General features: G+C 33.6%; 3 protein-coding genes and 1 long non-coding RNA gene across 10 annotated transcripts; 3 read left to right on the top strand and 1 right to left on the bottom strand.

Annotated features, from left to right (window-relative positions):
- Positions 1-5,109: 5,109 nt before the first annotated feature.
- Positions 5,110-8,492, top strand: LOC143193062 (GILT-like protein 1). The gene is made up of 4 exons (XM_076399014.1): positions 5,110-5,292; positions 7,699-7,863; positions 7,935-8,108; positions 8,187-8,492. Exons 1-4 carry the CDS (start codon positions 5,248-5,250, stop codon positions 8,415-8,417), a joined length of 615 nt encoding a protein of 204 aa, XP_076255129.1. The 5' UTR covers positions 5,110-5,247; the 3' UTR covers positions 8,418-8,492.
- A 10,917-nt stretch (positions 8,493-19,409) lies between these two features.
- LOC143194383 (uncharacterized) lies at positions 19,410-20,199 on the top strand. The gene is made up of 2 exons (XR_013005318.1): positions 19,410-19,727; positions 19,795-20,199. It is a non-coding gene; the product is annotated as an uncharacterized LOC143194383 (long non-coding RNA).
- Positions 20,200-23,522: 3,323 nt separating this feature from the next.
- LOC143201537 (uncharacterized) lies at positions 23,523-24,057 on the bottom strand. Its single transcript, XM_076412664.1, has 2 exons — positions 23,799-24,057; positions 23,523-23,743 (listed from the first exon to the last, which is right to left on the bottom strand). The coding sequence occupies exons 1-2, from the start codon at positions 23,976-23,978 to the stop codon at positions 23,576-23,578; spliced, it is 348 nt and encodes a 115-aa protein (XP_076268779.1). The 5' UTR covers positions 23,979-24,057; the 3' UTR covers positions 23,523-23,575.
- Positions 24,058-30,313: 6,256 nt separating this feature from the next.
- dachs (unconventional myosin-IXb-like dachs) lies at positions 30,314-51,731 on the top strand. Of its 7 annotated transcripts, none has more exons than XM_076412638.1 (16): positions 30,314-30,516; positions 37,958-38,196; positions 38,249-38,404; positions 38,462-38,633; positions 38,688-38,860; positions 39,025-39,275; positions 39,331-39,443; positions 39,502-39,632; positions 39,687-39,854; positions 42,071-42,315; positions 42,372-42,525; positions 44,155-44,650; positions 44,705-44,853; positions 46,452-46,603; positions 46,665-46,933; positions 51,176-51,731. In XM_076412638.1, exons 1-16 carry the CDS (start codon positions 30,426-30,428, stop codon positions 51,370-51,372), a joined length of 3,156 nt encoding a protein of 1,051 aa, XP_076268753.1. In that variant the 5' UTR covers positions 30,314-30,425; the 3' UTR covers positions 51,373-51,731. The 7 variants fall into 7 exon arrangements, with proteins under 7 accessions (XP_076268753.1, XP_076268747.1, XP_076268739.1 ...); XM_076412632.1 differs by having other exon boundaries at positions 46,647-46,933; XM_076412624.1 differs by having other exon boundaries at positions 30,314-30,558.
- The last annotated feature ends 5,361 nt before the right edge of the window (positions 51,732-57,092 follow it).

Here is a 57,092-nt window from a genome sequence, read left to right as displayed (position 1 = left end):
GCGACGTTTTTAATAATCAAGAATTTATTGTTTCTGTACGTTACGTAGGTTACAAATCTATCGAATTATACTTTAGAATTCATTTCACCAGTCTGTAACTCATGGAATGTTTGTTTGTTTTTGGTATCAGTGTGTGTTAAAATTTAGTCTCCTCTATCACAATTTAATCTTTAACATATCCGAGTTGTTTAATCGATGGGAAATATCTTGTTGAGTAACCTATAATGAGTGGGCAAGTTCTTGGAAAGCTTGGCAGCAACATTCACTCAGTAGCTACTCCAATACCGCATTTTCATTGACTTGAACGTGTGAAACTGCGATACTTACCGTAAATTGCATTTGTTGGACTCAAAGTTAGTCATGTTTTCCCACTTAGATGTACATCTAACCCTGTCCAATTGTCAAATATATTGATATAGGGAATTGAGGGCAAATATTTTGCATTAACATTTTGTTTTGCATCTTTGTTTTCTGCTAACACCATCTTTCGCAATACTCTAGGTTTAATTCTACCACCACTAACTATGAAAAATGCGGACTCCGTTAACTTTAGACTGTTTTTTGTATAGTAATAGCTAAAATTGCTTTTAAGTTAAACAATATGTGCAAAATGAAGTGGTACATTTTTCTCATCGAAGGCTACTTGATATAATAACAAAGATTAAGTAGGTTACTACATTACCTTTATGAGTGGTTTTCAATGTTCTAGTTCTATAGAAATATCATTCAAAACCCTGATATATTACATATCTCTTACTATAATCACTTGTCACAGTGTTAGGCATCAGTGACACAAATCAGTCTTAGATCAAGGATGTTTTATTTGAAGTATATGTATCTTAGTAGTAAGGCGAATAAATGTTGCAAAATATCCTGTTTTATCCAGTTACGTGCCTTTATTTATACATTTTGTTTAATAACAAATTTTGCGTGTTTTTATGCAATAGGAAAAGCAGCACAAATGTTTATACTGTTAAATATTTCATATACTTTCGTATCTCTTTTTATATCTTATTTATAGTCATGTTTACGGACGTTCAAAGAACCTTTTCAAACAAAGAAACAACTCGTATTTCAATAATTATGTGATTATGATTATTTTTTGAAAAATTTCCATTCATTTGGTAAAAATATTGTGACAGAAAACTCAGTTTGTTCTTTAAAAACTATTTTGAGATAATTCATGGACGAAGTATTTTTTGCAATTGTATAAATTGATGCTCCATAAACATCCTCCTCAATTACCGTTTAAATGTTTATGAGAAAATGGTTCCAGAAGAAGAAGAACAAGATTAGATATTATTATTATTATTATTTTTACTATTACTAAGATTATTTGGATCAGTATTATCAAATGCGAATATTAAGTATTTAATATATTATTCTTTAATAAATAATTAAGTGCTAAATTTGACGTTTTTCTTTCCTAGATTGTTCTGAGGATGTATTCGTTCGTTCGAAATGTACAAAATGCATGACAATTGGTGAATAGTTAAGGAATAAATTTAGAGACGCGGATTACAACGATTTAGACATGTTTGTCCGATGAAGTTATGTGGTACTAACAGTAGCATTTTGGTTGAGAAGCACGCTCTCCTGGAGCGCCGGCTACGGATTAATGATGATGATGAGTACCATTATAAGTTATGTTACCTAAAACTTTGTGTCAAACTTATCTGTCTCCGCAGTGAAAGTCAAACGAATCAAGCAATTAATAATAATTTATTATGACATATGAATAGAAGAGTATGTGCGCAATTGGCTGACAACTCGCCCTCAAACTTTCTATGAAGAAAGAATATTCAAGCCTCCAAATCGGTGGTAAAAGTGGAGAAGGGATGCCTAAAGATATCGATATTTTTGTAAGCTAATGTTTTTTGTTGTTCCTAAGCATTATAAAAGGGTTTATTGAAAATATAATTATATACTACAAAAAAATACATTTTTTTATCCAATATATCGAAATGTCGATATTTTTCTCGGAGGCTGACTCCCCTAGTGTGGAGCATCGAGATGACTATATTGAAAAATGTTAAATGCTTAGTTTATGTATACCATCACTACATAGTATAAAACAAAGTCGCCTTTTCTCTCCCTATATCCCTATGTGCGCTTAAATCTTTAAAACTACGCAACGGATTTTGATGCGGTTTTTTTCAATAGATAGAGTGATTCAAGAGGAAGGTTTATATGTATAATACATGCATAATATACTAAGGCAACATTGCTAATTTTAGAGGTTTCTAACGTGATGTCGTAAATTAACCTATTTTTTTAGGCTTATTTAGCAATTAGCAAAAACGCTGCCTAACCCTACGAGTTAGATCAAATTAATGTACTACAGTATTGTACACCATAAAAAGGTCTACAAAAAAGTCCGCGATGGTATATGTTTATCTTCTAGGGATAACCCACATTAACCATTTTTATTGTTTACTTTTTACGTGAGAAAATGGCTTATTTACGAAGCTATTTTAAGCAATACGGCATTAATCCTTATCGAATTAAGTACCTAAAATACAGTGTGCAATTAATATAGATCAATATGGTTCCTTACAGCATGTAAATTAAACAAATATTTTCGGAGATATTACAAATTTAAAATTTGCGTTTAAAAATGTGTAATGTAATAAAAATTGTATGAATTTAGATATTCCAAAGATAGCAGGAAATCTTCATAGTAAGTATAGGGGAAGAGGAATTGTTTTACTCCAAATTTAATGCGTGCAGGCCAAGGGCAGTAATGAATGAACCAAAAATACTGGATCGATTTTAATCATGTTTTCATTGAGTGACATAGGCATATATATTTTATGCCCGTGCAAAGTCGGAGCGGGCCGCTATGTTTTTATATACAACGTTCATATTTTTTCTGTAGTGTATTTAATTTAGTATCAGCATTGCACCCGTGCGAAGCCGGGGCGGGTCGCTAGTTAACTAATAAATTTACTTTACAAAATTACCGTTTAAATTTCATTCCCCCTCGTACCTGGGTTGCCTAAACCTGACTATCATACCTTACACACGACGCCTTTTCGCCAGGCCAATCATATCCAGACAATTAAATATTTTCTTCCTTGGAATGGATACAGTTTAAAAAGTGTAAATTAGCACATCCAATAAATGAGCGATACATTTTAATGCTCTTATGCTGCAAGAGTCGAAACAGAACAAGATAACGGCAATGAACTTCATCAAACTAAGGAAACTCCTTAGTAGATTGCGAAACTCATGCGAATCAGCTCGTGTTAATTAATAAGCACGACTCTAATTAGAAAACTAATAGTTCAAAAATGAAGAACCGCGTAAATCTCAAGTCCAAAAATAAAAAGTGAGGTCGGTTCTTCGAATGTCTGGATGACGGACAATACTTATTATTCAAAGTTACAAAAGAAACATTTATTTATACACCCTATTTATATTATTTATAAAATTTTTGATTGGGTTAACAGGTTAATTGAAAGGTCCCCGGCCTACCATAGTAAAACAGATTTTTTTTGGTAAAACTAGTTTTTCTTTTATTGAACATAATTCCCTTCAAGGGCGATACACTAATTATAGCGACACCCCAACTTTTCGATACCATTTTTGTAGTATGATTTGTCCTTTGATTCAAAATGGGCCTCAGTTTCGACGATCACCTCTTCATTCGACGAAAATTTCTTCGCAGTCAATATTCTTTTGAGATCTGAAACAAGAAATAGTTACTGGGGCCAGATCTGGAGAATACGGTGGATGAGGAAGCAATCTGAAGCCCAGTTCATGGATTTTTGCCATCATTTTCACTGACTTCTGACACGGTGCATTGTCTTGGTGAAGCAGCACTTTCTTTTTCTTTTTCCAAATATCCGTTTTTCGACGATTTCGTCCTTCAAATGATCCAATAACGTTATGTAATAGTCGCTGTTGATGGTTTTTCCTTTTTCAAGGTAGTGAGTGAAAATTATTCCATGCGCATCCCAAAATACGTTGCGTTTTTCCGCGCTTTGGAGCGGGTTCATCGTGTGCAGTCCACTCGGATAACTGTCGATTGAACTTCGGTGTGAAATGATGGAGCCATGTTTCATCCATTGTCACATATCGACGCAAAATCTCGGGTTTATTACGGGCGATCTTCTTCAAACACTGCTCCGAATCATCAACTCATTCAAAATCATTTTGTGGAGTTTTTAAATGTTTTCGTCGGTAACAACCTCTTTTGGGCGTCCACTGCGTTCACCGTCCTCGGTGCTCGTTTCACCACGTCTGAACTTAAATTGCTTAAACTGTATTTTTTCCCTTCAAAAAGCAATATTTCACAAACTAAAGATAGATAGAAGATACTACACTCTTTTTAGGGTTAGGGCTAACTATAAAACATATGGATTTGTGGCGACCGCCACGATCCTTTAGGCCACCAGGAATTCACCAACAAATACAAAGGTTGGCAACGCCGGTGGATTGTACCATGCAGTTCCAGGATATAAAAGACCATCACGACGACGTCTCGCTCTCTTTTTTTGTCTCCATCCCCTTGTAATAGTACCACTTCCACAGCGCTACCGTACTTCCTCTACCTAACCTAATATTCTTTCAATTCTCCCGTCGACCACATGTATCATTTAACATTCAAATAAACAGTATTTCTTCAACCAGTGTTTTCAGTTCTCGTGCAAATTCTTTCCAAAAATAGTAGTGAGTGTTCTGACAAATAATCGTAGCAGCGGCCACACATTTCGACCGACCCGACGAACATTCCTACAGATTATATCTAGTAGCGCCATCTATGTGTCAGGTCGGGGACTTTTTACTTGATGTGTTAAAATATTATATAGAAATGTATTAGAAATATTTTATGATGAAAATGATTTAGAGTACTCGTAATTAGGCAACCAGCATTATCTTGTTTTTAAAAACTAATTAAATATTTACTATTTATATTATAGCGTTTTTTAATGTTAATTACCTTTGTTAATATTGTTATATAGTTAATTATTATGCAAACTATTTGCGGGGTAATGGTAGTTAAGACCAAACATCCCTTGACCATTGAACATTGCCTCCATTATCAATTTTAAACAACCTTATCTAACGCGTGATATTAGTAACAAATATTAAATTGTCCGATCATTATCGATTGACGATTAGTACTCGAGACACCATTCATCGATAACAAAGAATTATCTCTCCAGATATAAGACTTGAAATTTGCCGATTCACTTTTGTAGGCATTTCTGGTCGAAGTTCCGTGACTCTTCATCTTTGAATATGTTTAAGTTCATCATTGTAGCCAGCCTTTTGGCTTTTACTAGTGTAAGTTTGATTTTTTATGTTTTAAAAAAGTAATCCATGTTTTCTAAATTGCTACTTGTTAACTTTTTGAAAATGTATTGTTAATGTATATATTATTATTATATATTTTAACATATATTTTAAACATAAATCAACGATATTTGTGCATTTTTGATTGGTTACTTTCTGTAACTTATCTGATAAAATCATAATTCCATCAGAACGTCTCAGATTTCTGAACGATATGCAAAATCAAGTGATTTTTACGAGCCTCTTTGGAAGGCATCTTTAAAATAATTTTTCGGAAACTTTATTTTTATTAGTAATATCTCACACAACATATGCTTAATACAGTCTTAATATACACAATAATTTATTACTACTGTTCTGTTGTATTTGCTCGAATACACAAGCAAGACGAGTACGGGATTAATACATTAGTATGCATTCCCAAATTACTTAACAAAATAATATTATAAAACTACTTAAGCTAACGTTAAGAATATACTTATACACTAAATATTTCGTGTGGTTTGGTTGGCTTCAATCTTATGATTTTTTGCGTGTAGTCCAGTAGATATATTGCTTCCATATTGCTATGATTTAGCAACTTTATTTCCAATTTTTAAAAAGAAATCTTGTATCACATCGTAAATCCATTAAATTTCGAGGTTATCGTGCAGCTCTTCGTTGGTTACATAGCGATAAGCATTGGTAATTAATCGTAGAACTTTGTTTAGGGCGAGTAGGATTACCGTTTGGTTTGATGTCTTTGGTTTGGCACCCCAACTCTTGTGGGTTTGGTTTTATGATTGACCTATAAACCAATCTTTTTGATTTTTGTCAAGTTGAGAGTATCTCCAGTCTAATCAGCACACATTCTTTAATTTGAGTCTAATCTGCTCTGTTTTTTGTCTAAAATAATTTGTTTCCAATTTAACCTACTATCGATATATATTCAGAGGTATTTGGCTGATTCTTCTTGAGGAATCGGGCGTCCGTCAAGTCACTTAATTATTTTTTGTCATTTTGCCTCAACGCAAAATTAATATAGACAGATTTGGAGATGTTAAGCTGTATTTTCTAGTCTCTAGTCCATTTCTACAGCCTTAGACAGAAATACATCTTTTTCCATGATAACTGTGTCGTTGGCAAATGTTCCAAGTATTGTTTCTTTTGTTCTTGGGATATCGCCAGTATAGAGCAAATACCGTACTGGTTCCACGATACTACCCCGTGGAACTCCAGCCGGAATAAGTTTAAGTGTCTCAGAAATTAAAATAAATGGTTATTTGGTGGGGCAAGATATGGGCTATACGGTGGAAGCAACAAAACTTTTCAAATTTTGCCGAGTCACCAAATATATATGTGGTCTAGCGCATATATATCGATTTATCTGTTAACACAAGAGAGTCCGGCTAATAGTTTGACCAAGTTCGAGCAGCACATGATGAACAATTCGTTTCCAATTCCGACAAATACTTAGTATTACTTGATGTCAATGAGGGCTTTGTAACAATTCCTAAAGCTTCAGAAGTATTATTCCACGATTGGTTTTACACCTTATTGTTGTATGTGATCCATTTTTCATTCTATGATATTACACGTTCCAAAAATGACTTGATTTGATTTCTTTTAGCTAAATGAAAACTCGGTTATTTAATTTGTTTACTATTAATTCATGTGGAACTAAAATAGTGATATTCTACTGGTTAATTTAGGTTAAGTAGCTAACAAACTGCAATTATTATATTTGTTTTCAACCATATCAATTAGTTAGTTTTATTATTAGACATTTATTACACCTAGAATGATGTGAGTTCTAACATTTTTGACGCTGAACCAATTTTTCCATGGTTAATGTTCAGTAACTGCCGCAGAAGACTAGATAATAATACTCTAAACTCTTCATTCTCAAAATGTTCATTGTTTTTAACAGACTTGCTCTTTTCATTGCCGGGTCCCTTTCCACTCCCTTTTATTTTATCACACTTTAAAATTTTTCTTAATTTTTCATTCCTTCCTTTCTTTTGTTGCCTTGCTATTTTCCTAGGACTTGTTTGCTTCGAGTGAGTTAAAACTCTTGTGGGTTACACTCCTTAGTAGTACCTTTGGAAAGGGATATATAGCTCTTGGAGAGTTTGTCCTGCACACCAGAAGATGACAATAAATTTCCTTTATTTATTACGCCTCAGAGCTGATGCAGATCTAATAGTTATTTATAAGACGAATTATGAGATATGTTATATGTCGTTTTAGCTGAAAAATTTAGCTCAGTATAACTTACAATAATTGAAAAATAAGACATATATAAAAGATAATTAAGATAAGATAATATAAAAGTATGGCTTCGTTTTCTTCGACATCTGTAATATTTATTTATGAAATTATTTATTAATTTTTGATTATATATGTTATATATCTTAGGCCAAAAGCATCAGGGACCAGGAGCCCGTTCAGGTTCAAGTTTATTATGAGACTCTATGTCCTGACAGTATCGCTTTCATTACCCAGCAACTCTATCCTAATTATCTGATCTTTGGTCCTGACGGGCTCATTGATATCGAGCTGGTACCCTATGGACATGCTTCTGTAAGTTCAATGTCAAATATTTTGTAATATTTCTCTAAACTGGATACTATTATGATGATGGAAATTTGAAGGAAAGTGTCGAGGATGGAATCAGGACCTTTACATGCCAACACGGTCCCAACGAGTGCTATGGCAACAAGGTTCAAGCTTGCGTCATCAACTCCGCCTCCGCCAACCAAACCATCAATTTCGTCTTTTGCGCGGAAAATTCCGGAAGTCCAGCTGATCCGACAGTGTTAGAACAAGTAAGAAATAATTAGTTTTTTCTTTGTTAATGCTCTTTATTTGTACAAACACAAAATATCGGACATATGTATTTTTAGTGTGCTTTGGATAACGGTCTTTCCTGGGCTGATATTCAGCAGTGTCTCGATAGTGATCTCGCTGGGGATCTCCTATCAGCCAATGGAAAGAAAACCGATCTGGTGAAACCGAATTTCATTCCCACCATAACGTTCAATGGAGAATTCACCCAGACGAATCAGGACGCTGCTTTGGTTAATCTCAAAAAGGTTATTTGCAGTTTTATTGGCAATCCTCTGACATACTGCTGATGCTAATAAGCTGTGACAATGTTTATATTATTTTTATTTTGCTTTAATCAATACAATGGTGTATTTTATTATGTAGATATGTTGTTTTATTACGTATGGCAAATTATGTCCATTTTTGAGATGCTTGACATAAGACAGTTGCTTCAGTTTCAGTATACTTTTAGCACTTTTTTAAGGATATATATCACTAGCTGGTGGTATTTTCAGATAGTATATATCTTTTAATTGGCTCTCTAATAAATAAAATAAATAAATCAAATCGAATTTATATGACGTATGCTTTTGAATATACAATCAATTTAATTGAAGTAAAGCCCGAACGAATTTGAATTTCCATCAAATACATATTTTTTCTGAATATCCCTTTTGGTTGTAATATTAATGGTTCATCTAAATTTTTCAATCATTTTCTTCAGCTTGAAGTGTTTTTACCTATGTATTATGGGTTGATATACATTACAGTGTAACTGATCTTTATTTTTAAGTGGCGCGATAATTTAATACTTGATTCAAATTAGTTGTTTATTGTAATACTATCACTTAGGCTAAGAAGGATGAGAGAATGATAAGAATTCATATTCAGGTACATTTCGTGCTATCAAAGAGTCGATTAAATCATATATATTAGTTAGTACGAATATAATAAGTTAGGAATTCTATATATTGTTCCCTAACTTATATAAAAATATATATTGATCATAATCCCCTGAAATGATAACATTATGTGTTATTATTAATGTTGTTTAGAAAAAATGAGAGCAAAACAAATAGTAACGAAACTGTTTAATAAACTGTTAAAAATGTATTACAAACAGTATCACCATTCAGGGAATAGACGAAATAATATGAACACTACGCTATCTACTAAATGTTGTTGCATGTTGTAACACTGCTTAGGTGACAATAATACGACGTGAATATATTGTTCAGCTTACATGCAACGTGTTGTAGGTTATATTTCAGTGTATTATACGCTTACGTGTTCTGATAGGATTACAAGGGATCAGTGAAATGTCCGATCTCCCGGAAACCCTTTATACGGTTTAGGGATTTTATAGGGACATAGATAACGCTGAGTTTCAAAAGACGTATAACGACCATAAAATGTGGACACTTGGTTGGAATAATGTGGAATGGTTGAATCATAGTTTACGTTGTTTCTTATAAACGGCTATGTTTAAGGACAACCACACATACGGAGAATCCCAGAAGACACCTACGATCTAGACTGAGTGCTTGCATCTAAGGGATTGCAATACTGGGGCATTCACTTTGGCAAACTACGTATTTGTATAAGTATTTGTTATGACTAGCATATTGCTACCAAATACTGCCAATATAATAATGTGCTCATACACAACGTCAGAATGTTTCTGTCTTGATTTCTGTAGCATCAGGGTATCTTCTTTGGTAAACATAATCATCAGACATTAACATAGTCGAACCATTATAGGGACCTTTATAGCAGAGAGTGAGAAGTGGATTTTTTTCTCCAACATCATTGAAGCAATTGGTGAATGTTTTCATGTAATAATGGGACAGCATTACAGCTGTTGGTGGCTCTATATCCTATTAGTATTGTGAATTTATCATTTCTTTATATCATTTGGTTTATTCTCTGTATATATTGATCATAATGCTCTGAAATAACAATATTATAGTATTATCAAAACAAACCGTAATGAAATCGTTTACCTAGTAAAACATAATCAAAAATTGTTATCAATTAATTGCAAGCAATATCACCAAATCCGCCGCAATTGTTCGATGGGTATCGGCAAGACATCCATCCTAGACAAACGCCAATTCTCACAATCAACACTAATGTAACAGACAAGAAAAATTCCCCGGTTCAGATATATCCCGCGCGAACTGACAACGTCGCAACACCTGAAGCCCAAGAACAATGTTTTGAGTGTTTTAGATCCACATGTCCGCAAGTTAAGTCTTCTTCTCTCCGGCTCGTCGATTTGAATCTGAGTGCGCGCGCGATGTCCTTAGATAGTATTTTAGTACCCGCGAATACGAGAAAACGGTTTCGGTGAACGGGTAATTGGACCTAGTGATAACAGCATAGTTCGGACAAAGTCAAGGTAAATGGTAATTAGTGCAGAGAGGTTTTCGCGTAAACGAAACGTACGGTGATTTACCTGGAATCCGTAACTATTTATTAAAGTTAAAAAAGCGGCAATAAATCAGGGAAAAAAGACGCGTAAATCACCGTAAGTCTCGCCGCCGTCTTTCGACTAGCTGGTGGTTGGTTTAAATCATCCGATGATTCGTAGAATAACACGGATTCTGTCAGCATCCCATATTTTTAAACATGTAATAATAATTTACGTTTTACACCACGCTTTGTATATAAATATTGGATGGTGCACTCTACAAATAACGGATATAAAGACATAATAATCATGTGACCAATTTTGTGCTCTATTAGAAATAGAAACCAGTTAAGACTTATGCAAAATCTCAATCAAATTTTTATGACATGCATATAGTGAAAATGGGCTTCATCGTTTTTTATTTATTTATAATTTTATTATTTATAATTATTATTTGCTTTAAATAAGTTTTCTCAGCGTTATTTAGTGCTTCATAACTGTGTAATTTGCGCATCACAAAACATTATATATCTAAGATATATATAAAACATAACATAAATTCTTACAACTTCAACAGTCTGCCCATGGGCACTAAGTATTATTATATGATTTCCGTTATACAATATAACAATACTGACATGTAGTATTTCGCTTTAGTAAGTGATCTGCTTATTCAACAAGAGACAACTTATTCTAAAGACTATTCTAACTTATTCTAGATTATTATTAAATCTCATTCTATGTGTCTATTAATCAGTTCGTATGGTAGTTTGCGTTTGAGCATATGCACTTCACTGTCATCGCCACATTTAACTGTTTGGCGAGTGAATTGGGTTGCACAACAGCCTTTCAGAATACTTTGCGCTAACACCTTGAATTACACTCGTTATGGGTTCTAAGGGGATATCGCGCTGAATTAGTTTGTTGGAGATTTGTAGTATGGGGCATCACCGATGACTCGCAACACTTTATTCTGGAACCTCTGGAGGATAGCTAATATATGTTAGATTTGCTTGTACCTCAAAGTTCAATACCATAGATCCAAATGTGCCTAAATATTGACTCATTCAGCAAAACCTTGTTATCTAAAGATAATTTAGATTAACGCCCTATCAGCCAATACATTTGGTTTAGTTTAGGACAAAGCTATTTGCGTTTTGTCACTATATGTTTTTTGTATGTTGTACTTCGATCAAAATGTATTCCCAGATATTTAACGTTGTCTGCTTGCGGAAGTTCAGAATAATTAATTTTCACTGAAGGACAAGTTCTTCTACAAAGGGTGAATGTTACATGGGTAGATTTGATACGCCATGTTTTCAATCACCATTCGACTTTGTTAAGATGAAGTTGGAGGTTTCTTGAGGCTGATATTGGATCATCGTATGTCGTCAACATATGTTGCAACAGTAGTGTTTCTTGTGGTCGGTAAGTCAGCGTATACAATAGATATAACAATGGGCCAAGAACACTGCCCGGCGGAACACCCGAATATATTGGGTGTTTGTCAGTGTATTCGTCACCCTGTTTGACAATAAAATGCCTGTCTGTGAGGTACGATTTCAGCAGTTGAAAGTGTGTATAGAGCAAAAGCTTTTTCAATTTAACATGTAGTTCAGTGTGCCACGAATTGGAACGATCGCTTGACATACATCGAGATATTTTTATGATTTAGATTTTTGTTAATTTGGTTAACTAATCAACGTATTTATTCTGTCGTTCCATATATATTACGGAAGCCCAATTGATGGTTTGGAATAATAGGAGTTTTGTGATTATTTTGAGTCTGTTAATGTAGTTTTTCAAAAATTAAAATAAAATTACTTATGAAATTAAAAATTTTCAAAATATTATATTTCAAAACACCTTTAGGTTATTTAGATGTAATGACTTAAATAATGCAATATCAATTTGCTACCTATAAAGCAAACAAATATGTATATAATATCTATTTTCACTTATTGAAAATGAGCTTCGTCGCTTGTAAATTTGATTAATTTATGTGTAATTTAATTATAACTTTTTATAATCACTACATAGTATAAAACAAAGTCGCCTTTTCTGTCCCTATATCCTTATGTGCGCTTAAATCTTTAAAACTACGCAACTGATTTTGATGCGGTTTTTTTCAATATATAGAGTGATTCAAGAGGAAGGTTTATATATATAATACATGCATAATATACTAAGGTAACATTGCTAATTTTGGAGGTTTCTAACGTGATGTCGTAAATTAACCTATTTTTTTAGGCTTATTTAGCAATTAGCAAAAACGCTGCCTAACCCTACGAGTTAGATCAAATTAATGTACTACAGTATTGTACACCATAAAAAGGTCTACAAAAAAGTCCGCGATGGTATATGTTTATCTTTTAGGGATAACCCACATTAACCATTTTTATTGTTTACTTTTTACGTGAGAAAATGGCTTATTTACGAAGCTATTTTAAGCAATACGGCATTAATCCTTATCGAATTAAGTACCTTAAATACAGTGTGCAATTAATATAGATCAATATGGTTCCTTACAGCATGTAAATTAAACAAATATTTTCGGAGATATTACAAATTTAAAATTTGCGTTTAAAAATGTGTAATGTAATAATAATTGTATGAATTTAGATATTCCAAAGATAGCAGGAAATCTTCATAGTAAGTATAGGGGAAGAGGAATTGTTTTACTCCAAATTTAATGCGTGCAGGCCAAGGGCAGTAATGAATGAACCAAAAATACTGGATCGATTTTAATCATGTTTTCATTGAGTGACATAGGCATATATATTTTATGCCCGTGCAAAATCGGAGCGGGCCGCTATGTTTTTATATACAACGTTCATATTTTTTCTGTAGTGTATTTAATTTAGTATCAGCATTGCACCCGTGCGAAGCCGGGGCGGGTCGCTAGTTATTTATAAATCTAACAAGTAATTCGTTTAAAAATCAGATGGAGCTAAGTCTAGTTAATATGGCATGTATGTCCATTTCGAGGTGTGTATGTCTCATTTCAAGAGAAAACTAAGCAAGTGTTGGTCGCCCAGTAAATAACTTCTTTTAAAGTTTTGCTTCCGTTATAAAGAAGACACCACACATTGATTACAGAGCTGCGTAAGCATTTGTCCTTATTGGAATTCATTTTACGTCGTTTTACGTCAATTTAGCTAGGTGAAGCTTTGAATTTTCTGGTCTTGTCGTCAGAAAAATTCGATGGGCAAAAAATCGCCGGCACGCCCATGAACGTTGTTGGATGAAACACCATGTTAGAGCGGGGTTATTAAGCCCCATTCCCATAACCAAATTGTGGGAGTTCGCCATCTTTACAAGTGATTACTGCGATGATGAGCCGTGGATAATTGAAGAAAAAACATTTTTTTACCTTTACATGGCGGAATAAACTTTTATAACAGCGTCCATTCAGTCTGGCTGTACGGTATTATTTCGAGAGGAAATGGTTGCATTAGCACATGTATATTTTTCTTATACACCACGAATAGAATCTAAAAGTTTATAATTACTTTTACGTTATCTTTAAAGATATTTTGTTTACTTAGACGTGGAATATAAGCAACGATATTTATTTCTTTACTATTTATCTTCACATTTTGACGATCGCTATCTTGAAATAGATAGTATTGTTATTCTAGATTAATATTGCTATAAATATTCGATATTATTTTCGTTGGGAATGTTTGCTAATAGTAAAGTAATTGATCTGAACGAAAATTATTACTGAAAATTATGAACAACCATATCCTTCGTCACTAAAATGTCGATAATTAACTATATTAAAATTGTTAAGAAATAAAAAACACAATACGTCTCATTTTCTTGAGTTTTCTGGTTAAAATGGCATTGTTAATGAAATTAATGCTATATAGATGTTGGTTTAAACTGTTTAAAATTTATCATTTTGATGCAGCTGATAAAGAACAACCTAGTGGTTCAACAACGAGAAGTTCAGCATATCTCAACAAACTAACATGTTAAATGTAAAATGAAGTTACTGAATCGGCGAACAATATTTATTAAATCGGCTTGATTCGCGCAGTGGTAAAAGCGATAGGACGGTCCTTCTACTGTTGTGATAGTCGCGGGTTTGAATCCTGCAGGGGCATGGTCGTAAATGTATGTTTGTGATTGTTTAATATTTCTGATTGTCCTTAGGCAAGAGTGCAAAATCTGACAAAGAAATGATCCAGGTCACGCCAGTAACGAGGCTGGGTAAGACCAGATGTCTTCTGAAATGATTTCTAAGTTGGTCACTCGCCACTCGGTAGACTTAATGTCGAGGACCGTGGTTCGGAATCCACGTTAAACTGTAGGGCCAGTCCAGATAAACCCTCGTTGGCAAAAAGGAGACTTTAAAATATATAAAAAATATTTATTAAATAATGATATTTTGTTTATTAATAATTAATTTTTTAATTTCTGGAAAATTGGAAAATTAATACTTTATGATTATCACCGGCGTTGATTCAAATTGTCACATGTTTTTTTGAAATGTTGATTGTTACACATTTGACAAAATAAAACGATGACAATATAGTCAGGGAATGGATAATGTAATGTTTTAACATCATAATGTGTTATTGTAGGGGTCAACAAATACTTATAATTGTTGAGACTGGAGGTTGTGTAAGTCTACCATATTCATCGGACATTGATTCATTGGATTAATACTAAAATTAAATTATTTCCAATATATAACAAATTAATTGAGTACCATATTTTGTACGCAAATAATTTTCATTTATTTTTACTTTTACTTACTTATGTTTACTTTTACTTATACTTTTTATATTACTTTTACTTGTTTGAAAAAATGTGGGAGAAATTAGCAAGGGAAGATATAGCAATATGATAATAGTTACAATAACAACGCAACATTAACAAAGTTGAAGTCAAAATAAAAAGCTTTCATTTTCTTTGGAAATTTTAAATAAAGTATATGCAAATACTTCACTCCATTAAAATGCAATATTTCCTAAATTCTTTTTGCTAGTCTATCAATTGGTTTCCAAGTTTTGCAAACAAAAACGTACGAAAACAGAATTCTTATACATAAAGATGTTAAAATTCATTCTTATAGATAAAATATCTTCATATATTCTAAGAATATATATGTTGCATTTCTAAAGATTACTAAAAAATTAAATGGTGACAATAAAAATAACTCGACAGGTTGTCATTGTGTGCAGCCGTAATGAGTTTGGAGACAATTACGACGTCTTTTATGGTGAATCACCATATTTGGCGCGATATTGCGCATCCTATTGCGAGATCCACGAAGCCCATCTAATAAGCCATATTTTTAAAAAATATTGTCACAGTTCGAAGTGCTCTCTGCGAGCTGAGGAGATTCACGTTCTGATAATTGGTGTAGGAAAAGGAATACGTCGATCGATTCGCGCGTAAGTTACGTGTTTACGTTCCTTAGATATCGGGTAAATGTTTAAATTTACTGATTGGGAGCGATTCACGGAATACACGGTGAAGAATGCCTGGTTTACTTTCTTTTTTTCGAAATAAAAATGTCATTAAGGTTATCCAACAAGTTCTTTGTAGGCTTCTCAATGTTAATTACCATTAATCTGCTATTAATTATATGTACAAGAGATGGATAATGTAATATGAAGACCTCACGTATAAAGTTTTCATTGAATAATTTTCATTGACTACCTTGAAAAAGGAAGGACCATCGACAGCGACTATTATATAGCGTTATTGGACCGTTTGAAGGATGAAATCGCTGAGAAACGGCCGCATTTAAAGAAACTCAGTGAAAACGATAGCAAAAATCATGTTGAATAAAAAAACTAATTTTGCAAAAAAATGTGTTTTACTATGGTAGGCCGGGGACTTTTCAATTTTCTTTTCAATTATATATATATATATATATATATATATATATATATATATATATATATATATATATATATATATATACCGCTTAGATCGCACACATTAGTACCGTAAAATTCATAATAATTTAATTCCTGCTAGAAAAAACTTTGTTTTGAATGCTGTTTGTGTAGTTACAAGTTTAATGAATATTATTTAATAAAGCTGGTAGACCAACGACGATCAACACGTGTTGTTTTCTTTATGTATGTGGCAGATTTTTTTAAAGTTTATTTAGAAGATTTTGAGAATAAATTGGATGTTATAATTGGGTTCAAGAACTCGCCGTGCCGTCTAAATTATGTGGTGATTCACTTTTACGTCTATAATAATAAACTAGATTGTACATTTTTTAGTTGTTTACGATTATCAAATATTTTATGGTTTACTTTTAAATCGTTAGAAGCTTCTGATCGTATCGATATTCTTTATATAAAGTGCTTAACTTTCTTAACGGTTTACATAGAAATAGGACATATCAAAGAGGATTTTAGAATGATGCCCTCTACAAATATTTCTGTTAATATTTACTGACTTTTACTGTACTTGCTACAACGTTTCTCATTTTTTTTCTTATTAACGTAGCCTGTCCGTAGAATTGTAGTTTCATTGTATCTACTTCTGCACTTCCACAGAATATAGAAATGATGTATCAGTCAGTCTATGATTTCTTGATTTAAACATATATCTATAAGTAGTCTCCAAGCACCATATGGTTCACTCCACGTCCAAATACATCATATATATTCCAACGCTGCCAAAACAAGGTTCTTCGATTGATTACCAATGCTTGTAGTGATAAGTAACCAACGAAGAACTGCACGATGACCTGGAAATCAAATGGATTTGCAAAGTTATCCAAGATTTCGCCTTGGAACACGAAAGAAGATTACTAAATCATACTAACGTGGAAACAATACAACTGCTGGACAGCGCGCAGGATGTCAGGAGATCGAAGCGAACCAAACCATAGGAATTTATATAGCTCTAAGTTATTATACTACTATAATTGAGGAATACATATTGATGTATTTTCTCGCATTCATCATATATATATATATATATATATATAAATATATACATCATAAACATAATAAGCATACGTTTCACATGTGTGTGTAAGCTCTTGAAGGTATGCGATTATTAAGGAACATTAGTAATCTTCTTTAGTACTCTTGAATATTTAAAGTTTATTATAATTGTCAAGTTTATCATCTTCTCTTGGATTTTTGTTAAAAGTTTTACTCTTTGTGCTCTCTTGGTCCTTTGTTCTATTTACTGTATTTTCTTTTTTTTTTGGTTTACTCTTGTTAGCACTTGCTTGATTTCACAGTTATTTTTTTATTCTCTACTGATCTTTCTCCCTCTTATCTTCTTTGTGTTCTTTTTTATATTTTGTGTGTTTTTTCTCCAATTTTTTTCAGTTTCCTCTTTGGTTCTTGCAAGTTTTACTCTTCTCCATTTTCATTTTCTTATCGATAATGATTGCTCGATTAATTTTTTGCTTTGGTATAGAAAATCGAAATTGTCTGAAAATGAAGCTGTGCACATTTTCTTTGAAACATATATAAGTCGAAATTGCAATGTTGCCGCATTAACTTGAAGTTTTAGTTCATTTTGTATGTGTCATATATATAAAGCCTAATATAAATTTAGTAATGAAATAAAACTACAGTTAAATATAAAGTCACAGTACTTTGTAGGTTAAGGTTGTGTTTTAGTATATTTAAGTTGAAATATTTTCCAAACCACCTCTGGGATAGAATTTCAGGCGCGCCCTTTATGTGGCAATATCCTTTGGAGGCTTAATTCACCTGATTAATAACTGTATAACTAAGTAATTTATATTACTTTCCTTATACAACATATTTAACATTTAAGCTTAGTTTTTGTTTTTTTCGGCACAGTGTTTTTTTTGTATAGTCATTATGATATCTATTGTATTTTATTCTCTACTGTTTTTTCTCCCTCTTATCTTCTTTATGTTTTTCTTTATATTTTGTATTTTTTTATCTAATTTTTTTCAGTTTTCTCTTTGGTTCTTGCAGGTTTTACCCTTCTCCATTAACTATCAATTTCTAATGTACAATGATTGCCCGATTATTTTTTCACTTTGGTATTATTTTTGGTAATTACCAATAAATCAGTACCAATTTAGTTCCGATACCCAAAACTGTTTTATTGTATCCGCATAGGTACTTTTTACTTAAACTTATTGAGATAATATCTTAAATTCGTCGAAAAACCTCCAAAATTTCTAAAAATGCAAAGTTATAAACTGGGAATTAGTATTAAACATAAAAAGTATTCATTTGCCTGAAATACCATTTTATTATGTTTGAATATAAATCAAACTTTATGTCTAGACGTCTCACTAAGCACTACAATTCAGTCACACAACTAACCCGCCTCTCGTCTTCGAGTAGTTGTAATCAGGCACTTTTCCAATTACCTTTGAAGATCTTCGAAATGGGACTGTGTCTACTCAATTTTCTATAATATTCCTCTATGGAATAATTCTCGAAGTTTGGCTGAATCCAGATTATTCTATGGGTGTGAAACTGATCTACAACAATCTGCCTTTGGTGGTCTTACAATTTGGAATCTATGGACTAATGGGCTTTTTCAATGATTGATTTTTTTCAACACACCAAAAATTTCATCAAAGGACTTTCAATTCACCTTTTGTGACTTTACAGCTTCAGTTGCGAAATTCTTCCTCGAAATCAACTTAACTACACCAAGGAATGTTTCACCACAACGTTAACCTGTCTTTTTTTGCGCGAGACTACGGTGGTTATAATATAGGAAAGGGTCTTATACCCAAAAACTACTAATTATATTCAAAATCTACTTTATTTAAGGAAACAAGATGCGATTTTTTGAACGACACGGATAATTTAATTATATTTGAACATAAACCAATATGCTTATATCTAGACGTCTCACTCATCACCACCATTCAGTTATCTGAACACCCCTCCTCGTTTTCGAATAATCATAGTCAGGTCCGTTAAAAGTCGCATAATATCGCGACATGATATTATATTTTGTGTGTTCTTGAAACACCAATAAATATTTTGTTGAAAAACGAATGATAGAACATTTTCTTTTTTTAATAGTACAAACATTATCAAATGACAATCTTATTGATTTTCAGACAAGATGCAACTCGAATGCTTATTATGCTCCTACCAGACGAGACCTACGAGCAAAGCGCCGGCTCCCTCCTCCAGCTGTTGCACATCCTCGAGGACTACGATTCCTTCCTTCACGCTCACCGAATAAGACCGGAGTTTTTTTGCAGGTAACGTCGACGAGCGACCGCTTAATTACGACGACGCCGTTCATCTCGTCTTGTTTTCGTCTCGCAGGTATCGTGAAAAGCAGCTCCTGCACCGAAAAGTGGTCGTGTTCCTGCGAGAATTTCGAAGAGATAAACGTAAGTAGCGTCGCGGTAGAGGGAAAACGTCGCGCGAAAGGCGCGCACCGATAAATCTCGATCGAGATCCATAACTCAGGCCGGTAAATATGCTCCGGCCGTGATTTTGTATCGGGCATGTGTCAGTGCCGGCCTTTCGGCATTATTACGTGTCTCGTAATGGTAAAGGGATTATTTACATATCGGGTTCAGGCGTGGTTTCTAGAAATGATTATCGATTTACTGTGAAAATAATCGACTGCCTCGGTGACTGAAGGCACGACAAAATAGAAGCTTCTTATATTTGTTCTATAGAAACGTTTGATTTCTGGATTGGAAGAAATCCTCATTTTTCTTCTTAAATGTTTTGTTAAACTTAGTCACCCTGACCGATATATATATACTCGCCACGATGACCGATACACTGTTGCATACGCTTAAAGCAATTTTCAAAGCATTTATTCCATTCCGAATGAGGTATCTTCAGAAATTGATTTTTGAACGCTTCAATAGATTATACGGGCGATGAAAATCGTTGACCACGCAGTGAACAATAAGTTCACGGATGGGAACAAAAATAATTGATTGGGTGTCAAGTGTAGGCTGTATGACGGATGACCCATCAATTCGATGTTATGACAAATAGTCTCTTGTTTGAGCCGATGTGTGAGAGCTCGCATTGTCATGATGAAGAACAAACCGGCCTCTTGTTTGTTTTCCTTATTTCACCGAAGACTTCTAGCAAACAAACGGTTGTGTACCAATCAGCGTTTACTGTTCTACGATCTTCTAGAGGCACTGTTGTAATATGACCAGTTTTCCCGAAGGCACAGGCCACCATTTTCTTTGAAGTGCTTCGTGAGCGAACAACTTTTGTTGGATTTGGTTCATCTTGGAACACCCATACAGTCGACTGCTGCTTACTTTCGGGCTCATATGAATATATCCATGATTCGTCACCTCTCACGACTTTATAAACGTCTTTCGAAGCACCGCGATTGAATTTCTTAAACATTTCTTTGCGCCAATCGACACGAGCCTTTTTTGCTTATTGATGCCTCAATCTCACAATAGGTGACATGCCGATCTTGCTTAATCATTTTACATACAGCAGCATTCATTTTAAATGTATTTTAAAATCTATATAAACCCTAAAGCCAGATCGGATGGTGTTAACCGTTTTAGTCTATGCACTTCACTATTACGTCGCATACTTAGCTGACTAGTGGGTACATTGGGTTGACAAAAACATTTTGAATTACACTCGTTATATGTTCTAGAGGGATATCATATTGTATCACTTCATTAGGTATATATAGTCGATTCAAAAAACTATTGACAGAGAACTCATGTCATGTAAATTGATGACATTATCTTGAAGTTTTAGCTCATTTTGGATGTACCATATAAATAAAGCCTAATATAAATAAAGTCTTGAAATATAAAGTCACAGTAGTTAGGGTTGTGTTTTATTATATTTACATTGAACTCTTTTCCAGACCTCCCCATGAGGTAGAGCTCCAGGCGCTTTTTTTATGCAGTTGTATCCATTGGAGGCATAATTCATTTAATTAATAACTGTATATCTAAGAAATTTATTTTACTTTCGTTAGAGAACATATTTACCTTTTATGCTTAGTTCTGTTTCCTTCAGCACAGTGTCTCTTTGTAAGTACTACCTAGATACATCTTTATAGATAAAAATACATTTAAGCACTGCATTCTCCCTAATACATTTGGCATACCTGCAAAACAATTAGTATTCTTTCTCGCTTCACATATTTTAACCAAATGCTCATGCATATTGGGAAAAATTACACACATATCTATGCACATACAGCTTTCACAATCTTCAATACAATTTCCTATAGTTATCGTATATTAATTAGTTGTTTCTACTCTTATCACGGCATCTTAGAAATTGTCAGCATTGAGTCATATTCAAGTGAATTACTAAGCTGTTAATTTCCAATCGATCTAACATATGTTCTTGTGAACAAAATGGAATAGAATGGAATTGTTTCCATTATTTGTTAATTCATTATTGAGGGTGTTAGTAACCGTTCGTGTTTCCAGAATGAAGAACAACATATTTGCAATGAATAATTAATAAATGTTATGACTAAACTAAAACCTAATCAATTGTTATTCCAACGTTTACCTTTTTTCATCAACTAGTTATAACATATGTTGTCATAAAACTATTTTTATTATCATCTTGCCAGAAGTGACCAAATATCCCGTTCCGAAATAGTTCTATTAGACTTCTTCATTTATTCATTTACGAAAAAGGTAAACTTAGAAGAAAATGACATGAATCCTTCTGACAATACTCTACTGAGCAGAGCCACACAGCAATTATCAAAGGAAATTAAAGGAAACAAAGAAATTTTATTCCTTACGGAACTCTGTGCATTATATTTCTTATTAGAAGTGCCTTCTATTAGAGTGGAAGTGGGCCCGAAATACTGTCGAAAAAGCCAGAAGAGTTGGAAGAATGATTCAATCCAAACCAAGGGGGTAATGTACTACAATGTATCCTATGACAAGATCTATGACATGTATCCTAACAAGTCCTATGGAAGGGTCGGAAGAAATTAAGTATCATTGTAATTTGAAAAAAGCACAAGACACCTTGTAACGTTAAGTAATGATATAGAGCTGTGATAAAAGACAACAAAGATTAAATTAACATTCTTGTTTAATGTTTGCATTCGGTCAAGTTATGTTCTAGATATATGAAAAACTGCATTCACATATTCTAGCTCTAATATTACCTGATAAAAATGTAAGTGAGCTCTAATTCTTTGAGAAATTGATTTTGAAACTCCTCAAATCTATTTTCGAGCAACTAAGGCTGATTTCGCCAGTTTGGTTTCAGGAATGCTTACTCAACAATAGACCAAATATATCGAATTATAAATGTAACTGAAACGTTTCTAGGGAAAGCCTTTCTCGTTGTGAAGTGATGAAGAGTGTGACATAAAAGTCTACTATATGAAATACACATATCGTTAAGTATTTCCATATGCTATTAAAATCTTATTCGGTTAATCAATACTTCCTTTCTTAATATGAAGGAACATGCTTTGTTTTCAAACTGATAAGGACTACAATGTCAGAAGGAAGTGTGTTGGGGCTAGTGCCCTATTTCCTTTACATTAATAATCTTCCCACATCATATAGAATAACTGCAACTTCTCTGATGATACGTACGGCAATTTTAGCAACTGAAGATCTGGACTAAAAATGGCGAATTGAATATAATTAATAATAAATAGTATAACTTATTAGTTTAATAATAGATATGGGGACATACATCAACATTCTTGATATTATAGCCATATTGTGTAAAATATATATTTTTCTAATTATTGATTGCTGGTGGATTATAAGCAACATATATTTTCAACATATAATTATAAATAGTAACTCAACTGAAATCTAAATATTTGTCCATGTTGTCTAAGAGAAAATTTGCCTTCATTTAAAAGCATAGACCAAAAAGTCATTATGTCAGGATGCAATAGTTTACCTGTAATAGTAGATAAACTGTTAAGATAACCTCTCAAAAACAGACCAATGAATGATCTATCCTATAGAAGCTATTTTTATTATAAGGTATAATAAAACCATGCCGCACGTTATGGAAAAACCATAAACGTAAAGAAAACAACAACATTTTTCCCTTATATGTTTATAAAAACATTACTGTAAAAGTTAATCATTTAATTTTAATCGCCTTGGACGAAGATATCTGATTCCCAATCGAGTTCCACTCCTTTTGAGGATTCTATGAAGACCACAGCTAATTGGTCACCTATTCCTCCTTGCACCAGATGAACATTCCCGTTGGTGTTGACCCTGACACAAGCTACCTTCTCGGCACCTTGCCATCCAATCTTAAATATTATATTATCAGTTCAAAAATTATTCCCAATGATGGTCAGTACTTACGGTGTAGTTTCTTTGGTCAAATTCAAAGATACAAGTCTTCGAGTAAATCACTTTTCGGTAGTTGGAGACATCGGAACAGTCTCCGAACTGAATTGGCTTCAGATCGGTTCTTGTACACCCATCTGTGGATTGTCCAGCGACTAAAGCAGCGACGAAAAATATAGAAAATAACTGAATCATATTTCTTTTACTTGATGATTTTCGATACAACTGTTTTGAACGACTTGCTTCTATTTATTGTCATTTACCGTATGCTTAATATAGTCATGAGATATATTAATAATCTTAATCGATTTATTTGATATGACGATTGTTTATTTGACTTATACCAAAACAATTAGATTTTTTATAACTGATAATATTTCGTTGTGAAATATTGCACAATGTTCTATTGAATAATATAATAATTAGTGGATGATGGCGTTTTGGTAGAGGCCATCAAGCAAGGTTATATATTTTATTTCCTTAATTTACAGGATTTTTATTACGATGTAATGGCAAATGCGCCGGGTTATGACACCAATGTTTTTAGACTTAGTAAAAGAAGTACTGGTTTAATTCTTTAATATTTTCGCGTTCTTATTATGCTGCATCATGAATATTACAAATTGCTTGTACTAGCCATATTTTTTTGAGTTATGAATCATTGTAAATGACGTCTGTACTATTTTATATATTGGATTAATCTATAAAGGCGTTTTTTGTTTTTAAAATGTTATTTTTTGATGTAATTATCTATACGGATTATAAAAATCCGAGTAATGATTATTTATTTTATATTGGACTGTTCTATCAGTTTGCAGAAATGAATTATCAGCGTCAACAAAATTATTGCTCCTCAATGATCCCCTATTTTATTGATTTCATTAATAGTACCATTCCTTCAAGCTACCACTACTTTGGGATGAGATGCAGAAATCACGGAGTGCTAAATAGAGAAAATAAAATGGACCTTGAAACAACCTTGAAACTTTAATTCACTAATTGTAGCTATATTTTTCGAACAATGTAGATGTAATTTTTTATTGATAATATGCTTTTGTTCTGCAAACTGAATCCGTCTTACATTACGAATTTGTACGTTCAATTGGCTCAAAATTTTGTACTAATGATTTGAGTTTATTGTTTTACCAGTTTGGAGATAATATGAGAAAAAAATCTTTTGGTTCAAACAAAATATTTAATTTCTAGGTTGAGGAAGCGATTTCTTATCACTTCTTCTTTCAAACTTCTACTTCAAACTCATCCATAGTGATTAACTTATGTGCAAAATGCTTTTAATCTTTTTTGTGCAAAATATTTATACAAGCTGTTTCTGTCAAATTTAACAATAAAATTTTGGTTATTTTTTTAAATCTGCAGTTCTTTTCTTGGCGTGTAGATGGTGTTACAAGAACTTATTGAAACAAAATTTAATAATTTCCTTTAGTTTAGTTCAACAAATATATTTAGGTATCTATATGAATAGAAGAAAACAATGCAATGCGCAAAACAATGACATGACTAACTAACTGAAGACTTGAATAGTGAGTAGAGTGTGGTGATCATGTCGTAGGAATGTTCAAAGAAATACTTTAACAGAAAACGTAAATAACGGTGTTACTGTGTATAATTAGTTTATAATTTTATTGTTTCAAAATCCATTCAGATTTCTAAAAACTTCTTGTAACTGTAATGCAATTATTATATATTTTTGTGTTTCTTTAACTTTTTGACGATGGTCCAGTTTTTAATAAGAAGTCCAAGTTTGATTGAGACTGATCTCGTTTTATTTCTAAGGACCAATACTTTTATATGTATTATCCTGAAATGCTATTACTTTTAGAGCTTAGGTAAAAAATGTTCTTTGTAATGGTGATTACTATGTTGAATAATAAATATTGTGAAAATATCTATAACTTATAACATTTGAAGCTTGGTTGCAATGTGATGTGTACGAATGTGTACGAATCACTTGGTTCAGTTTTCTGCAAGAAATTTCTACAGTGACGAAATCATAATTATTTACTAAAAAATTGACAAAAGGTCAAAATGGCATATATATAATAATTGACTAGTGTTTGAAATTTATAAAAATAAATTTTGAAATATATATTCGCAACTTTGGGAAGCTTTGAAAAATATAAACAGGTCGAAATCAGTTTTTTCATCAGTTTATATCGTTATATTTTTCTTTATATGTAATTTTGTTTTATCATTATTTAATTCCATAATTTTTTTATTATACCGAATTTTAATTATAACGAATTACATTAATAATAACATTAATAATAGCTAAAATCTCAAAATTTTAAATATATTTAATTAGATTTTTGCTCAATTAAGGATCTTATTGCCGATGTGAGCTAAAACAACATGAGCAGATCCGCCAATGACAGTAATATATATGATGACATAATATAATGGGCTTGGAATGTTTTGAATTCGCTGTTAAAATACCCGTACGAAGACGGATACTCGCGCGAAAAGAAAATCTGGCGGTCTTGGCAACGCAGCCTGACCAGGTAAGTCTGCGGTAGGTGCTAAAAGGTCAGGAGGGGAAAGGGGTCGGTCTGTAAGCCCAGTGTTGTGGCTTTAATTCTTCTAGAAGCGCATTAGATACTGGGACGAAAGAGCGAGATCACGCCTCATGGTGGGGCGGGTTCATACCACAACGGCAGCCGAAAACCAAAATATTTTTCAGCTCCTTATATCTCGTGATATCATTTAAACCGACAATAAATAAAACGACATTGTTTTTATTGAATTTAATTCAATTCTCACCATATTTCTTTTGTTAATCCACCAAACTGTCCAGATCCGGTATCATTAGAAGAATTACGTAGTAAATTGTGACCTTTTTCCGTACAGTTGTCAAGTAATGATTTATTGCTTTTATTATAGGATGATTCAATGCACGAATATCGATAAATTCACAACTTTCATAGTAACGTTTTTGGAATTAAGTGAGTAATATTTGACCTGTTGACCATTGATATTGCCTGAGCTTTGGCATACTTTTTCGACGTACAACATGTAGTATTTAACTAATACGAACGGGGAATTATTGGTAGAATGTTAGTTCAAAATATCTCTTTTATTACTCATTTATTTTTATATACTAAATAGTTAAATTTTATTTGCCCTTTGTATCACGGAAGAGACCCTAACAGTTGCGTAGAACAGTAACCTTTAATTCAGGGGGACTTGTTTTTGTTTAACATCAACGTCAATATTATACAATTACCGTATATATTTTTGTCGTGAAAAATAGAAGATTGGGTGTTAGAACGTATAGAGCCCCAAAAGTGATTTTTTAATACTATTTCTGTGTGTTGAATTGTTATTAACCAAAAATAACAAGGATTCTGTAACATTTATTTCGTGGTTACTGGCGGTTTTACTTTTACGAAAACGTTTCTAATATAAAATCTTTCTAATTGGACAAGATTCGTTTTTTTTTATCTTGGACGGTACCTAAACAGGTAGAAGCAAAGCCCTTGCATCCTAAAAGAGTGACTATTTTATGTGGCTTTTGGAATAGTAAACGGGCTTCGGCCGTTTTATTACCTACTAGAAACGTGGGGAATTTATATTATATTTGAAGAAGAAATACGTTTTTACTCGGGATATAATGCACACAATTCTCTCTTTAGGACGCATTAACTTTTTAACAATTTTTGGGTTTCTGCAGACTTGGGAAACATAGAAATGTATTTACAAGATATCGTCTGTATTCTAATATAATGTTAACATGAGTATTAATAAACGTGTTTACTAATCTTTTCTAAAAAATCGTTATTGCAATAAATGAATGCAATGTTTAAAGATTGTCTTAACTACCGTATATAAAATGCTGGAGTTATTAATATATAAATCAGTCTAATAGTAACACTCAATAATTTAAAGTAGATTGAAAAAGAAAGAAAAGAACTGGAATTGAAATATTGAAAAATATCCTAAGAAGTATGGTAGATGAACCCATTTAAAATGAGAATGGTTATTTACACTGAGGTCTTGAGATACTGGATCTTACTTAGGAAATCAACAAAATTGTGGAGTAACATGAGGAGATACTCCACTCTTAATGTAGCAACTCTTGGGTAACACTTGACTAGACACAGACCCAAAAGGATCAAACTATTTGATCTAATAGTGCAGTGAAGTCAATCTAACAGAAACACAGCAGTGAAAATACCTGAACATTATCAAATTCTAGGCTAGTTAGTAACGATCAGTAACAAAATATTAATACACAAATTAATTATGGAAAGCTTCTTTATTTTTTCATCTTATATTCATGATAACACCCTATAACTTTTTCAGGTTTCAGTTTGTTATTCAAGTCCCTTTTTGACTGAAACATTCTTTTAGAATCTGCTAAAATCCATTTCTTCTTAGTCCATATCCAATCCATCTTAGTTCAACAATATATATCACTAGCAAAAATATGTTTAATTTACGTACGACATTCTTTTTTAAAGATTGTTTGAAGAAAAATCTGTTTCAATAATATCACTGTAGTTTAAGATGAAATTTTCTGTATGTCGTCTGAAGGATTTATATTTGTCTGAAGAAAATTATACATATCAACAGCAGAATCACTAGTGTCTTGGATCGGGGACCTTTTGAGGAAGATGATGTATGTAAAGTGAACTACTGTCTGGATATGCTCACTTTGTCAGGTGTCCTTATTCTTAAATAAAGTTCAGACCTCTTCTTTATAATTCGACATCAAATATTAAAATTATGTTTGAACTATTGGGTTTACTCTCTGAGACCTATAATTTTTTAATTTAAAATGCTGCTTCATTTCAGTTTCTCCATTATCTTTAGTAAACAACCTTTGATGTTGTACTTATTTATGAAAGCCGAGCAATAACGAAAATCAATTACATTATTTCCAGAGGTGCTAATGTGTGTCTGGTCTACGTTCCTAAAGTTTAAATATTTTAAAACAATGTTCTTCCTTGATAATTACATTTTTCTGGTTCTAATGACCAAAGAAAAGGTCAGTCTTATGAAGAAGAAGTCAAGATATTTTTTCAGAAATGATGAGTTAGTTTTTAAAACAAAGATAAGTAGTATCTACATGAGGAAAAGCCTGGATTATTTCCACTATTGTTTAAAGAGACACCTGCAAATGTTTTGTGTGATGCTGTATAAATTTTTCAGTAACTTCTGTCAGTGTGTTCTCTGGATTAGACGTAGTATAGGTTTGCTTGTTATTACTAGGTTGTACTACCTGTCGTACCCGACTTATTATTAATGAATGATATAAGCCACAATGAATATTCCTTACGTTCTAACGCTTCTTTACGTTCTAATTGGTACCTTATACTTAAACATTATAATCTAATTTAATGATCTAATTTTTCTAGTTCAAATTATAATATTTGGACTCTGTAACAAACTAGGCACGTGATATTATTCGAGGTTTTCAATACTACAGAGGAATGAAGAACTAAGTATATCAGCAACTACAGTATTTTCGTCTAAAACCTTTCTATTTATACAGATAACTTGCAGCTTTAAAATGATTAATTATATTAGAAAACAAAAAAATTATATTGTTTGAAAATGCGACACATATGTATTGCTCAGTTTACATGCCGGGTTTTGTAGGTTATACGTCAGTGTATTGTACCTGGTCATCTTATTCCTCATTCATATTGCCCGATTACTGCGAATCAATATGTCGATATGCTCTATAATGCTGTTCATTTATTCGTATATTCCAAGATGATAATGTGTCCATTCACACAGCCAAAACGGTTCAGTCTGAACATCAGAATATCAACAAAAATCTTCCATGGTCAGTGCAGTTGCATGACTTCAACATAATTGAACAGTAGATTTCCATTTGCAACAACATTTAGGCAATTGGCGCATCTTTTGATACAAGAATGTAGCAGCATTCCGTTGAAAACTACTCATACATTCTACGAATTTATTTCGTGAAGAATTTTAGTAATTTTAAAAGCAAATGGTGCCTATGTTGGGTGTTCATATTATTTTGTCCATTCCCTGTGATATTAAGTAAGAATACCAACTGTCATGTAATGATGTCAATGAAATTAAGCTTTTTGAATTATATAAAATTTTTGAACAAAGAAAACAAAAATTCAGATCATATATTTCGTTTTGACGCACCTAATATTGTTTCGTTTTGACGCACCTAATATTGTTTTTGGTTGTGGTATTATCGCGGTTTAGGTTATATACGTATGAGGGTAAGCTTTTTAAATTAATTATCTATTCTAATTATGATTAATTTCAAGTGGATAAATAATTCTTTTGTCGCAAGCCCACCGAAAAAAAAATCAAATGTTATGGTGAAGAACCGACCGGTGAAAAAAGATAATGAGGAGAAAAAAAACAACACACACATACATAAACGACGAGATTGAGCAAATTTGAAGGGTCGTCGTTGACGATCGGTAACGGCATATTTTGTTGTTGTAACGACGGCAACACCGTCCGAACACAGGTAGAAGGCGGTCAGGACATCCAACCGGTCCCAAAGACCAGCCAGTGCACCGTGGAATACTTGTCGAATGCTCCATGTTCACGCTGCGTCCGTATACGAGTTTGTGCAGTGATATGCCCTGGAGATATCAGCCCTCCTGGAGTCCCTAACCAGCAGGAATGGCCACGCTGGGCCTGAGCAAGGTTTTCATATTGGACAAGTACTTTACCGAGCTGCAAAAGTTCTGGGAAACCGAGAAAAAGCTGCAAGGTACGGGGAGAGTTGCAGGAGCAGCAGGACAACAGTCTAAGGGTGATGCAGGTCTTAACACCAACGAACCTTCCTCTCTCGCACACACACAACATTTCCTTTTAATCGCCTAATCGAACTGAAACGCGACGTCGAAATCGTCGATAGAACTCAGAACGCGTCGCTTGTCGTGGGGATCGCCTCATGCCGGTTCCCCTTTATTATTTTATTTTTTGTTTTCGAAAAATAACGACCGCATTTGGTTCCATCATCTTTTTCGATTCGAAACAGTGAGCCCAGTGACGTTCAAGGTGGTGGTGTTGTTGTTGTCTCGTTCCGTCGCCCGCTATTAGATAAGGACGCCCGTCTCGCATCTCTTATCCTTGTTGTGTCTGCTGGACAGTGCTCGATGCCGTGGTTGCGTAAACAAAGGAGTACTTTGTTGTTACGGGCCATAATAATTGTTTATTTGCTGTAGGAATTTCTATGAACCATGTGGTTTTGGTATAAACCAGTTTTCTTTATTGCACGCTAATAATTATTATCAGACTATATAAAGTCTTATTATTTATATAACAGTCATACGAGGGTATGTTAGTTTCAATTATTGAGGATTGATCTAAAACGTTATAATTATTTGATAATGATTACTGAAAAATAACCAAAAGTTACATATTACCAAATGTGATACGTAACGAAGATCTTCTATAATTTTTGTTTCGTTTTCAGAAAAATATTGAAGAGTTCGTGCTATTGTAAGGAGGGTTTTTATGATCTGGACTGATCGCCCTTTGAGAAATTTTACTGAGTATAATAGGCCAATAGATAGTACACTGTTTTATGCAGATCATGTTTCTCTATATGTTAAGTACCAAGCCTAACTAATTTCAAAATTTAAACGAGGTTGGTACTTTTAAGTGTAGCACTCTACACATTTTTGCAAATTATTAATAGTCAGTGGGAGCCATATCTGGACCATATAGTGGGTAGTAAAACAATTCGAAGAATAATTCGTTCAATATAACTATTGTTTTAACGAAACGTATATCGTCCTAAAAAATCATCACGTGTCGTTAAGGTTGGGTCTAATAGGCTGGTTTTAAGAAGGATGTGGCGTCATCTATGGGTCCGGACCGAGATTGACTGATTATTATTCGAGCTGTTATTCTAGAAGTTCATATTTTTAGCTGTTCTAATTTAATGGTAACCAGAAAAATACCTACATACTTCTCTGTATATAACTTTCTTCGTTTCTCACGGCATTCTCATCAACTCAAGGATTTCTTCATCTTCTGATTCAAGGAAAAAGTAATAAGAACATTCATTCTATAGATTTTAAATCTATTTTTTTAAATTTTAATTTCACTTATATCTACCATTTTCTTCTATGCAGCAATATTTTCGGGGTTTTACGTATGTTGTATGATATTGCAAAAGATGACCAGTTTATTTTCTACAGCCAAGTTGTAACATCTTTAAAATTACTTTAGCACGTCTAAATCCTACTTTATAACGGTACAAAATCCCTAAAGTATCAATATAAACTCTCTCTGTAAGATATCTTGCGATAATTCTTTTATTTATATAACAAATGCTTAATAAATTTTAAAATAACTAACCTAACCTGCAAGACATAGTTAAAAGACTTCGTTATTTGTTTTTTATGCTTAATTTGATTAATTCTACTTTTTATATTTGATACGTTCTAGATTACAAGTAATTTTTGTCAATTTTAATTTCACTATTAATATATCGACCATCCTCTTCTATACAGCAATATTTCCAGGGTTAACAGCATTTAAAAGATGACTAGTTCATTTTCTCTCTACAACCAAGCTGCAACATCGCTCAAATTAATTTATTACGCTTAAATAGTAGTTAATAACGGTACAAAATCCCTAAAGTAACAATACAATCTTTCTCTGAATGTTATCTTGTGATAATTCTTCTTTTCCTATAAAGTTTTATTCGTTGTTTAATTAATTTTAGAAAAACTAACCTGCAAGATATATTTAAAAGACAGCGCCATTTGTTTTCCATGTTTAATTCGGTTTTTTTATTCGCTCGATACGTCCTTGCATAAAAAATGCGTGGAAACTTAATGAATGAATAATGAGTTTTGTTTTGCAGCTACGAATAGTATAAATTAAACCCACATTTTATATTATGTTTATATTATGTTCATCATCATTTTACAATATTATATTGTTATTTTCTTTTGGCTGAAAATCTAAGAGCAATTCTTCGTTTTGTGGTTTCTTTATATCAGTTACAACAGTTTATAAACAAAATTAATATGTGCTAAAACACTTTTATAGGCTATGATTTTTCTTCAGGACATTGCAGTTTGGGATTGTTGGGTAACATTTAATCGATTTCGAACAAAGTCCTGTCCCACGTCGTCGTACCGTATCTGCACATATGTAAACACGTGGGTAGTTTAGTAGGTCTATTGGAAGGTATTGGTATTATATCAAGAAACATTTACATAATCAAATACGTTGTAATTCAAGAACAATTTGTTATTGATGAAATTGGGTGTTTGTTTCAAGATTATCTAATCTTGCTTTGTAAAATATAGTGTAGTTGTTTTCTTTTAAATAATTTTTTTGACGCAGGTGAAGCGTTTTTCAAGTACAAATGAGCAAAATCCCCACAGCTCTTAATAAGTACGGATCTGAATTTTATTGACATCGACGGCTTATTGATATATACTTGTGACTTCAGAAAATCTTAAAATAAAGAAATCTTGTAGACCCAAATCGCACCATCATGCAATATACAAGCAAAAACCTTATAAATCTGAATAAGTACCGATCTAGGTAATAAAGTGATTAGAAAAAAGCAGTTACCGATTGTTGGCAACGTTTTATCTTATAGTTCGTGAAAGTTGTTGGATTAGTTCTGTGTTACGGTGAATTTTGTTATAGTCGATATTGTTTGGGGCGTAGGTTTCTACACGCTTCATGGCGCAGACGAATTGCGTTACACAAAAGCCGGCGCTGAGAGGGGAGAAAAATTGACCTCTCGAAGTCGATTTTCGGGGTTCTCGGGATTTTCCGGTAAATTCGGCATCGGTGCGTATTTTTTCAGACCTTTTATCAATCCTCGATGGTCGATGATCAGTGAATTTTACTAGAATCCGATCTAGGTACTGAGAATGTCTTGACCACCCAGATCACCAACTTAAAAATATATTAATTTCATTTTGTTTTAATGAAAATTGCCGGCAAGAAAGGTGCGTGACAAAGTAGTCCATGTTTTTGTTTGTCTATGTGTTTGTTTTGGTTGTAATTTGTATTCACTGTTATACGTTTTTTTTTAGAAAATGATGCGTGTATCATTCACTATGTTTGTAATTTTATATTCGTTTTATTTAAATGATAATTTTCGGCATATTATTTTTCAGGTAATAGTATTGTTAATTAGTTGTTCTGGAAATAATTAGTGTAATGCTTCTAGCATTACGACTAATAATATATATATATATATATATATAAAATATATTTGGTATTGTGTTGCTAGTCCTATAGTCATTTAATTATAATAATTGCTGACCAAATTAACTCTAAAAAAACTATAAGAAACTCTTTAACACTATTTTTCAGCTAACAAAAAATGGAACTAATGAATGTTTAGTGACGTATATCCAGTATATCATATATATGCATTTTATCAGTCAACTATTACGTTTATTTTGACGATATTGATTTAATTCACTAATAACTTCATTTAAAGAACCTTTGTAGATCCTTTGCTTCAGGTCTAGTTTTGTTTTTCTTACTTTTATGTTTTTGTCTTATCCTTTTGTTTCGCCTTTGTAGTCATAGTACATCAAGTCTTTGTTCAATCTCGTTTTATTCGTTTTTTTTTAGTTTATTAAATGCGAAGACTTCTTGGTTTTCGGTTTATTTTTACTGTTGCTTACTGTATTTTTGTTTTTTTATCATAAAATAATTTTAATAATCTAACCACCTTTATTTTCTTGGTTCTATCAATATATATAGTTTTAGCAATTATTTGTTATTTCCTGTTTTTTGCTGTTTGAATGTTTTTGAACTCTTATTTGATTTTCCTTTAAATTTTCCTTAGTTTTTAACATTTCTATTCTTTTTATTTTTATATTTATTTCTCTCATCTATTTGATTTCTTGTTTTCTTTTTTCAATCAATAAAAATTCATTCTTAAACCATCAGCTTCTTAATTGATATATTGTTATTAGTTGTTGCCAACTTACATGCGATTTGCTCTAAAAATAGTCTACTTGTCTAGTCTACTGTAGTAATATGCATGTATTAACTGATACTGCTGTTTTGTTTTTGAAATATACTTCACTACACTATAGAATCAAACAGTTTAACTGGTCTATCGTATTAACATAAGAGTGGAACTTATTCTTATGCATTTGCTACTCTCTTGATTTTCTATATTGCTTTTAGAATTTGCCTATTCAGTAACTTATTATACTACTTGTTGTTAGTAGTGACTTATTACAATATTAGTTATTAATAGTAACTTATTAAAAAACGATTTTTTTACCTCATCTATCACATAGTACACATATTTATTTATCTTCTTATTATTATATTCTATTTATTCTCCTCTTTGTTCTTTAGCATGTAATTTGTAGAAGTTCTAAGATGACATCGTTTCTAAGGATTAACACATTTATTTTTTGATTTTAGCGAAATGTCAATGATTTGCAAACAAAAACAACTTTCCTCTGACGAAACTGATAATGTTTTATACAAAAACATTAATAACGAGGCTTACTTTTCTACTTTGTCTAAAATATATCTAAATCTAAATAATATAGGAATAACGATCACTGAACAAACTCTATTCAAAATGTGGCCACCATTAAATTTATATCAAGATAACATTGAAATAAAGTGACCGTTCGCATATTCGCGATTTTTGACGTTTCCAAGTCGAGAGATCAGAGTTTATCTTGATCATTGTCGCAACAGAATTTGGCCTACATTCAAATATTGACTGATCTATATTCGTGGCTAAGTAGTCGACATATGTTTGCCACAACGTTGTGTATAAGGAAATCGCCCACAGACTTTATTCTAATTTTAAAACTCATTTTATATATTTTTCTAATGTGCCATATAAGCGACGGCGTTCATTTGTCTCATTGCCTTCTTAGATATTCCGTTTTGAAATGGAATATGTATTTCAATTTCGTCGATATTACCATGTATATTAACTTACAGCATAAGTTAAGCTTTTATTGGACATTTTTTCGATAAAATTATCCATTTTAACCTCGAGGAATCCGTAATTTCTTTCGATTTACATTCATTATTTGATGTTAATTTCAAAGATCTCTGTTTAACGAACATTACGACTTATTTACTATCGTCGAAATGTGCGTGCGATCCGTACCTATTATAACCAGTTTTTTCCTTAGTAAACAACGAGATTAAGAAGAAATATGTTTCATGAACTCTAGTATAAAAGCACCGTTAATCTCGGGAGCACAGTGTAAAGATTCGAGCCACCTGTACCGACAGGCTAATAGATTTGGTCGAGGATGTAGTTTGAGGAATTTACCACAATTAGTTGGCTTGTAAAAGAGCCTCTTCAGGCATATTTCGCTTATTTTATTTTCTGCCTAAGCGGCGACTGGTTCTATCTAGAGACGTCTTGTCATTGTTGGTCTCAAGGATTTACGGTTTTTCGTTAAATTCGTGGCGTATGCTAGACAGTGCGTCTGGGGTTTATGTCCGGCTATTTGAAATTAAAATTAAATTTATTTTTCGAGTCTGTACGAGCGTATGTCTCGGACGGTCTTGAACTGGTCGTGATTCTAAAGCGATGTTGTCGTTTCTTTTTATTTTTCCGGGTTATTGCAGAATTCTAAGATAATAAATATCATTGAATGTATTATGAAGCATTTTGCTCTTTGTAATATTTAGCTGCTTGTATTCTGATCACTAAAATGTCTAATAATTTTTTACAACTTTTTACAATATTGTTTCCCACAATGAGTATCTATTTAATCATCAACAAATTCTTCATCAAACCGCTATGTTTAAATAATTCGAAATGCTATTTTTAGTCAACAAGTTTTGATAACAGTTGAACGAATTTCAGTTCAGTTTTGAACAGTTCATTCATCAAGTGCTAAGCTGTTTGAAAGTTATTTGGGAGTTTGTGCTGGGATTTTCGCCAATAAATCTTGCAATTTGTTGTCTTTTAATGTTCTTGGTTATATATATATATATATATATATATATATATATATATATATATATATATATATATATATATATATATATAGTTGACCAATTATATGCAATATGTTAAGTGCGTGAAAGAATAATCCATGTTTTTAATAGTAATATGTTGATATTTTCTGTCATCGGCGAAATAATTTTAGATATTTTTTCAGTGACGTCCAATGACTTGAGATTTAATTGAAGGCTGACATTGGGAACCTTTATTGGGAAATCGGACAACAATATTTCGCGATAATTCTCATTTTGATGTTTTCATAAATCAAGAATAAGTCTTGCTTTAAACTCTGTAGTTTGAACTGTAAGAAAATGCTTAAAAGTTGCGTACTTTATTAAAATATTGGATCAACATGAATCATATTTTTTAACTAAAGGAAACAAAATGAGGCGTCTTGTGATTATGAACTTTTAAAACTTATAGTTTAAGTCCCAAAATTTTTTTCCTTCACTGTTCTGCTTCATGAAAATTTGTTTCAGAACAATAAGTCATTGTATTCACCTTCTAAAGTGTTTGTTATTGTATTTTTTTTTATGAGAGAGGTTCAGTCTCACTTGCTATTATCCTTCCTTATTTTGAATATTTCCAATGTTTCTATATTGATGTTGCTTTCTGTGCTCCATAAATAATGCCGTATATTCAGATTGGCTTGACGATGAATTTGTATTCTTCCATTTTGTTCTTATCATTTAAATGGTAGTGGACTATTAATTCCAATTAGATTAATTAGTAATTCTCTACTTAAATCCAAAACTAGTTAAAACGTTCCCACAAAATTCTTCATCTTTATTTTTTCTTCACGAATAAAGAAGCATATTAATTTAAACAATACTAGAAACGTGGATTACTTTTACACACATTTTTATTATTGGGTTATTTTGATCACTAATCGAATTTTCATTCAGATCTATGTAGACAATAGAGCTGAAGCACTATATTTACAGGCTCGCTTTCGAATTGTATTTATAAACATGTACGTTTTGATTTTTTCTTTTGTCCTTCTTTAACATTGACATATTTATTGATGATTTGTCGTTTATTTACCATGTTTTGTTTGGTGATTCGGACTTCGAAGATTTAAAAGCAAAGAACACTGATGTATGAATAATGTTATTTTTAGTGAACGTCACGGTATCCAGTTCCTCACCCTTAAACAAAATCTATCCGCTCCTGACCGTTCGCTTAGCACCATCTTGACCAAAACCTTTCGTTTCAGATGCTTCATCGTCGAATGAAGCCGTTCACCTCCAACAACGTCTTCGAAGTTTGAGCAGCGAGCTGGTTACCCTTCGAAATCGGCTTCATGTCCAGGGTCCTCATCCGCCTCCGTTGAAAAATGGCGGCGGAGCCGGAGGACCCATGGTGCCCCTCTCTCAACCGCTGGTGACCGAACACGTTCGACAGCCCCACGTTCCTCCTCGTGGAGGACAGCACAGCGTAGCCATACCACCTGTGGTAGGAATACTATTTTTGTTGATGATAGTATTTTGATTTTTTTCGGTTTCAGGCGGCGCCATCTAAATTAGTGGCTTCTAACTTGATTCAACAGCAACAAAGTCTGATCAGTCCGGATATCGGCGATCTCATCCATCTCTCCGGACCTTTAACAGAGGATGCCGTCATGAAATGTCTCCAGAGTCGATTTGCGTCCAACCAGTTCTATGTAAATCCACTTTGTGTCTGTTTGGAGTCATTAATTTCTCACTATATATATTTTTAGACCAACGTGGGTCCAATTCTTCTTTGTGTCAATCCATACAGGGACGTGGGTAATCCTCTGACTCTCAACAGCACCCGAAGTCTATTATTGAGCGCCCAGCTGAACAAGGTTGTTCAGGAAGCTGTACGACAACAATCAGAAACCGGATATCCTCAAGCCATCATTTTGTCAGGTACGATGAATCTATGCATTGAACGAATGAGAACTAATGGAGATATGGTTTCAGGCATCAGTGGATCTGGTAAGAGTTATGCTTCAATGCTGTTGCTGAGACAGTTGTTCGCTGTGGCTGGTGGAGGACCTGAAACTGACGCTTTTAAACATCTGGCAGCCGCGTTCACCGTGCTGAGATCTCTGGGCTCTGCGAAGACTTGCAGTAACTCAGAATCAAGTCGAATTGTTAAGTGTTTCTTGTGTTTAGTTGTATTAGAACTAGGAATTTATTATTATTTAGTAGTTTTGATGTTATGATAGATATGTTTGTACCGAGCGGTATTTTATGTTCAAATAAATGAAATAATTGTAGTTTTGATGTATGTTTCGTTACGTTTAATCTTTTGTAGGGTCAGTTCATCGAGGTCCAAGTGACGGACGGTGCGTTGTACCGCACGAAGATCCACTGCTACTTCCTGGATCAAACCAGGGTGATCAGACCGTTACCAGGTGAAAAAAATTACCATATCTTCTACCAAATGCTCGCGGGGCTATCGACGGAAGAACGAGCCAAGCTTAACCTTGAAGGACATAAACCGTCCACTCTAAAGTATCTTCAGCACGGGGACATCAGGCAGGATATCGCTGAAGACGCCTCTAGGTAGCCAGTATGGTGTACTCATAATCTCTGAGAGATTAAGAATGATTTTCTTTAGGTTTCAAGCCTGGAAAACGTGTCTTGGAGTATTGGGAATACCATTCCTCGATGTAGTCAGGGTACTGGCCGCCGTTTTGCTTCTGGGGAACGTACAGTTTCTTGATGGGAAAGGTAAGTAGCATTTGGTACCGATACGAAAACAGCGTTGATGATCTTATTCTATCTGCAGGTTTGGAGGTGGACGTGAGAGGTGAAACCGAGTTAAATGCCGTTGCAGGACTGTTGGGTGTCTCAGGAGCGGCGTTGTTCCGCGGTTTGACCTCCAGAACGCATAACGCCCGAGGACAGCTGGTGAAATCTGTGAGTTGATGCACCATAACCTTGTCCTAAGAAGAATATAGGTGTGTTTCGTAGGTCTGCGACGCCAACATGTCCAATATGACCAGAGACTGTCTGGCCAAAGCTCTCTATTGTCGAACGGTAGCTACGATCGTTCGTCGGGCGAATAGTTTGAAGCGGTTGGGTTCTACTTTGGGTACCTTGAGCTCGGACTCTAATGAATCCGTCCATAATCAAGCAGAAGTAAGACAATATAACACTAAATAAGTTGCATGGTTTTATACATTTAAAAATCACATAACCAAATGTATATTAAATACTAGTGATCACCCTGTGGTTGAAATTTGACCGCACTTTGTTAAATTAATCGTGTTTCTCTCAAAACAGACTAAAGAGAATGATTTAAACATGATATGATAATATTACTAAAACTTGTTTTGTCAATATTTTCAATATAATGTTATCTAAAATTAGCTCAAGAAATAACCCATTTTAAATGGCATTTAATTGAATTTAATTTCCATCAAATTTTAACAACCAATTTAAAGTTATCAATAACTTTAAATGACTACATCACTGGACACTATAACAAAATAATCATTAAGTAAGATTAATTTCAGAGCTGCCATAAATTCAGAGCATTTATTTACATTTTTGTTATAATAATAAACGTGGAATATTAAATGAAATAATATATATTTGTATATTAATTTAAACAATAATAAACATAATTAAGTACTTCATTATTTGAAACTTAGAAATTATTAAAGACACGTATTTATAATCATTAAATGAACTATTGACCTCTCATAGTCATATAGTTAATCATTAAACATTTCAATATTTATCAGCGGTTTAAAATATTTATTTTTTCTATTTGTCTTATGTATTTTATCTAAGCAAATTACATATTTATTTTCATTTTATCTACATATTTTCATTATTTCATTCATGTTTTAAAATAATGTTTTTCTTTTGTGTATAATTTTCATCTAAAATATATATTGAAGATCAATAAATTGAATAAAAAATCAGGTTTATCTGATTAAATAATAATTTTTTTGTCTACATTTTAAATAAAATTGCATGGTTCTTTAGCTATTTATTCCACTATTCAATCAGGAACTTAATGAAACTTGAAATTGACTAGAAGCTGATACCAATAAACAGAAAAATCTTATTAAGTTCTACAATTACCTCTAACACATTGATATGCTATGTCTCCAGAACCTTGTAAATTACTACCAGATATCAAATTAATTTTAATTCTTAAAACTTGAAATAGATTGATAAATGTTTATATTATGAATCTGAAAAAGCTGCTTGCGAATATATAAATACCTTGTAGACAGAGTACAGAGGATTCTTGTTATTCTCAAAATTGGTTTATCCTAAATGAAAATTTCGCATATGTCGTGTTTTTCCTTCCCAACTAATATATTTTCCTATAAAACGGACACATTAATTTGATGTCTCTACAAATGTAAAATGTAACTTTTATCATACTTTTCTTAATCGTCAAATCATACCTATGCGTGCTATACAAAAATTTTAGGTCTAAACTTTTTTCCTCCGGATAATATATAAATAAGCCGATTAATATATAGATAGAATCGGAAAGGGTTTTAAACTTTATTATACTTCCCTCCTAGAGGACCGGCCACAGGGATTAACGTGGTTGTCTTATTAGATTATAGTTATAATGCATCATTTTTGAGTATCGCCTGTACCTTCGTCCATCAGTCTGTCTTTGAAGATATTCGAAATTGCACTCTTTCTACCTAAATTTTCATTATCCTCTATACGGAATGATTTTACAAATTTTTCTGACTTGATATTCTGATAGTTTATGGCTAAGAAGCTGTATGCTATAAGAAATTATAGTATAGAGCTACTGCAATCTGCCTTTGGTGGAATTCACCCTGAACTGCGAGCTTCTGTTCCTATTCCAGTAAACTATGTTAATACACATACTTCAGTCCGCCTTTAGCTGTTTGTTGTTGTTTCTCAAAGCTTCAATGTTTCTTATTTGGAACATTTTAGTGCTAGCAGTCTTTGAGTATCTTCTATCTATATTTTATGACCTTACAGCGTCAGCTGATATAATTTTGCTCGGAGTCCACTTAACTAAACCAAGGAATGCTCCAACCTGCCTTCTTTTCTTGATAAGTAATTTGGTTCTGGTTAATTGAATGAATTTAAAAGAGATAAGCCTTATAATCTCTCTGAACTCCTATTGACTGCGCCAGTTATAAGATGTGAAAAAGTTTACAAAATAAAAACTAATTTATTTGCAAAGACACGAAACAAAGCGACACTGGTGGTTATTATCTATTAGAAAACAGACCAACCCCTTTCACTTGTTCACATTCAAGTAGTTTTAAGATAGATGGTCGCGATAGTTAAGGACGTATTGTATTGACTTAACATATTTACGTAATATTTCCTTTGTTCTTCAGGTAACTAGTCAACACGCATCAACAGTAGGAAACGGCAGCAATTCCGCCGGCAGTAAATCGATGGTGGCTCTGAACAACGCGGTACGTCACGCCACCACTGACGGTTTCATAGGCATCCTGGATATGTTCGGGTTCGAGGATCCCAAGCCCTCTCAGCTGGAGCATCTGTGCATCAATCTCTGCGCCGAAACGATGCAGCACTTCTACAATACTCACATTTTCAAGTCTAGCATAGAATCTTGCAGGTAAGCGTCGCAGGAGACGCGAGAGCTCGTCCAGTATATCGTGTTTCGGTTTCCAGGGACGAAGGTGTCAATTGCGAGGTGGAGGTGGACTATGTAGATAACGTGCCCTGTATAGACTTGGTGTCTTCTCTGCGGACGGGACTGTTAAGCATGCTAGACGTCGAATGTTCGATTCGAGGAACAGCAGAGTCATATATTTCAAAAATTAAGGTAATATTTGGTTTGGTGTCTCGATTGTTATTAATGTCTTGATTGAAATGTAACTGCTTTTGATCTTATATCGAAATTTAAGACCATCTCTTCAACTTTAACCTATGAGGATAGTCCGCCTCTTCTTATTTTCCTTAGTAGTTCGTTTATAAGTTAGAGCTTTATTTATAGCACATTTATAAAATATTTCAAATCAAAGGCTTATTTAAGCATCTATGATGTATCTTGACTTGTGTATCACAGTTAAAATAGCTACAAATATAACAAAGTAAAGAAGGAGCGTTAATATAGATGATATGTTATGTTTTGTTTCAAATACTGTTATATTTTAGGATATAATATCATTTAAATTGCTGAATGTACATAAAACATCAAATAACATCGTATATATAAACAATGCGGATGTTACATAGAAATTAAATAAGTAGCATTAATGACGAATGGAAGATGGATTCCAGTAAATGTTTGAATTAAATGAACTAGTTTTACGATCTGTAACAAGTTCTGTTGATTGGTATATAATGGAAATATTACTTGATTAATTAAAGTTCCTTTTTGTTACTTAAATTGAATTGATTTTATAGTAAGAGTGTTAGTTGTTATTTGGTTTGAGATATTTTCGAAACTGACGTTATAACACGCAAATAATTCAATAATTACTTATTTTCATGCGGTGCTAGGATAAATTGGTCGTACATGTGTAAAAAAATACCGTCAAAAAAGCTTATGTTATATTTCGACATACCTTGTTAAAATACGTAGCGGTAGTATTACTATTAGTTATTGATCAATCTGATTGATGATTAATATTGAGCAGTGTTATCATTTTCGGTTGAATAGGTGTTTTTTGAAATCATTTTATTTTTTTAGCAATATAGACCGTAGGTAATGTTGGCCTTTTATTTATTTTCGTATTTCTTTAATATTCGAATGTTTGTTATTATTACTCAAATACACAGGTATTTTTTTATCAATTTGATGAAGTGATGACTAAGACGCAGCAAATCTGATAAATATCAGGTGTGTGGGTCATTGCTTTGAGGTTTTGAAACACATTTTTACTCGATATAAGTATGTTATGCAATGATTTGATATAAATGACATTTTATTCTATTGACAATAATTTCAAAACTACACAAGTTACGTTCCTCTAAAATAATGGCGTTATAAAGTTATAATTTTTTGAGAATGTCGAGTTTTCTTCTCTTGCTAACATCATATGAAACGTGAGTTTGACAATTCAAATTGGTGATTTCAAGAACAGGACGTCCTGGTAGGCCAAAACCGTTTGGAGATTCGGATTTACAGAAGTTATTGGATGAAGACCCAACACAACCTCAAAAATAATTGCTAAAAACGTAGAATGTGAGTCAAATCGTATTATGTGGATGATTATAAGTCATGGAAAAGATACAGAAAAAGCGAAGAATTCAAATCTTCAAAATTTGAAACTTTGGTGATACATTTTCTGTTACAAATGATGGTGTTAATTAATAAATGTATCTTTACGCTCTTGTCTTATTGTCCTTGAATGTTTTATGATCATGGATGAAACCTACCGATGTCCTATTCATAGAAATAGATGCAAAAAATTCCTATATTATTTCAATATAATAATTTATGTTTCAGGTCCAGCACAAGAACAATAAACGACTGCTGGATCCGAAACCGATGGATCCCCGTCTGTTCGGCATACAACACTTCGCAGGGCGCGTGGTCTACGACGCCTCCGACTTTCTCGACACCAACAAGGACGTGGTGCCCGACGACCTGGTTGCCGTCTTCTACAAGCAAAGCTGCAACTTCGGCTTTGCCACCCACCTCTTCGGCAGCGAGCTGAAGGCTCTGTATTCAATCGAAACAGTTCCTAGAGGGGTGAGCTTTCGTATCTCGCCCACATCCCATACGGACCTTCTGAACGGGGACGAACCCGTTTCCACGCTGACGCAGGACTTCCATACAAGGCTGGATAATCTGTTGAGGACTCTGGTACACGCGCGGCCGCATTTCGTTCGATGCATCTGCAGTAACAACCAGGAGACGCCCAATAGGTTCGATAGAGGATCGGTGGTGAGGCAAATTAGATCGTTGCAGGTCTTGGAGACGGTGAATTTGATGGCTGGAGGTAGGAGTTGAGGCTTTGTGTCTGTTGAGTATTAAAACGATCTATTGTCTTCAGGTTATCCGCATCGCATGAGGTTTAAGGCATTCAATTCCCGTTATCGATTGTTGGCTCCTTTTCAAGAGCTTTGCAGGACGGAAGAAAAAGTGACGGATGATTGCCGAGTTATTCTGCAATACACTGTGGATATTTTGACTAAGAGACAGGTAGAATTATGTTGTTGGATATTTTTTTAAATTATGATAGAAATAAATGAGTTTAAAAAACTAGAAATAGATTTAGCCCTATACAAATTCTATTTCGTAAGAACGATGTATCTCTTGAGTACACTAGTGTATTGTACAGTAGTGTATTTCTCGTGCAGTGCTTGACTAGAATGCATTAATTATAGGCCATAGCGATCCCTATTGATGGTTCCATTACGTTTTAGCAGCTTATAGAATACTACACCAGCATGATCTCACCAAATAGAGAGCGTTAGCTTAAAGGTATGAGCTTTGAATTATCATGATGAATAACATTTTCATCATCAGCATTTCACACATGATCAAAAGCCTTTCAGTGCCTATTGGTTTCAATTAATACGGTACTAAATATACAAGCGATTGGATTATTATTATTTATTAGGTTCTTTAAGTGAATGAAAATGGTTCTTTGTGTTACTTTCAATAATTTAATCATTGTTCGTTTTACAAAAAGTAGTATAGAAGATACTACACCATGATGATCTCACCAAATACAGAGCGTTAGCTTAGAGCTATGATTTTGATGATCCATAATGATTTTTTTGGCTTTGAATTATCATGATGGATAACATTTTCATCATCAGCATTTCACACATGACCAAAAGCCTTTCAATGTCTATTGGTTTCAATTAATACGGTACTAAGTATACAAGCTATTGGATTATTATTATTAGGTTCTTCAAGTGAATGAAAATGGTTCCTTGTGTTACTTTCAATAATATAATCATTATTCGTTTTACAAAAAGTAGTATAGAAGATACTACACCAGGATAATCTCACCAAATACAGAGCGCTAGCTTGATTTTGATGATCCATAATGATTTTTTTGGCTTTGAATTATCATGATGGATAACATTTTCATCATCAGCATTTCACACATGACCAAAGGCCTTTCAATGCGTTTTAGCTTAAATTCATACGGCACTAAATATACAATCTTTTGGATCACTATCTTGTTCTTCAAGTCAATGAAAATGGTGTCTTGTGTTACTTCCGACAATTTAATCAAAAATTTCATCAAATTTTTTTGACTGTCCAAAATGACCTTTGTTTTCGCCACTTTTACACTTCATTGTAAATGAAAACTTTTAAGTGAATTTTAATTTGTATTTACATTTTCTTTAATATATATAATATAATATATATATATATATATATATATATATATATATATATATATATATATATATTATAATTCACATTATAATTTAACTGTATTAGTAAGAAGGGTTTTAAACACATGCATTACAATAATTGTTGTTATAATAATTTAAAAATTAGTTTATTTAATAATGATGAAGAGTATTTCGCTATATTCATACTTGGAATTATTATTTCTTGATATACATAAATTTATACGCCATTTTTTCGTAAGATTGGTAATACTGTTGATGCAAAACCATTTTTGTCTTATCCTTTTGATGCTATTTACCTCTTGAAATGAATCAGTGAGCGTGTTAAAATGAAACGTATATGAAAGAAACTATGTATGATCCAGGTGTGGAACTATTTACCGTATTGAGTTTATCTACCAATGTTCTTCTCTTTCTTTTTTTCAGACGAATAGTTCCGTTTCGACCAGTTGGGCCATAGGCAAACGACACATATTCTTAAGCGAAGGAATCCGGCAGCAGCTGGAGAATTTACGCAACGAGACAAGGCACAAGGCCGCCACGTTGATACAATCCACATGGAGAGGCTGGAGATGTCGGTACGACCTTTAAGAACGTTATACGCATCGAGAAATAATTTAGTCGGAAACACTCGTTTAGGTATCGTTGGAGTACCCTGCGTCGCGAGAAACCGGAGCCCCTGGCGGCGGTAGCGGGTCCCCCAAAGACTGCACAGTCTAGAACGGGTGCAATACCCAGCACCAGGCCGCGTCCGCAACCCATAGCCGGTACACCACCGCCTGACATGACGGAGAAATGCGACGCCAAGATCATACAGCAGACTTGCAACTTGTTCGGCCTCGATCTGGAACGTCCTCCCCCTGTACCGCCTAGTAGATCCTATACAGTTACAGGAAATACCAAATTAGGTAAGAGCGCAACAGGATCGCTGTAACAATTATATAGATGCAGACGCAGCCAAAAACTCCAATATGTTAATGTCATATTGGATTATTGCAAACTTTCAATGTTGAGTTTTGGACGATTTTGTATTAAAATGGGCGAACTTAAACCAAAAATCCACTGTAATGCGACTTAAAAACGTTAAAATTAGTATTGGGAACTATCGACTGAAATTGACTATCGATTCTTTAGTAATTGACTACTTTCTAACATACTGTCGACTATTTCAGTTGCTATTTTCGGTCTTATTGATTTTAGTACTTTTTACTAAAACTGCTTCAATCTTTGTTTGATTTGACTTATTGGATTAGTTGTTACTATCACTGTTTCAGTCGTGTGGTTTCAGTTACTATTTTCGCACTTACTAGTTTCATTAGGCTGACTTTTAACATTCTCTCCGTCTTAGCCACGACATTAAAAATAATGTGACCAATTTGTTTGTAGTATGATTATAACAAGTCAATTGAGAAGTCCCCGGTTTACCATAGTAAAATACGTTCTTTTGGCCAAATTAGTTTTTTTTATTCAACATAATTCCCTTCAAGGATGTTACACTGATTATAGCGACCCTCTAACCTTTCGATAGCATTTTTGTAGTACGATTTGTCCTTTGCTTCAAAATAGGCCTCAGTTTCGGCGATCACCTGTTCATTCGACGAAAGTTTCTTAACAGCGAGCATTCTTTTGAGGTCTGAGAACAGGAAATACTTGCTGGGGTCCAGATCTGGAGAATACGGGGTGGATTAGGAAACTATTCGAAGCCCAATCAATGAATTTTTTCCATTGTTTTTACTGACTTGTGACACAGTTTGGCGTTTGTTACACGACACCTGTGGCATTGTCTTGGTGAAGCATCACGTTCTTTTCCTTCAAGATTGACCGTTTTCCAGCGATTTTCTCCTTCAAACGATCCAATACCGCTATGTAATAGTCGCTGTTGGTGGTCCTTCTTTTTTCAAGGTAGTCAATGAAAATTATTCCATGCGCATCCCAAAATACAGACAACATAACCTTGCCAGCCGACTGTTGCATTTTCCCACGCTTTGGAGTGGGTTCATCGTGTGCAGTCCACTCGGATGATTGTCAATTGGACTTCGGAGTGAAATGATAGAGCCATTGTCACATATCGACGCAAATACTCGGGTTTATTACGCTTGATCATCTTCAAACACTACTCCGAATCATCAACTCGTCGTTGATTTTGGCCAAAAGTGAGCTCGCGCGGCACCCACTTTGTACAGAGCTTTCTCATACCCAAATATTCGTAAATGATATGATGTACACGTTCAGTTGATATCTTTAGTGTGTCTGCTATTTCATTCAATTTCGATTTACTGTCATTCAAAATAATTTTGTGTATGTTTTTAATTGTTTTCGTCGGTAACAACCTCCTTTGGGTGTCCACTACGTTCACCGTCTTCGGTGCTCATTTCAGCACGTCTAAACTTGACACACCAATCCTCGATGGTTGATTTTCCTGGGGCTGTGTCTGGAAATTCGGCATCAACCCAAGTTTTTGCTTCAACTATATTTTTTCCTTCAAAAAGCAATATTTCATCAACACGGGAAATTCTATTTTTGTCCATTTTTTTTTCACAGTAACAAAAGTTGCTTCACTCAAAATGCTATAATTCACAAACTAATGATCCGACAGCTGTCAAATTTATACACGCATCTTTTGAGGCTTAGGGCTAACTAAAAAACATATGGATTTAATTCTAGTAGCGTCATCTATGTGTCAGACCGGGGACTTTTCAATTGGCCTGTTAATTCACAATATATTGTACATTAATATAGGAACATTTCGGAACTCCTGAATGTTAAACCTTCTTTCAAATTTCTTAATAACGATTAGTAAAATTATTTTTGTATTTAAAAGGGTGTGATGGTTAATTAGTTGACATAGATTGAGAAAATATGATACAACTGCTTTTTTCATACTAATATTTGTTAATTTGAGATTATTTAAAATTAAGTTTTTATCATCCGTATAGCACAAAAAATCAAACATTTATCTCCGTCTTTTCCAGTCTCAAAATTGGTAAGGGAAGGAATTTGACATTTCCGTCTGAAAAACTATTGAAGTGTGCATTTGACTGAAATAGTAACTATTTTCAGTCGCTGTTTTTTTTTTATTATCGACTAGTTCGACTATTTTGCGACTATCGATTGTTTTTATTACATTCAACCGTAATTCCTAACGCTAGTTAACATTATTTTATATGTTGTTTCATCACTGTTCCATAAATTCGCGGTTTCTTTGACCAACTTGTAAATTCACATGCGTGGTGAGATGATACTATCAAAACGCATAGAATAAAGCAAGGGGTTGATAACATTTTGATCCTTTTGATTATTAATTATTCTCATCTCAGCTTATCTTAATAATTTCTCGTATTAGCACTTCAGTAGAGTCCATTAATTAGAAGAACACGGAATACAGTGGGTGTCCAAATTATTAGGAACAATATAGAGTTTATTTAATTTTCTAGTTTCATTAGATTTCTGTAACAAATGACTAGTACCAGTAAATACCTCCAGTATTTTATGTATCTTATAATTGTAACTGCTATCTACTGGGATGATAAAAACTGCAAGAAAATATACAAAATAGTTTTATATTTTGTTATTTACAATTTATTTTATTTTCTAATACTTACTTGTATCAGTCTTCTTTCACACTCTCTTTTACAATGTAGAAGCGTCCCGTGCTAAGATGACACTAAAGGACACTGTCTAATAAAAGAACTTTTGTCAATAAAAGTGTAGAAGGTTGATTCGTCGTTAAAGCATACCTGTAAATAAAGATAATTAATACAAGAAAATCGATATTGATCAATTGTCTTGTTCACAAAAATTGAACTTGTTGAAACGTTGCAATAGTTATATTTCGATTTTTTCCAGCGAATTGGAGACAGTTCTATTTCGTGCTCTCGGTTAGGAAGGTAACCGTTCTATTAGATTCTCTTCAACCAATCGCCTTCTTCGAAATTTTTACACCATCGTGGTATATTATCGTAGTTAAATGAGTAATGCTTTTTGAACGATTTTCGGGTTAACAGGAATGTTCTAGGGACTATTAATTTTCAAACGATTTGCTGTGTGTCTATTGAGAAAATATTATTAAAATTATGCGACTTTAAATTCACGTATTGTCAAAGTAGGTGTTTTTTTTCAACCTGTTCCAGGCGTTAAACAGTTCCTGTAATTTTATCTGAAAATCTGACAAATATCATATTGTCTTATCGTATAAACAGGCGATAAACAGATAAAATTATATTAATACCATGTTATGCCCTGTATTGTAGTTATAGGTGAAATGTGACGAAAACAGTTGATCTGCTTAACGTTTCTCGAGCGACAGTATATAAGGTGATGACAACATAAATAATATATGTTAACCGAAGCGACCGAAGAACATTAGAATGCCTGCGGCCAGGCAACATAAAGTTTAATGGCAAAAGTGGTAGCAGAATTCGACAGTACGGCGGGAGTTTTATAAAGCGAACATTCATCGAGGGGCTGTGATTAATAAACTCTTTATAACAGAAGTCAATGCTAAGCTACGAAAGAAGTGGTTATAGCATCTGTATACTTGATAGCTGGAAGAATTTGGTATGGTCTTACGGTACTTGTTTGCACTGTTTCATATAAACGGATTGTCTGCTTCTTGTAGTCAAACATTGGAAAATTTCCGTTATAGTTTGGGTAGTATTCTTTCTAATCTTTTCATTTATATTACTGGATTACTATTAGTATATCGCTGCCATACATTGCCAAGATGATAATGCGTTCATACATGTAGCCAAAAGGTTCAGTCTTGAATTGAACAGATTCAAAATATCATAAAACATTTTCGCTGGCCAGTAAAGTCGATAGACTTCAAAATAATATAACAATTATGGGGAGTTCTAGAGGAGACAGTGCGAAGTAAATTTCCATCTCCAATATCACTGAAGTAATACAAAAATTGAACAACACTCGCTTGGAAACTATTCAAACAGTCCAGAAATCTATTCTTCGCGATAAATTACAGCCTTTTTAAGAACCAATGGCGGCTCAATACTTTATTAATAAAAAATGTTATGTAGATGCCTTGTGTTCAAATTATGTTGCTCAGACTCGGTTCTTCTTTATGGTTTGTGTTAACGTACATTATTTTAGCATACATGTTTCGAAACAAAATAATTCAATCAAAGCCATTTTAGGTTACCCCCAAACGAGAGTCATGAAGATGACGTTTCCCGAGGACGTTTCCACCGATGGCGTGATGTTGCTGAAAGGCGAGACCGTCTTGGTGATCGGTGCGTCGCAACGTAGAGGACACCTAGTGGTCGAACACAAAAACACTACGTTCCACGTGCCCTTCCAGTATATGGAGCTGAAACAGTCCGTCAATATATAAACCCGAGAGACTATCCACGTATATCAGTTTTTAAGTTTTCGTTTCTATTTATTATATCAGTATTTCTGATGTATTGCCGTAGACTATTGCTAGTACAAAAAGGCTATAGACGAGAGGTGGTGCGCGCGGGGAGAGTATACACACGCGACGCACGAGCGAATGACGAGGGGGTGAAGACTTTTAATATAAATGTATAAGCAAAATTGTATACGATGTTCTCTAAAAAACTTGCCATTTTTTTTACGTGTAAAATATTACGGAAGAATATTTAAAATCTAGATCGTAAGAATTAAAGTATTTTAATCCGCCAAAACGTTTGTGTCTGTTTTTTATATGTAATAAAATTTCTACAGTGCCAATCCTTGTTTTATTTTCTTTACTATTAAATCAATTTTTGTTTAAGAAGTTACCGGTATTTTACTTAATTATATTATTATATTTTAAACATTAAATATAAATAAATTTACATTTTCACAATCACCAAGAAGCAGAAGCGTTTGCTGAATATCTAGAGAAAAATTTCAAACCAAACGAAACTAATATTGAATATGATTTTCCGGACATAGAAGCTGAAAATTGAATTAATGAATTAGTCATGCCGAAGAAGCTAACCAAAGTTATTAAAACTGACATTAATCCTACGAAATTACTTGGCTATAATTTAATAACTGGAAAATTACTGCAAAAATTACCAAGAAAGGGAATTATAAAACTCACCAACTTGATCAATACAGCATTTAGATTAAAACATGTCCCAGACATTTGGAAGATGGCGGAAACTATAATGATCCCAAAACCTGGAAAGTCAGCAAGCGAAATAAAAGCCTATAGACCTATATCACTGCTGCCACTAATATCTATCGTTTTTGAAAAACTCTGGTTGAAAAGAATAAATCCGATCATGGAGAGAAAAATTAATAACAAGCAAACAACAAGCATTCAACAATTGACTGGGTCCACAGAATAACAGATTTTATTGAAAAACCTTATGAATGTAAAAAGTATGCTGAGCTATATTCTTAGACGTAGCACAAGCCATTCGATAAGGGTTGGCATGAAGGCGTTGTTGATAAATACAGAAAATGTTACCAAAACAATACATCGAACTACTAAAATCGTACATTACAGCCAGAATGTTTAGAGTTAAACAACAAGAAGCTTACTCTACAATCAAAGAAAATAAAGCAGGTGTACCACAAGGACATGTACTGGTACCAATGCTTTATAGGTACCACTCTACACTTGTGATATACCACAAATGAAGAATATTATGATGGCTGCATTTACTGATGGTACTGCGATTATAGCTGTTGGAGACAATAGTGAAGAAACCACACGAAAATTACTACAGGCAAGTGACAATATAAATAATTGGACACAAGCTTGGAAAATAAACTAACTAAGTAAATAACTAAAGTAAATCTGTGCATGTGCAGTTCACCTAGAATCAGACCATACAAACACCAATAACATTAAATAATACTATCATTCTATATAGCAACAACGCTACGTTAAATATCTCGGAATGAATCTTGATGTACAACTTTGCCGGAAGGAACATATAAAGAAGAGAAGAAAAGAACTGGAATTGAAATATAGCAAAATGTATTGGCTAATTGGAAGAAAATCCCAATTATGACTATATAATAAATTGCTATTATATAAGCAAGTGCTGAAATCTATATGGACATATGGAGTTCAATAATGGCGATGTTCTGCAAAGGGTAACATAAACAAATACAAATTTTTCAGAACAATGTCATGAGAAGTATTGTGACCGCACCCAAATGCTACAAGACTGACTACCTACATCGAGATCTTCAGATATCCACAGTCAGTCAAGAAATCAAGAGAATTGCAAGGGGGCATGAGGAAAGACTCCATTTTCATGAGAATATTGAAGTATTGCAACTTTTTGATACCATCAGAGCAGGACACAGGCCTAAAACATTCAAACCATCTGATGTTGTGTAACAATGTAATAATTAAATAATAAAAAAATCACTCTTTCCAGGAATATTTCAAATCTAATACTAATTTTTAGTTGAACGTATAACCTAACATTTTGGTTATAATATAGAAATCGAAAACTTCTATTGGATTAAATATTTAGTGTTCTCAATATTGAAAATATGAATAAAATAAAACGTGTTTTAAACATGCTCGTTCTTTTGCTCTACTTCGTACGTGGATATAAATGAAAATCCCGTGATAGTTACGATGAGACTGAACGCAAGGCGAATGAAAACAATTTTACGCAATCAGATAAGCCTCGTGAGCAGTCCTACGGGGCGTCAGGATGTTCCTGCTTCTCCGTCGCCGACTGATAATGGACTAACGAACGACCGCCAGCCAGGAAAGTTTGCATTCATTCGCGATAAGGCAGCACCGCGTTCCCCACAAAAGAAAAACAGCGGAAAACCGTGACGGCGGGATGTAAAGTTAACAAAAGCGTCCAGCCGCAACTAGCACAGTAATTGTGGACACGGAATATATCATAAACTGGGACGTTCCCGCTGCGCGATCTCCTGCAGGAACGGATCTCGCTTTTTTAGCCCCTCTCTCGACGTGCTCGTTTTTTTCATTCCTTTTTCCGCGTTCGTGACGCTGGCGCGCGTATATCCACCTCGAAAACCCACCACAATGGGAGAATCCCTCATGGAAAACGCGCAACGATAACATTTATTAGTAGTAAAAACACAGACCCTTCATCTGAATACGTTTTACTCGATACTATGTCGCTTCAAAGGGTTAACTAGATTGAGGTAGTTCAGCAGGTAGTTGAATCATTTTGTTAAACCAAGTCTTGTTTCGTTTTCACTAAAATTGTGCTATTTTTATTTAATTACCTATAACATATTGTGCTGTTTAGTTACTGCGGATTTTATGCGTGATCAAATATTACATATAGTTTATCAACATAACAGTGAAATCAAGTTATCAATTGGTTTAATGTATCGTCTGTTAAATATATGATTTTTGTCGATACAAGAGCTAGTGCAGAAAAGAGGAAGAAGAGATCGTAGAGGGCGCTGTAACTTGTAACGAGTCCGTATAAAATTCGTTCCGTCCCGAATCATAAGTGACTCGTAACATCGTCTACTGCAATTTGTAAATTCGTTTTATTATCAGATAATATTTTCCTTCTCATTTTATTCTAGTTAAAACGAGACAAAATACTGTATTATTAGTTGTGTGAAAAGTGTTAGTCTGGAAACTATCCATAGAAGCTAAAAGATATACAGCTATTTGAGGGATGTAGAACATCCCTTCATACACTTCATTGGGTAATATAGGATTTAAGTGATGTATAGATTACCCGCGAAGGGGTTTAATGGAACTTCCAGACATTGCTTTAAAAGTATACAATTTTTAAAAACATACAGCAAAATCAAGGAAGAATTATCATATCACTTTATATATTTAGATGAGACATGGATATTTCATAATGGTACATTGTTCTCACTGCTTTTACAGCTTCAATTGTATTAGTATTGGTTCAACTTTTCCTATTCAACTTTGGATTTGGTTACAGTTGAGTTTACGGCATGACTAAAACCAAAAGAAAACAAGATAAAGACGACGATAAAGGTGGTGCGGGTAGTTCGGAACTCGGTAGAATATTAATAGAACCTGTAGGGTTCCAAATTGACAACCTCACTATGTTTCCAAATAATCAAGAAAACCAAGACTAGTTAAAATAAACCCTAATACTCACTTTTGACAATCTGATTTTATACCACCCTTTCCTCTATTGAGAATTGCTTCTTACCATCTCTATTTCAGTAATAAGAAAAAAAACGTTTTCGATGATGAGAAGGGTTAACGGGACGGGTGTTCCCCTTGATGGGGAAAAAACTCGTCAGTGTCGAGGCCAATTTTTCCGCAATTCAATTAAAATACGCCGCCCCAGGGCCCAGGCATTAGCATAATTTCCGTGGCCAAATCCCGTCTCGAAACCGGACTCTAGTCCGCTTCGATTGTTTCCGGAGCGGAAGGAGCCTCGCGGGACAAGTCCCGAACATGGACAGCGCCGGTGACCAGATCGGTCGGGTGGAGAAGCGACGGGGGGTTCGAAAAAGGGGCTAAAAATACTCCGCGACGACATGCATTATTCAAGATGAGGCGGACCGGATCGGGAGATGAGGGGGGTGGCGGAAGCGGGTCGACGTCGGTGTCCCTATATGGTCGGTCTGGAAATCGGCCGTTGTCCTACTTAGGGAACCCGGAGAGAAATCGGGAAAACATCGGGGATAATGTTAAAGGGATCTGTAAATATTTAACGCCCGTTTGAGATTCGATTTAAGATCCCATCGATTCCGGCATATATAGAAAGTGTATAATTTATTTCTGATTGAAAATCCGTATCATTGCATAAATGTTATATATTTTTCTAAAAATACGTTTTGTCAAACGTGCTGCAGAAGATGCGTGTATAAATTTGGCAGCTGTCGGATTATTAGTTTGTGAATTATAGCATTTTGAGTGAAGCAACTTTTGTTATTGTGAAAAAAATTGATAAAAAGGAATTTTGCGTGTTGATAATATATTGCTTTTTGAAGGGAAAAATACAGTTGAAGCAAGAACTTGGCTTGATGCCGAGTTTTCAAGGATTGGTTTGCTAAGGTTAGACCTGGTGAAATGAGCACCGAAGACGGTGAAAGCAGTGGACGCGCAAAAGAGGTTGTTACCAACGAAAACATTTAAAACATCCACAAAATGATTTTGAATGACCGTAAATTAAAATTTAATAAAACAGCAGACACTCTAAAGATATTAACTGAATATGTACATCATATCATTCACGAATATTGGGGTATGAGGAAGCTGTCCAAAGTGGGTGCCGCGCCAGCTCACTTTTGACCAAAAACAACGACGAGTTGATGATTCGGAGCAGTGTTTGAAGATGATTAAGCATAATAAACCCGATTGTTTCCGTCGATATGTGACAATGGATGAAGCATGGCTCTATTATTTCACTCCGAAGTCCAATCGACAGTCATCCGAGTGGACTGTACACAATGAACCCTTTTCAAAGCGGGGGAAAACGCAACAGTCGGCTGGCAAGTTTATGGCATTTCTATTATGGGATGTGCATGGAACAATTTTCATTAACTACCTTGAAAAAGAAAGAAGAAGAAAGAAGAATCCACCGTATTCTCCAGATCGCGCCCCCAGCGACTATTTCCTGTAATCAGATCTCATAAGGATGCTCACTGGCAAGAAATTTTCGTCGAATGAAGATTTCATCGACGAAACTGAGGCCTATTTTGAGGCAAAGGACAAGTCGTACTACCAAAATGGTATCGAAAACTTGGAGGGTCGCTGTAATCAGTGTATCACCCCTGAAGGGAATTATGTTGAATAAAAAAACTAATTTTGCCAAAAAATATGTTTTACTATAGTAAGCCGGGGACTTTTCAATTAATGTGTTTGTTTAATTGATTGTTTGTTGTCTAATTGTGTATTGCTTTAAATATCCTAAAGTGAAAAATATAAATTAAAAAATAACTGGTTCAAAATATATTTAAAACACACTATTTGAATTTACTGAATATAGAAAATTACTTTTACGATTTTGATTATGAAACGCCCTTCCTTTTTTATATATTTTTTAGGTACTTAATTCGAATCATCCAAAACTTTTCATTTTTGCCTTTTGCAATCCTATTAATTTTTTTCATATACCAGAACGAGCGTCACCTATTTACTTTTCTTAT

The sequence above is a fragment of the Rhynchophorus ferrugineus genome, unplaced genomic scaffold (assembly GCF_030347505.1).
Source record: "Rhynchophorus ferrugineus isolate W39M unplaced genomic scaffold, kcgeb_rfMv2 rfM1, whole genome shotgun sequence".
Classification (NCBI taxonomy): domain Eukaryota; kingdom Metazoa; phylum Arthropoda; class Insecta; order Coleoptera; family Curculionidae; genus Rhynchophorus; species Rhynchophorus ferrugineus.
Note: the sequence above shows the minus strand (reverse complement) of the source record. Positions and strands in the feature narration are given on the sequence as shown.

Coding starts and splice junctions, on each gene's coding strand:
- LOC143201537 (XM_076412664.1), bottom strand. CDS start 23,978: ATGATTCAGTTATTTTCTATATTTTTCGTCGCTGCTTTAGTCGCTGGA. Junction 23,744..23,798: donor TTGACCAAAGAAACTACACC/GTAAGTACTGAC, acceptor ATAATATTTAAG/ATTGGATGGCAAGGTGCCGA.
- dachs (XM_076412597.1), top strand. CDS start 30,426: ATGGCCACGCTGGGCCTGAGCAAGGTTTTCATATTGGACAAGTACTTT. Junction 38,861..39,024: donor ACTCAGAATCAAGTCGAATT/GTTAAGTGTTTC, acceptor AATCTTTTGTAG/GGTCAGTTCATCGAGGTCCA. Junction 44,651..44,704: donor GGTGAATTTGATGGCTGGAG/GTAGGAGTTGAG, acceptor TATTGTCTTCAG/GTTATCCGCATCGCATGAGG.
- LOC143193062 (XM_076399014.1), top strand. CDS start 5,248: ATGTTTAAGTTCATCATTGTAGCCAGCCTTTTGGCTTTTACTAGT. Junction 7,864..7,934: donor TACCCTATGGACATGCTTCT/GTAAGTTCAATG, acceptor GGAAATTTGAAG/GAAAGTGTCGAGGATGGAAT. Junction 8,109..8,186: donor ATCCGACAGTGTTAGAACAA/GTAAGAAATAAT, acceptor ATGTATTTTTAG/TGTGCTTTGGATAACGGTCT.